Below are 72,089 nucleotides of genomic sequence, written 5' to 3'. Positions count from 1 at the left end.
TCTTTTATTCCATTCTTTTTTCTACCTTTTTATTCTTTTATTGCTCATTCAGGTTGGGTGAGATTTCATTTATTCTTTCTTTTTTTTTTTTTTTTTTCAAATGTTCCCTTTTTCTTTTTGCTTTTCTTTTTCCATTTTTTCCTACCACACCCAACCCTATTTTCTTTTCTCTTATTTATGACTTTCTTCATACCCACTACTAATCATGCACCCCGATAATAGAAACTCTCAACTTAAGCGATTTGCCTGAGTTGAGGTGCATAATGTCCAAGGAGGACTAGGGCTAAAATAGATTCATTGTAACTAAAATGAGAAGGTGAAAAGTTAACAGTGAAAAAAAATAGTCTATACAGGCTCAATAATAGGGATCAAGGGATACTTATTCATATTTGGAAGGTCATTTAGGCAAAAAGTGGACCAAATTCAAGAACAACCTATGATCCATTCCTTACCAACCATCTGACGACCAAGGCAAGACTAAGCGGACAAGTTCTGAATTCCATACACATAGAGAAATAAGTAAGAATCTCACACGCACAAGGCACAAGGTTGCATCAAAGGCTACTACCTATCTAGTTCATTAAAATGCTTGCTATGATTATTATGTCCCTAATTTTAATGCCATAATGAGATTTCTCCAAAATAGTTTAAGCACAATCAAAATACATCATCAACTACCTTAGGTACTCATTTTTATCCTAGTTAAACAAAATAACACGAAACATCACGAAGTAAAACATAATATAAAATAAAAGCATAAAACAAAATAATATTTCCTAGACATGTCGGTTCTATAATTATATCACGGCCGATGGGAAAAAAACCATGATAACAAAAATCTGTGATGGTTGTGGTGTTACCCCACCCCAACGAAATCATATTCATTATCCCTAGTACATCTAATAAGTAAAACAAGAGTGAAGATATACCTGGGCACACTAGGCATCAACTCATGAAGTCTCTGTATGGGGGGCTCCAGAGTGGACCCCACATTCATCAATGTGGTCCTAGCACTAATTGGGACACTTATATCTAAAGTGGAATCGATGGTGGTCGGTTTTCTCAAAGGTATCTCTGTAGGAGGAGCAGTGCCCCCACTCAAATTTGTTGCATCCATAGTTGTCACATCAATCACTAGGGAGCTACCGCTTCCGCCTCTATCTCATGGACCCTCGTATAGTGGTAGTGCACAAACTAAACAGTGGTCACCTTGGCCAACTCAATATCACTTTCCTTTTGTGCCCTAAATATTCGTTACCTCCTCAACTGGGATGTCTTTAATAATCGGGTAAGTAGGAAATTGCCTCGACTGGATATCCTCTATCATAGCCCAGAGTGCAGCCAACTTCTCATGCACACTCATTAAATCTAGGGCCTGAATGCCCAAAACTTCTAGCTAATTCGTCACTCAAACCCATCAAATTAGTTCTGCGTACCTATCATCTTGCTCTGAATCTCCCTCTTAACCCATGGTTGTACCCGTGCTCCATATTCATCACTCTATGATCAAGGGTGCCCAATCTCTTTAGTACATTAGTCAAGAATGCTTATGGAACTAGAGTATCGCCATCGGGGCATCCTGTAAGTGAATGGTCTTGTCGTGGGAGGTGAGGTGAGGATCTGAGAAGTACCAGCTACATCTATTGAGGCTTGAGGCTCGAATAGGACAGTCTCAGTAGGGGAATAACATCGGTGAACCACAGAGTATCAATATCATGTCCTCCATACTGAAATGCCTCCCAAAGTAAATAGCCCACACCTCCACCTTTAAAATGGGGTTAGCAAAATGTCAAATCAAACTATAACACCCTTAAAATTTTTGGAATTTTAGTTTTGACCCTTTGGTATTAAAAACATTAATTTTTGACATAAATAGTGTTTAGGTATGTTAATAGGGGTCCCAAAAGAGTTTTAGAATTTTTGGAAGGGGTTTGACGCTATTTAGGAATTTTTAGGCAGTATACCTACGCATTTTTAGCATGCCATGGAGTTTACGCTCTGCAATATTTGTATGACACAGAGGTAGTGTGCCTCCATAATATCTCTATGTCATGGAACATAATCTCTGCAATAAGTAGTGTAACACTGAGGTTAGCCTCCACATAAGGCCATGCCGTGCTAATATTTTAAATTTATACAGTTTTGGTTTATTCACTTGGGATGAGAGGCTTTTGGCTCCTTTCACCCATGTACAACCTTTAAACATAAAATAAGTTTATTTTCTTCAATTTTCAAAGATCAAATTCCCTAATTTCACTCTCAAACTTGAAACCTGAGAAAAGCTTGAGGATTTACTATGCATTTTGAGTTCCAAGCTCCGAATTGCTTTCAAATTCCTGTGTATATAAGGCATGTTACTCTTCCCCAAGACTTATTTTGCTAATAGCATGTATTTACAATTGTATTCATGTGATTTAATTGATGATTGAATGTGGGTTAAGGACGTTTGAGAATTATTGACTAATTTACTTTTCCCATGGCTTTTGTGAATCATTCATGGTTTGAATTGATAGTTTTAAACTAATTAGGGTTCATGGGCATGGTTAATTGAGATTGGGATCATGGATTCCCCCAACGCTCATGATTTTTATTTTGGAATTGGTATAACCTCAACTCAATCTTGTGAAACTTGCTTTGAACATGAGAATATGCATATTGAACTACTTTTGGAACAATTGCATGATATAAAGGGATATTGAAACATAAATGATTTTAAATTAAACCTTGAGGGTTGTGGATTCCCCCAAGCTAATGAATAATTAAACCTAGGGGGTTGTGGATTCCCCCTAGTAATGATAAATACTATGGCATAATGATATTAGTTTGCAAGCATAGTTGGTATGACAATACCAATGATATGTGCCTATGAGGGTAATTATGGTTTAGTGGATGGGAATGTATAATTTTTTTATTATGGGCTTAATGAGGGTTATGCAGCTAGTCGTGATGGTGTAAGTCCCGGGGAGGACAAATAATGGAAACCCGCGTTTATTGTCGTGAGGGTTGGTTTTGATGACCTTGATATATAGTTTTTATGAGATAGACGAAGAGTCGTGGATTCTTCGGACTTCTTTGATACCTTTGGTTCATGCGGCTAACACGTATTAGGGCCCAACTAGGGGGAGAGCTAAGGTCCATATAACCCATGGATACTTTTATGACAGTTAAGCTACATAGTCTAGGCTATTGTTTTACTTTCATGATAGGCCTTGTTCCCTACCCAAGCATGTTATATATACATATATATAACTATATAGTTATATATATATGTACTTGACTATGTGTATTAGCTTTGAATAATTTTGAATCGATTGGATTATGGAATTATTTTATCCCTTCCCTGATTACATGCTAGCGCTTACCCTGCTAATCATCTCTGAATGTTGTATTCCCACGCGATTCAGGTATCAAGGACACTTTTATTTTTCCTGTATAGTGATAGGTGGTTCTTGAACTATTCATGAGTTAGCTTGAAATGGTGAGCCTTTTTCTGTCGAAAAGCCTATTACTTATTGGTTTAGTTTATGTCATAGACTATTTCTTTGGTTTTCTTTTTAGCTATTGTCAGGGGAATGTCCCGACTTACGTTGTTCTTTGGCTATTATAGTCTATATGGATTACTGTGGATTGAGATTATTATTGGAAATTTTATCTTCTCTGAGTCATTAGTTTATCTTACTCATGTCTTTTTAGATTTCTTCTGTTATCATGTATGTATAGTGTTCTGAATGTCTAGGAAAAAGGGGTGATCTTCTGTCCTCGGTGAACTTGGGATACCCATCACAACTAGGCCTTGATTTGGTTCATGAAAAGCTTCGTATCATATCCTAGGTTCATGGTCATTGGGTATCCACAAAGCCGTGTCAAGTAAAGTCTCTTTTATATGTGTGTAGCATGCCACAATTTTAAAGGAGAGACTATAAGAAATTTAGGAATGTTTTCCATTCTTCTGTTCTATTTTCAGGATATAGATTCTAAGGTCTTGAATCTCCTCTAATTCCTATTTTCTTGCATTTTAGATCATTCCTCTCCAAAGATCAAATGCTTGTGGAAAATATTTTGTCCCACTTTTGGACAACGTGGACGGAACTCATGCCACTTATGGAGTCCAAACCCGTCCTAGGGTCCCTTCTCCTGATTGCCCTCGTGGAGTTCTACTGGTCCATACTAGTCCTCCTTTGGCTCCTCAAGGTTATTTTTCTAATGCAAAATTCCGCCAGTTGATCTGTTTGCTTTCTCAATCTATCGCTTCTTAGCCACGCCAGTCTGAGCGTGTTGCTTCTGTAACTCCTTCTTCTAATGTCACTATAGTTGGACAGTTCCTGAGGTCGAGTCCTCTAACTTTCACTGGCTCTAAGGTTGAGGAGGATCCTTAAGGCTTCATTGATGGGATTGAAAAGATATTCAAAGTGATGCATGTTTGTCACTCTGAGGGTGTGGATTTTACGGCCAACTAAATGAAAGATATAGCGTATCATTGGTATGATGAATGGGAGTAGTTGAGGGCTGATGATGTTGAGCAATCATTAAGGGATTAGTTTTCTAGTACTTTTCTTGATTGCTTCATATCTCAAAAGTTGAGAGAGGTGAAGGCAAAGAAGTTCATAAATTACAAATAGGGGAGAATGATTGTGAAGGAATATGCTTAGAAATTCCATCAGCTATCTTCCTATGCTCTGGGGTTGGGGTTTTTTATTTAGGCTAAGATGAGAAAGTTTGCTTTGGTTTTGTCTTGTGACATGGTATTAGAGTGCAAGGATTCCTTGTTGAATAATGATTTGGATATATCTATGCTTATGATGTATATGCAACAGGTTAAGGATAAGAAGAAAAAGCAAAGTACAAATTGGGGAGTGACAAAGTATGAAGTTCAGGTATTTAGAGCAGGGTTGAGGTCAACACAATAATGGTAGGGACAGTAGACAATGGGGAAGGAAGAAGGCTTAGGAAAATTTTGGCTCTTATTTTATGGCTAGTGCTCCATATCCTAAGTTATCTGGTGATCAATGCTTTCAGGATAATAGTGGGTTTAGGGAATAAGGTGCCCAGTCCCAGGTTGGTTAAGCTCGTTCAAATCCATCCTATCCTCTTTGTAAATTTTATGGGCAGTTGCATCATAGTCAGTGTAAGAAAGAGAGAAGTCAGTCTTATAATTGAGATTAGTTGGGGTGTTTTTAGCAACACTGTCCATCTAAGGTTGCTTTTTGAGATAGTAAGGTCCCTATTGCTATTTATTCAGCTTCTTCACCAAAGGATGCTACTTCTGACACCGGCATGAGCCAAAATCATTTATATGCTCTCGCAACTCACCAAGAATCTAAGGCCTCTCCTGATGTTGTCACTGGTACATTACAGCTTTTCTCTCATGATTTATGTTGTCTGCTTGACCCCGGGTCTACTCTTTCTTATGTGACCCTTTATGTGGCTACTCATTTTGGTTTAGGTTCTAAAACCCGATCCTTTCTCTGTGTCTACCCCAGTAGGTGATTTTGTTGTTCTATAAAGATCCAATGGGGTTGTATGGTGTCTATATTTGATAGAGAGACTTTGGTAGATTTAATAGAGATAGATATGCTAGATTTTGACGTGATCCTAGGGATAGATTAGCTTCACTCGTTCTATTCTTCTCTTGATTGTCATACCTAAATGGTTAGTTTCTAATTCCCAAATGAACCAGTGATTGAATGGGAAGGGAGTTCTCTAGTACCAAAGGGAAAGTTTATTTCTTATAGTAGAGCCCGAAAATTAATCTCTAAGGGGTGTCTATATCATCTAGTTTGGGTTAAGGATTTTAATTTTTAGGGCCCCATTTGAAATCTATCCCGATAGTCAATGAGTTTCTTGAAGTGCTCCCAGATGATCTTCTTAGTATTCCTCCCCATAAGGAAATAGACTTTGGGATTGATATTCTCCCAGATATCCGTCCTATATCTATTTCTCCCTATAGAATGGCTCTGGTTGAGTTGAATGAACTTACGGAGCAATTCAAATATCTTCTTGCTAAGGGTTTTATTCATTCTAATATTTCCCTATGGGGTGGGTTCTCCAGTACCTTTCATACATAAGAAGGATAGGTCCCTTTGAATATTTACAGACTACCGTCAACTAAATAAGGTGATAGTGAAGAATAAGTACCCTCTCCCTAGGTTTGATGACCTTTCTGACTAGCTGTAGGGTGTTAAGTGCTTTTTCAAAGATTGATCTTTGGTCGGATTATAATCAGCTAAAGATATGGAAGGTGGATATCCCTAAGACTACATTTCTACTCGGTATGATCATTCTGAGTTTTCGGTCATGTCTTTTGGATTAACTAATGCTCCTACGGCATTTATGCACCTTATGAACCGGTTATAATAGTTCTTAGATTTATTTCTGATTGTGTTCATCGATGATATTTTGGTGTATTCTAAGAGTGAGGAACATCATGTCAATCACCTCATAGTGTTGCATACTCTGAAGGATCAACGAATGTATGCTAAATTTTCTAAGTGTGAGTTCTGGTTGAGTGTTGTGACCTTTCTTGCTCAGGTTTCTAGTGAGGGGATCATGATGGATCCACAAAAAGTTAAAGCAGTTAAGAAGTGGCATAAACCCACGACTCCAATCAACATTCGGAGCTTCTTGGCTTTAAACGGGTATTATAGAAGGTATATGCAGAGTTTTTCTTTGATTTCTTCCCCATTTACTAAGTAAACTCAGAAAAAGGTAAAGTTTCTATGGCCTGATGCTTGTGAGAGAAGTTTTGAGAAGTTAAAGGATAAATTGATTTCTTGTAATACCCCGTATTTTTGGGCTAGAATTCTAACTGTCGTTCCTGCGCGTCTAAGCTCTAATCCAAGTGATTCTCACATGAATACAAGTTGCATCATCATTGTCCTAGTCTATGGAGTAGTTTAGAGGTGGAAAATATTTATAGCAATGACCTAGAACAAGGTTAAGCTAAGACCAATTGATTCATCCGAAGTTTGACATTCGATTCTACAAGGGTCAACTTCAAACGTGAATATCTCTTAATATGCAAGGAATTTTTCATCCCAAGACCTATCAAATTGTATATAATTGAATTAGCTTTCCAACGATACCAATTTCGCAAAAATCCGATACCCGAGCGAAGAGTTTGCCCATTTTTGTGAGAGGCAGTAAGGGTGTGCGATGGGCAATGCGCCGCCCAATCAAATGTGTGCAATTGGGAGTGCGAGGCACACTTAAATGTCTTCCATAAGGTGTGCAACGTACACCTTAAGGTCTGCCATGGGTTGTGCGCCGTATACCTCACTTCTAAGTGCCAAAAACACCCCTATATATGTCTATAACACGGGATTAAACTCCCACAACATCAAAATAAGTTTACTTCCTCTCAAAATTACCAAGAACAACCTTTAGGGTTTCAACATAAAAATCCCAATAGCTAGAGATTCAACCGTGAGAATTCTATAATTTGTACATATTTGAAATCCTCGTTACGAAGGCTACGAGGGACACCCAAAAGTTCGTGAATAGCATTACGTCATTCGAAAAGTCATTCAAAGCTTCAAGTTTAAGGTATGTGGGGTTTTTCAACAAGAACACTCTTTCGTTCTTGTGCCCAAAAATACTTTCTTTTATGAAGTTATGGATTTCATATGTTTTACTATGATTTTGAAACATGAACTTATATCCTATATTGATTATCACGAGATTATCATATTTTTGATATTTTAGAAGCGGAATTATATGAGAATGATGATATTTTGTGCCTTATAACTGAATTTTCCAGATTTTGAAGGGATTTATATATGTTTATGATGTAAAGCTTGAATCTTGATAATTTTTAATGTGATATTGAGACATGAGTTTTGAACTCTATTTAAGATTGTTGTTTTTGAGAAATCATGTGTTATAAACACCTTGAGTTTGAATGATTTGAGATGATGAATAAGCTTTGACCTTTTGGTCGTAAAAAGGGGTGTTTTTGAACCCGAGATGAGAAAAGAAATCCACTTTTATTGATTATTATAAAAAGGGTAGCATGATGGCTCCCGTTGTGAATTGTTGAACTGTTTATTAGTGGATTTTCTTTTAAAAAAATCTGAGCTAAGTCTGGGAGTAGTCTTTAGCATCGAGCAGGAGGTATAGTTGTTTCCGTACTTTCCTAGAACTACGTGCCCCCGTAGGATGTGAGCCTGAGGCTGATTTATATAGTGATCACTAGTGTTTGGATTGATGATTTAAGGTCCTACTCCGATGGCAAGGAATAGGGCAACTCTCCCCAATGTGGGTAGAATGTTGGACTACATGTAGCTCACATGGTTTATGTCGGTTGTAAGAGACTCCCAACGTATGCGTGTGTGTACCCTCCTATCTAAGATGAATGTATATGTTTTGAAGGATTGGTTTTGAGAAATTTATTATTTCCGAAAGATTGAGATATTATGTTCTAAAGAGAATTGTTTTGAAATTTGATTACTCTATATGTTTGAAACCAAGGAAGAAGTAAATTGAGAACTTGTTGTAATGACTCACTTATTTTACTTTACATGTATTATTCATCCATGATTTTGATGATTTAATTCGAGATAAGTGAGTCATTTATATCAGCATGCATAATTTTATAAATTGTGATGATATTAAGATATTATTTTATACATGCATTGCACCCCCATATGCTCGGTACGTTTCCGTGGTACTGACCCATATATTCATATGTGGGCTACATTTTCTCAGAATGTAGGTACAAGGTATAGTGTACATCTTTAGATCTAGTCAGTTCGCGGTGTCCAGTCAGCAGGTGATGAGTCCTTTTAATTCAAAGGCTTGAGTTAGTTATACAGTTCGAGAAGTGTTGTATTTTCTTTATCCAGCCGTATTGAGTTAGGATAGTAGGGAGTCATGACCCAGCTACCAATAGTCAAAACTAGTAGAGGCTTCATAGACAGTCAGTAGAAGTTCATGTATTCCATTTTAGTTTTGGTTGTAAAAGCAGAGTTGTAATCTTGTAAATTTAGTTTTGTATCTATCATATTCAGAAAAGAGTTATTTTTCGTAGATTTGTATAGATTTATACTTTTTGTTCAGTTGCTTATAAGTAATTCCAGAAGAAGGGTTAGCTTGGGGTCACTTGTGATCCTAAGTACCATGTGACATCTCAGGACCCAATTTTGAGGTGTTACACTTCTACTCTGGACTTGACTCTACCCGAGAGTACAAATGTTTTGATTGACTACTGTGATGTGTCCCATGTGGGATTGGGATGTGTGTTGATTCAACATTGTAGGGTTGTGGCCTCTGCTTCTAGGCAGCTCAAAGTTCATAAGAAGAACTACCCGACACACGACTTGGAATTGTTGGCTGTGGTTTTTGACTTAAAAATTTGGTGTTGTAGCGCACATGCAAGTGTATGTGGTCTCACCAAGTAATATAGTGGTCTTAAATAAAGCCAAATATCGATCCCTTAGAGACTTGTGTTGACAACTTATCAAATTCTAGTTCAACTATTGAGATAAAGTAACTAAGGGAGTTTTAAAGTTGTGAACTAAAAGTAAAATAACTAATGCAGAAAAGTAATGACTTTGGACAATCAATGAATAGAGACCCATGGTTAAGGATTACCAACAATCATACTACGCCATTGAACTTCATTCGTTAGATTACTTATCTCGGTTGTTGATTCACGGGGTTGATTTTAACTCACAACTATATCGTTGAGCGGAGATGTCATAACTAAGCTAAACACATTCATATTTCATCCCACAGCGAACCAAGTAAGGCTTCTAGGTATATATCTATCCTATACTCTAATTCAAATTCTTTATTTTATAAAAGAATAAGAACCCTACTCTATTTATCCCCCCGTTCTATCTTCATATTCCCCCTCTCAAGCTCACAAGATCGACAATATCTGTATTCTAAGGGTTACGAATCCTTAAAATAGTTGAAATAAGGATAAATTAACAACCATATATGATAAGAAATCCAAATAAAATAAAATCAATTCAAATCAAAATTAAACATGTTCTTGGCCTCAACCCCGGAAAGGGGACTTTTAGCCGCTAATGGACATAACCATAATAACAATCATGGAAAACATGTTAAAATCCATAAAAAAAACTAAAGTAAAAATATAAAAACCCTAATTTAGGTGTTTTCCAGCCCCTCTCCAAGTTTCAAAATCGTCCAAGGTGATTCACAAAGTGTACAAGAGTCCTATTTATAGAGGGATAATTTTTGTCGTCGGTGGACTAAGGGTCGCGTCGCGTTGCTTATTTCAATGGAGAGAGGTCTAATTCTTTGGCCAATCACAAGGGAAATATTTTTGGGTCCCTTTTGAATCTTTTCATGCATGGCATACACCACTTGGATATTTCCAAGGTCCTACATATGCTGGTGACATCCGAGGTATCCGTTTTATGCCAAATCTTATCCCGTGCTTCCGTTGATCCATTCCAAGCCTTTGGTTTTGTTTACACTTGATTTACCACTTTTATATCATTAATATATTATCATAATAAACTATACAAACATCCTATAACATTAAACACCACAAATTAGAGCTCAAAACAACACAACATCCATAACAGCAAACTAGAAACTCGAGCTAAGACTAGGCTTGCCCACATTGATCTTCAACTCATTGTTCTGACTCTTGACTTAATCCAATTGAGCTTTGAAAATTATAAACAATTTTTTACAAATATAATCACACACTAAAACCATCAGGAACTCATTCCACATATTGTAATCCATCATGATAGACTAGAACATCACCTAGCTCTAGCTAATAAAACTAGTTTTCTCGTCTAGACTCTAAATGATCAATTTGAACCCAAACTTGATTGAAAACACCTTGTAAACACACACTTGAACACTTAGATTCTTTTTCATATCATCATTAACACATAAAGCACATGAATTACCCTCAAAACAAGGCTAAATAAGCTAAGATAGCACACTAAGGTGCATAAATACACCCAACATCACCACCCCACACTTAAAGCCTTATTCGTCCTCGAACAACTCTTTACTCTAAGAATCATAAGTTAAGGAAACTCTACACTTCTACTACAAGAAAGACACTCAAGCTAGTACTACATTGACTACACAGAAAGCAAGTTTCTACACTAAGCATGTCACAATTGAAAGTTCAAGAACACTACTTACAAATATCCTAGCCTCAACAATTGACTTACCAAGTTAGCAAACCCATGCACATTGTTCAATCAAGGACATCATATAAATCGCCCACATTTTTCAAACATGTGCCCTCACTACAAGAGAGTTATCCATAATCACTCATATAAATGCAATTTATAACTTAATGGGTACAAGAATCAAGTTACAATCACTCTCACAAGGAATTCACAAGTTACACATCATGAACCATAAGCTTGCCTTTAGTGTAGTACTCCACTAATATCAGAAAGATGAAGCTTAGGATCAAATAGGACTTCAATGGTTGTAATCTAGGCTAAGGGACGGGTAGGAACTATTTTAGACAAGAATAGTGACTATCTTCCCTAAGCGCTTTAATACATCACGTTATACAATCAATTCACCTTTAACAACCAAGTTATACCACTTTTTTCTTCCCCGTTCCTTTTGTTTTTCACCCTATCTTATTAAGATCATTCACAAATACTATGGTGGAAGTATTCTATGCATAACTTATTCAATATGAACAAATTTTATTCTTTTCACTACTCAACTCCAACCACAAGACATATCAAATTTTTTAACACCATTAACTATCACTTTGGCACTTCACTTTCAACTTTTCTCCTCTTATTTTTCAAAATCTTCAACTCAATTAATTTTCACTAAGCACTTAGGAGATTTTGGATCAAATTCAGGTCTAGTAAAGAAGTGATTAGGCTACATATAAGGCTACCAAAGAAAAAGCTAAAGGCTCAATTGGGGTTCACTAGGATTATCCACCGGGGTAGGTGAAAAGAAGGTATGAAATGTGGTTGTCAAAGAAATGACGATATCATCTCCTAAACTCAGACTCTTTATTTCTCTTTGCACATACACCAGGCAAGTTCTAGACATCACATGCAACAAAAAATATACAAACAACTCTCATCACACATGGCACAAGCTCAACTCAAGTAGGATCATCATAGACTCTTAACCACACAATAACATGAATTCTCATTTAATCCAAACAATACAAGAGTCATAATCATGAGCCTAGGAGTCTAAAAAGTAGTTATTCAGACAATCAACCTACTTTTACATATAAAGCCCACTTGCATCATGCAATCAAATATAGCACCAACAAGAACATCCCACACTTAGTCCTAACACAAAAATTTTAAAATTACCCTAAAAATGGAAATTTCCCGACCCCACACTTAAAAATATACTTTGTTCCCAAAGTAAAGTTAAAGGGTAGAGATAGAAATACTCCCTGAGGCATCTAGGCCTAGCTAGTAGCATCTTCATACATCAAGGGAGTTCGGGGACTCCACACTTAGTCTTCTACATGTTCCTTAGCTCAGGTTTTCTGGTACTTAGACATCCCATCAACCTGTGACTTAACAAAAATAAAAACTATTGAAGTAAAAACTAAACACTAAAACATACCTACTTAACTTGGGTTTCCTCCCAAGAAATACCAGATTTAGTGTTATGGGACGAGCCAATCAACTTTTTCCTCCACCTTAAGGATATGAATTTCACCCCCAACTTCACATCTATCTTTTTGATTCGCTCATAGGGTGGTGGTATAAAGATTAAGGAACCAAGTAATAGATGGTGCATGGTAACCCACTCGGCCTTAAAGTGAGGTATGTTTTCATATTTTTTGTCTGGTGTAAAATAAAGAATATAGGATTCTTGTTCCTCATCTTCACACTCTTCCACTATGTCAAATGATTCCACAGAAAAGACATCATCTAAACATAATGTAGAAAAGCTCTTTGAATGAGGCCCAACCAATCCCACTTCTAAAGTTACACTATCCATAATACCCTTACTCATATTCGCCTTCTCAATTGAAGTCTCAAAAGAAAGATGACAATTGAGTGGTTGCGATTCTTGTGTCTATTCCAGAAATTGGCTAATATCCTCCTCATATTTTCTTTTCTTAGCATCTGTGGACATGGTGGTGGTGTTATCTCCTTAACCTTTTCAATAACTTTAGTTTTCGAGTACTCGAACTTCCTCAAATTATCAACAACTTTGTCTGCAACTGGTTGGGGAGTCAACTCTGCATATCCTTCCTTAGTTGTGTTTTGAGCATTTCCCACAAACATGACTGAATCAAGATTAGCTTCACACATATCTGTAGAAAGATATATATTGCCACAAACCACACAGCAACTTGTGGTTTGCTGCACAGGTCAGAAATAAGAAGGTTCCTTCCAAATGCTTGCATCAAAATCTGAATAAAAAGCCTCGAGGTTGGGTCCTCCACAAAAATGACAAGAATCATCATCCCTCAAAACCATCTATATCAGGCTTCCATTTCAAGAAGTGTGATAAAAAAAATAAAAGAAAATAAAAAAAAAACTAAAACAAAGTGAACTATGTAAAACTCAATATAGAAAAACTAAAAATAAGATAGTTGCCTATTTACAAGTCCCTGGCAATGGCATCAAAAACTTGTTGTTCCCAAGCATAATGCAAGTATACATAGTCTCACCAAGTAATAGAGTGGCCTTAAATAAAGCTGAATATCTATCCCTCAGAGACTTGTGTTGACAACTTATTAAATTTTAGTTCAACTATTGAGATAAAGTAACCAAGAGAGTTTTAAAGTTGTTAACTAAGAGTAAAATAACTAATGCGGAAAAGTAATGACTTTGGACAATCAATGGATAAAGACCCATGGTTAAGGCTTACTAACAATCATACCACCCTATTGAAATTGATTTGTTAGATTACTTATCTCGATTGTTGATTCATGGGGTTGATTTTATGATCATGGTCTCTTGAGCCTCTGATCACCTATCTAACTTAGACCCACAACTACATCATTGAGAGGAGATGTGAGAACTAAGCTAAACGCATTCATATTTCATCTCGCAGCAAACCAAGTAAGGCTTCTAGGTATATCTCTATACTAGACACTAATTCAAATTTCTTATTTTATAAATGAATAAGAACCCTGCACTATTCATCCCCATGTTCTATCTTCCTATTCCCCCTCTCGAGCTCACAAGGTTGACAATATATGTATTATCAGGATTGCAAATTCTTAAAATAGTTGAAACAAGGATAAATAAACAACCAAATATGATAATAAATCCAAATAAAATAAATTCAAAGTGAAAGTAAACATATTCTTCCACTTAACCCCGGAAAGGGGGCTTTTAGCCGCTAACGGACATTACCGTAATCACAATCATAGAAAACAAGTTAAAATCCATAAACAAACTAAAGTAAAGATATAAAAACTCTAATTGGAGTATTTTCAAGTCCCTCTAAAAGTTTCAATGTCGTCCACGAAGATTCACAAAGTGTACAACAGTCCTATTTATAGAGGGACAATTTTTGTCGTCGGTGGACTAAGGATTACGTCACGTTGCTTATTACAAGGGGTAGAGGTCCACTTCGCAGGACAATCTCAAGTACACACTATTTTGGGTCTCTTTTTAAGATTTTCATGCATGGCACGCACCAATTGGCCATTTCCAAGATCCTACACAAGCTAGTGACATCCGAGGTGTTTGTTTTATGCCAAATCTTGTCCCGTGCTTCTATTGATCCATTCCAAGCCTTTTGGTGTTATTTACACTTGATTTACCTCTTGTATATCATTAATATATCATCATAATCAACTCTACCAGCATATTATTACATTAAACACCACAAATTAGAGCTCCAAACAAGACAACATCTACAACGGCGAATTAGAAACTCGAGCTAAGACTTGGCTTGTTCACATTGATCTTCAACTTACTGTTCTGACTCTTCACTTTATCCAATTCAAATTTTCACATTATAAAAAGTTTTTTCCATATATAATTACACAATAAAACCATTAAGAACTTATTTCACATATTAGAATCCATCGCGATAGACTAGAACAACACCTAGCTCAAGCTAGTAAAACTAGTTTTCTAGTCTAGACTCTAAATGATCAATTTGAACCCAAACTTGTTTTAAAACACCTTTTCACCTTGTAAACACATACTTGAACACATAGATGCTTATATATATCATCATCAACACATAAAGCATGAGAATTACCCTCAAAACAAGGCTAAATAAGCTAAGATAGCACACTAAGGTGCATAAATACACCTAACATTAGGCGTCACTATTTGTATGGGGTTCATTTGGATATGGTTTAAGATTATAAGAGCTTGTAATATGTGTTCACCCATAAGTATTTGAATCTTATGCAAAGGAGATAGCTTGAGTTGCTTAGGGACTATGATATGAGTCTTTATTATCATCCAAGTAAAGATAATGTGGTTATTTATTCTCTTAGCAAGTTGTCCGTGGGAAGATTATCTCATATGGATGAGCAGAAGTGAGTTCTGGTGAAGGATATTCAGTGATTGGTTAATATGGAGTTTGACTTTTGGATTCTGAGAATAGAAATATGATTGTTCAAGAGGTGGTGAAGTCATATCTTTGTTCACAAGTGAAGGAGAAGTAAGTTTTAGATCCTATATTGATGCATATTAAGGGTAATGTGGGTCAGTAGAGATTTATGGATTTTGAGATTGGTGGTGATGGTACCTTGAGGTCCCAAGGTAGATTATGTATTCCTGATGTTGATGGGCTTCAAGAAAAGATATTGGTTGAGGCTTATGAATCGAGGTATACAGTTCATCCTGGTTCGAAAAGTATGTACCACAATTGAAGGAGATCTATTGATGTAATAACATGAAGAGAGATATGGCTAATTTTGTGGCTAAGTACATAGGTTGTCAGTAAATGAAGCTGGAGCACTTGAGGTTGAGAGGATTCTCTTAAGAGATTGAGTTGACTATATAGAAATGGGAGGTGATCAATATGGATTTCATTACAGGTCTTTTGTTGTCTCGCCATAAATTTTATTTGATTTAGGTCGTCACGGATAGGATGACTAAATTTGGTCAATTCTTGTCTACGAGGACTACCTATTTTGGAGAATATTATGTTATGTTTTTATTCAGGAGATCATTAAGTTACATGGTGCTCCAGCTTCTATCATTTTTTATCGAGGTACATAATTCTCTTCTCATTTTTGGCATTCATTTATGAGAGGTTTGGGGACTAAGCAGAGAGGACTATTCAGACTTTAGAAGATATTATAAGGGCTTGTGTGATTGATTTTTGTGGTAGTTGGGTTGATCACTTGCCTCTCATCGGGTTCTCTTATAATAATAGCTATCATTCTAGTACTCAGATGGCTTTGTGCGAGGCTTTGTATGGTAGGAGATGTCGTTCTCATATTAGGTTGTTCAAAGTTAGGTAGACTAGATTGTTTGGTCCTTACTTGGTTCATCATGCCCTGGAGAAGGTGAAGGGGATTAAAGATAGGCTTAAGATCGTTCAAAGTCGCCAAAAGTCCTATGTGGATGTAAGGCGTAAGGAGTTAAAGTTTAAGGTCAGTGATTGGGTGTTCTTATAAGTGTCTCCTATGAAGGGAGTGATGAGGTTGGAAGGAAGGGGAAGCTCAGTCCTCGTTATGTAGGCCCGTACTTGATTTCTAGGAGAGTGGATAATGTTGCCTATAAGCTAGAACTTCCTGCAAGTTTGGGTTCTATTCACCCCGTGTTTTATATGTTAATGTTGAAGAAGTGTATGGGTGATCCTTCTTTGGTTGTGCCTATTGAGAGTGCTGGTGAGACAGGTTCTTTATCTAACAAGAAAGTCCCGATTTAGATTTTGGATAGACAAGTTTGTAGGACAACCAAGGATGTGGCTTTGGTAAAAGTCCTTTGGAGAAATCAACAGATAGAAAAAGCTAATTGGGAAGATGAAGAGGATATGAAGGCTAAGTACCCATTCCTGTTCCATGGGTCAAACGAAAGTGCTTAAGGTATGAATTTTGTTTCCTCTCATAAATTTTTGAGTTGGTCATTTGATTCTAGTGTATTCTTTCTATTCTTGTGCTAAAGTGTCCTAACCCATCACTCGGGCATGAATAATCCTAAAAGGGGAGATAATGTAACACCCTTAAAATTTCCGTCATTTTATTTTTGACCCTTCCATATTTGAAACATTGATTTTGACTTAAATTGTGTTTAGGTGTGTTAATAAGGGGTCCCGAAAGAGTTTTGGAATTTTTGGAAGGGGTTCGAGGCTATTTTGGAATTTTGAGGCAATAAGCCTTCGCATTTTTGGTATGCCATAGAGGTTACCTTCCGCAATATTGGCGTGACACGGAGGATAATCTCCGCGATAAGTAGCATGACATGGAGGTTAGCCTCCGCGATAAGGTTGTGCCGTGCTGGTGTTTTAAATTCTTGCAGTATTGTTTTATTCGCTTAGGATGAGGAAATTTTTGGTCCTTTAACCTATGTACATGTCAAGACCCGAGACTACTCCCTAGTCATAACACGGTGCTTAAGGCCACAAGTGACCCCAAGCTAACCCATGAATTAGCACAAGCTGTAAATACTGAAAGGGCAATAATAAATGTTGCGTGGAAGTCATTTAATGAAATATTTGAATAATCAAATCCATATAACAAAGGGGTCTGAAACACATTGCTAAAAAACATAACTTATTGTCTGACTGTCTGATTTCCTCTAAACATGATAACTTGTTGGGACAGGTCCCCAACTAACTCTAACTAATAAAATAACATGAATTAAAATACTGGAAAGCATGATAAATAGTATAATTATTCCTCACTGATAAGGACTCACTAATGTTGCAGTTGAGTGATATAGGGACGGACTACATGCATCTGGAAATTGAGCATTTGAACCTATGTTATAAGACAACACAGCGCAAGGGAGAGCATGTGATCAGTACGTTGAATGTACTGGTATATGAGATAGAAGCTAACTGATAAATATATATACTGAGCATGAGTGCATAAACATTATAAATCAAATGGAAGACCAAGTATAATACTAATTGAAATAATTTGAATAAATAAAGATCTGGTATACTGAACACTTGGTCATGCAAACCTGAACTGATCATAATCTGAATACTAAATTGAAACTGTGGGAGCTAATATTTAACCGACATGCCCCAATCTGAGCTAATTGGGGTCTAACCTGTAACCCCTGTTGGAAGGGTTTCAGTACCTTGACAAAGGTACCAACACTGGTTGTGTGGATCCATTAAGATGGTGTGCCGAAGGAATAGGGTGTCAGTCCTCTACTAGCGGGTGACCCCTGAGAGAGTGTCAGTCCTCAACTTGTGGGTAACCTCTCATAACCTATACTGGTAACATAGTTCTAGAACTTACGGACTTCTGCTAAAGGTCTTAGTCCTCTACTGGCGGGTGAGCCTTCATCACTAGGTTCACTCGGTGCTAAGTCCTACTCCCAACTAAACTAACAATGATGCTAATAAAAGTTTAACATGATTCATAACTGATGAATAGAATATCGCAAACCATGCGCTTCTGCTAGCATTTGCTACCTCAAATCACCCACATTTGCAACACAAAACCTGCCCTGACAACAAAGCACACCATCTCCCCCTAGGGAGAAAACCTTAACTTTCTGATCTCGAACTATCTTTTTCAATTTGACTAGAATAAGGATCTCTATCTTTCTTTTCCTTTACCTCAAAAACTGAAGAAGATTCGACACCATTCTAAATCCATACACTTCCGTCGGCTGAATCAACTAACCAAACACCTAATCTAGTAAGCGATGAATTCATGGACTAATTCTTTCTTATCATCCTCCACGTGAGCAACACTTCCTATAGACAATCTACTAAGGGCATTGGCCATAACATTGGCCTTACGCAGGCGATAAAACACACTCATATCATAGTCTTTTACCAACTCAAGCCACCTTCTCTAATGAAGATTTAGGTCTTTTTGACTGATAATAAATTGTAACCACGTATGGTCAGTAAACATATCAACATAAACCTCATAAAGGTAATGCCTCCAAATCTTTAAGGCAAAAATAATTGTTTCCAACTCAAGGTCATGAGTCAGGTTATTCTTCTTATGATGTTTGAGCTATCTAGAGGCATAGACTATGACCTTACCTCACTGCATCAGCATACAACCAAGAACAATTCTGGAAGCATCATAATAAACCACAAAACTATATGGACCCTCGGGTAGAGTCAAAACAAGAGCAAAAGTGAATCGACTCTTCAAATCCTGAAAACTTTTCTTGCAAGAATTAGACCACTAAAATTTGAATTTCTTCTGGTTAGTATGGACATGGAAGAAGCAATAAAATAAAATCCCTTAACAAACCATCTGTAGTAATCGGCTAAGCCCAAGAAATTCTTGATATCTGGTGGACAGATGGGTCTATGCTAGTTTCTTACTACTTCTATCTTTGAGGATCAACTCTAATATCATCATCGAAAATAATGTGAATGAATAAAGCTACTGATTTCAACAAGAATTCACACTTTCTGAACATGAAGATTAACTGGTGATCCTTAAAGGTCTGTAAAACAATCCTTAAATGATCTGCATGATCACCTTCACCATGGGAATGGACAAGAATGTCATCCGTGAAAACTATGATGAACATTTCTAGGTACTTCTTAAACACTCTATTCATCAAGTCTATGAAAATGGCAGGGGCATTAGTTAGTCCAAAAGACATAACTACAAATTTGAAGTTACCATAACGAGTTCTGAAGGTTGTCTTCGAAATGTCACATTCTCTGACTTTAAGCTGATGATAGCTGGATCTGAGGTCTATCTTAAAGAAATAGCTTGCACCCTAAAGTTGGGGAGAGGATATTTATTCTTGATTGTGACTTTGTTCAACTGGTGGTAGTTGATCCACATTCTAAGAGTACTATCTTTCTTGCACATGAAGGGCATAGAAGCACCCCATGGGAAAACACTAGGCCTAATGAAACCCTTATCTAGAAAATCTTTCAATTGTTCCTTTAATTTCTTAAGCTCAGTGGGCGCCATTCTATAAGATGGAATTGAAATAGGTTGGGTATCTAGGAGAAGATCAATTCCAATTTGATTTCTCTCTAAGGAGGAATTTCTGGCAGATCTTTAGGAAATACTTCTGGAAACTCATTAACTACTGGAATTATTTCAAGACTCGGGTTTTTGATACTTGATTCCTTGACTCAGATAAGATTATAAATCCACCCCTTAGAGATCATCTTCCTTGCCTTAAGGTGTAATACCCTATGTCCTTAAGTTCACTATGAAATCTACGACTTAAGTTCACTATGAAATCTACGACTCACTCAACAAGTCATGAAGACTCATTACAAATCAGAAGATTAAATCATACTCAATATAGTGTGGGATAGTTGAGGTTCTATTTTGGATATGACTCATACTAAATATGTCATAGTTAGACTATACGTATCATATGATCCAATCGCAGTCATCTCAGTTAGGAAACCAAAAATTTCTGGTCACATTATGACTCAACCCTACGAGCCATTATGAGTGATTACAAATCATATAGTGAGATTTATAGCGTCAATAGTGTAGGATCCCGAAGTTTTTGCTCAAACTACGGTGACTACGAGTCATAGTGGCTAACTATGAGTCATTGGGTATGACTGTATCCAGACCAGTATGTACCTTTCCTATTACTGCCAAGACTATCAGTCGCTGGAAAGACTCGTAGCCAAACATCATAAGTTGTAAGGGGACACGTGATGATTGGTGTCCAAGACTATACATGTTCAGTTAAGGGGTCTTTTGGTCTTTTCTCCTCTTAAAACTTCCAACCCACAAGTTAAAACAAAAAAGAGGCATTATTTTTCTCTATTCTCAATCAATTAATGATATCCCTTCTTCTCCCACTCTCAAGAATAGTAAGGCTAGGGTTTCTTCTTCAAATTCACTTGTCAAGTCCCCAAGTCTAAATTCCATTCAAAAAAGTCAAGCAAATCTAGGTATGTGAGGTTTGAGAAAGGAAAAACTTTCATCTTTGTGCTCAGAAACTTGATTTTAAAGTTGAATTTATATGATTTCAATTAGGGTTCATACCCAAATGCTCATATTCTTGAAGTTATGGCATTATCATGTGAATTTAAAGTTTAAAGTGCATAAGAATTTGCCTTTATTCATGTTTTGGCTTGCATGATTGCAACTATGACATGATTTTCATTACTTTGACTTGGATTTTGATAGAATTGATGAAAGATTTCACATTGAGTATTGAGTATAATATTTTGCTATGAGTTTCTATGAAAGAATGCATAAATTTCAAGACTTAAATGCAAGTTGTCGAGTTACAAGATTTTTAAGCTTATAAGTTCAATTTACAAGTATTACTACATGAGAAAAGTTCAATTTTGATTTTATGATCACATTTAAGACTTGAAATCCACAACTTCACCCCATGAATATGATTCAAGTAAGAGAAGCATAGTTGGTTTTCAGTTTACAAACCCATATGCTATTTTAAGGAGGATTTTCTAAGCATGAGCATATATATGTATTTTGGGAGTATTATTTAACACCAAAAAGGGGAATGTGTGTTTAACACATCTTATTTACTGGAAACTACAAGCCACCATAGGTGTAAAGGTCCTTTCCATAGAGTGTCTTATTTTCCCAATATGGGCTAAGTTTAGTGATCACTTAAGTTAAGGTTCTATTTCGATGGCAAGGGTAGGACAGCTCTCCCCACCGTGAATAAGACATTGGAATCCATGATAGCTCACATAGTTTATGTCGGTTATAAGAATCTCCAACCATAAAGAACAAAAGTAAAGATTATAGAAACTAAGTGTAATGACTCACTAAGCTTATACATTATGCTTTATCATTCATGTTTCATCATCTTTCAACTTTCAGTTTTATTCATATCCAAGGTAAGTCCCTTTGTATTTAGTATGCATAATTTGAAAGTGTATTCAATTTTATCTTATTTATGCATTCACCCCTATATACTCAGTATATTCCAGAAGCACTAACCCATATATATGCCTATGTGCTACATTCTCTCATATTGTAGGCCCTGGTGCTCGTTCCCAGCAGCACAATTAACTGCAGACATCATCTCTTATATCTGGACACTTAATGAGTCCTCATAGTTTGAGGACCAAGTCTATTAGCATTTCAGACTTTATGGATGTTGCTTAGTTATTTTATTTTCTTTATAGGTCAGCTGGGGTCTGTCCCAGTGACTTTTCAGTTATAAGATTAGGGGTTTCTTAGACAATGTTTATTTAGTTAAAGAGATTTTATTGAGATTTCTAAGTTGTATGATTTCAAAAGGGAGATTTTAAACTTGGTTACATTTGCCTGTTGTGTATATCTTAGTCTACCTTTCTATGAGATCAGTGCTAATTAGATATCATGGGTTAGCTCAGGACTATTGTAGTCTCAAGCATCATGTGACATCCAGGGGGTATTCTTGAGGCATTGAATAAGGTAAGAGACAAATTGACCTATAGGCACTAAGTTACTACCCCTCCATTCTATGACTGGCTCATTAGGGAACTGAAACTAGACGATTCTATTTCCACAATCAATTGAGGCATAATAAGAGTAGTTCCAATCCATGCCAAGAATAGCATCAAATCAGTCATCTCTAACTCTACTAGGTATATGAGGTAACCTTCTAAGAAACTATGATTGGGCAATTTCTGGAAACCTGCCTAGCTATGATGAAACTGCCCATTGAAGTAGACATTGAGAAGGGTTCTGCTAATATTTTAGAACTAACCCTCAAATTTAAGGGTAATTAAGGAGTCATGAAGGAAAGTGAAGCTCTAGGGTCTAATAATATGTATACATGAAGGTGAAAGACTTGTAACGTACCAGTAACCACATCAGGAGAACTTTTCAGAACCTATCGAGTCTGAAGGGCATAGAGTCAATTCTAATGCTGCCTACTGGTGGAACTAAAGGTGGCACCCTACTGGGTCAAGCAACCTTCTAGTGTTGAAGAGAAATTAGTCTGACTTTGTTAACGAAGATCCTTACCCCTCTGGGCAACCACCAAACAATCCCTGATCCTATAGTCTAACTTTTCACACCCAAAAAACATATCACTGTCGATCCTATACACACTTTTATGATTCATACCACCCGTCTTGCAAACTAGATTTATACAACCGATGTTCACACTACCTTGGGACTTATATCCTGGTGCTCTATCATGAATATCCTGTCTGAATTTAGGCACTGCAGCATTAGTAGAAGATGGGGTAGGAGCTAAAGATTTCTGGTGGAATTAGGAATAATTACCACCTTCTGGCCTCAGTTGAGAAAAATTAAAGCTACCAATTCTGACCCTCTTATTCTCCCTTCTCTTTTAGCTTTTCTTCATCAATCTACTAAGCATAAACTATTAGTCTAGAGATGTCTATATCCTTAATCAACATAGCAATTTTTTACTCCTTAACTACATTTTCAAAAACACCAGATACAAACTTGCTCATCTTGTCCCTAGAACCGGCCACCATGATCGAAGCATACCTTTGCTAACTAGGTGAACTTGAGTGAATACTTTTTCTCACTCATGTTACCCTGATTCAAATTTGTAAACTCTCACACTTTGGCCTTCCTCAACTCGAGTGGGAAAAACTTGTCCAAGAAAGCAGTAGCAAACCCATCCCATTCTGTAGGCCCTATATTGGCATCTCTATCCTTCTTCCACTACTTAAACTAGGTGTGAGCCACCCCTTATAATGGGTAAGCAACTAAGTCAGCACTGTCACTCAGAGTAACACCCATGATATTTGTCATCATCTATACACAGTCCAAAATACTCTTGCCAATCCTCCTCGAACTTAGATCCAAAAAATATTGGAGGATTCATTCGAGTGGGATCTAAAATTCTGGATATTGTTATGTTCACCACAGGGTTGGCTAGGGCAATGGCTTGCTAATTATTCTGGGCATTCATAGATTGGGCCAATGTTGTGAAAGCAACCCTAAATTCGGCGTGAGATACCTTTTTATTTAGAGTCTTCAAGAATAGGTGGTTTGGGTTGGTCCCTATTTCTTTTTTTAGTATCCTTTTGGGGAGATATTTTCGGTAAATGGTAGAGAATAAGTTAGAAGGAGAAGTTTAATAGAGTTGTCACTCTATCAAACGACATGAATGCTGAAAGAAGGAAAACTTTCCAAAAATGTCTAATAGTCTCTCGCCCATAAGGGAGGCTTATTTCACACCCTTGAACAAGATTCTACTTAATGCAGCTTTCAGACACCTTAGGGCAGTTTAAACCTTGTGATCTGATACCAAGTTTGTCACGACCTAAGACTACCCCCAAGTCGTAACACTGTTCTTAAAATGTTGGTCATGTAAATATTAAAAGAAAGATAGTAAAATGTTGCACAAAAGTCATTTAATGAAATATCTAAATAATCAAATCCATAACAAAAGGATTTGAAACACATCGCTGAAAAACTTAACTGTTTGCTTGTTTGAAAGCCTCAAAACATGATGAGTTGTTAGAACAAGTCCCCAACTAACTCTGACTACTGAAATAACATGAACGAAAATACTGTAAAGCACAATAAATATATAATTAGTCCTCAACTAATGAGGACTCACCAATTCTGCAACTGAGTAATACAGGGATGGACTACGTGCGATCTGGGAACTAAGCATTTGAACCTATATTATAAGACAACATAGCGCAAAAGAGATTTTTTTATCAGTACTTTGAATATACTGGTATGTGAGATGAAATCTGACTGATAAACATATATACTGAGCATGAATACATGAACATGATAAATCAAATGCAAGACCAAGTATAACGCGTACTAAAATAATTTGAATAACTAAATATCTGGTATACTGAACACTTGGTCATGCAAACCTAAATAGATCATAATTTGAATACTGAACTGAAACTGTGAAAGCAAATATTTAACCAACATGCCCCAAGCTGAGTCAATCGGGGTCCAACTTATAGTTCCAGTTAGAAGGGTATCAGTACCTTGCCAAAGGTACCAACACTAGCGAGTGACCCATAACAGAGAGTCAGTTCTCAACTAGTGGGTGACCTCTCATAACTTATGCTGGAATCATAATTTTGGAACTTAGGAACTTCTACTAAAAGTCTCAGTCCTCTAATGGTGGGTGAGCCTTCAACCCTAGGTTTGCTCTGTGCTAAGTCTTACTCCCAACTAAATTGACACTGAATTGATATAATTTTAGAATGATTCACAACTGATGGATACTTAACATGAAAATCATAATCTGAATAATGATACAATCATGATCTGAATGACCTGTAACTTAGAAAACTAAAACTTGCATGAATATTTAGGTATCAGGTGTTCATAACCCACTAGCACTGAGAAATACATTAAATATAATAACACCATTAGAATATTGTAAGGAATCTCATAATTAAAGACCCCAAACCATAATATATTACTGAAACACCCTAGCTTTTGAACCCTTAGAAAATTTCTTGGATTTTTGGTTTCTAAAATACATACGACTTATGGGTACCAGTTGTATGGTAGGGTATGGTTGGTATGCGTTACATGTATGCTAGCCAGTGTTTATTGGTGGATTAGATTGGTTTTTAGAATTAGTACGACTTGGTGGGTATGAGTCGTATGGTCGGTGATGGGTCGTATGGTTTGGGTTTTACCTTCACTTAATCTGAGACTTATTAACTTAACTTATATCTGAGCATCAGTGACTCAACATGAGCCATTGGTTAGGACACGAGTTGTACCATTGACTCGTATGGTAGGCAGTGTTCAAACTTCTTTTGATTCTATTCTGCCAGGGATACAGTTTAAGGGTATTGATCATATGGTTTGGGTACGATTTAGTTTGGGTAAGTCATATGTTGGACAGTATTTGTGTGACTACTATGGGGTTGAGGATTTGTGTGACTACTATAGGGTTGAATATGCGATGTCGGTATTGGTGACAGCCTTAGTATTGGCATTGGTATTGGGGCTGATACCGGTTGATTGAATTTATGACTGTACTATGTTATGTTATGTTATGTTATATTATGTTATAGATAAGAACTTGATTTTTATATTGGTTTGGTTATGGTTGATGGATAGTTGGACTTGTTTGGGTTGGTCATGGTTATAGACCTATCTAAGAGTCTTAGGTTATGCTTACACACTATCTTTTTATATGGTCCGAATTCATCCAATTTAGGATATGCATAGGTTGGTTGGGTTGGGTAACGGGGGTGGTTTTCAATCTTGGTTGGACTTAGGATGCCCATTATGAAGGCGTTCGGGTTGTCTTAAGTTGTTATCAGAGCTTTAGGTTCATGGACGTCCACAAAGCCATGTTGATTAGAGCCTCATTTAAGGGTGTGTAGTATGCCACACTCATAAGGGACAGGCTATAAGGTATTTAGGAAATGTTTCTCTTCTTGGTATTCTGTTTTCAAGCTTAGAGGCCTTAGAATCTTCTCTAATCATAGTTTGTTTGCAGTTAGGATCATGCCTCGACGATCTGAGGCACAATGTAACTCTTCTGTCCCAATTGGGGATAATGTTAAAGTGACATAGACAACTCAAGGGATCCATATTTGGTCTAGGGGTCCAGTACCTGATATTTCTAAAGTTCCACCGGTTGCTACTAGTCCTCCTCAGGGTGAGGTGACTAATACGGAATTTCACCAATCGATTCATGTTATTGCTCAGTTAGTTGTTATTCAGGCTAAGCAGGGTGTATTTGGTGTTTCATCTGTTAAGGCCACAAGGATTGGCCAGTTTATAAAGAAGGATCCTTAGGGTTTCTTGGATTAAATAGAGAAAATTTTCAGGGTAATGCAGGCCACGAATGTGGAAAGAGTGAATTTTGTTGCTTACCAAATTAAGGATGTGACATACCAAGGTATGGGGAGTAGGATAGGTTGAGAGGTAATGTTGAGGAGATGACTTTGTGGGAGACTTTCTATAATGCTTTTCTGGATCGCTTCTTTCCTCAGGAGTTGAAAGAAGCGAAAGCGAAGGAATTTGTTAATCTGAGGCAAGGAAAAATATCTGTCAAGGAATATTTCTTGAAATTTCACCAACAGTCTAGGTATACTCCGAAATTGGTTTCTGATACGAGGGCAAGGATGAGAAATTTCACTTCTAGACTATCTCGGGATTTGATCCTTGAAAGAAAGACTACATTGTTGATCAAGGATATGGACATTTCTAGGTTGGTGGTTCATATACAGTAGGTGGAGGAGGAAAAGAGAAAGCAGGTTGAGTTTAGAGAAAGGCAAGGTAAGAAGTTCAGAGATTTTGAATAAGGTGGTGGGCAACAACAAGGTGGTCGGGATGGTGATGAGTGGCTAAAGAAGAAGTGAGGGAGTTCTGGTTCCTTCTCTGTATCTAGTGCACCTTACCTAAAGTAGTTGGGTGATGGGCGTTATCAGGGTGATGATAATTTCGAGGCACTGGGTACCCAATCTCAGGAAAGTGGGGCTCATTCGACCTCATCATGCCCTTCTTGTCAGTTTCATGGTAGGTTGCATAGGGGTTTCTGTGATGAAGGGAGGGACAAGTGTTTCAAATGTGGTCGGCCAGGTCATATGCTTAGAAAGTGTCCGGTTGGTAAGGGTGATTCGGGGGAGATCAAGGCTCCGATTGCATTATCTTTTTCTTCTGCACCAAAGGGTTCTGCTTCTGCATTAGTTTCTACTTCTGGTATCGACGTGGGTCAAAATAAGTTATATGCTCTTGCTACTCGGTAGGAATCTGAGGCATCACCTGATGTCGGATTGGTACGTTATAACTCTTTTCTCTGACATATATTGTTTTCTTGATCCGTGGTCTACTTTCTTATATAACCCTATTTGTGGTTGCGTATTTTGGTTTTGATCCTGAGGTTATATCGGATCATTTTTTTATTTATACCATGGTAAGTGACTGTTTGATTACAAAAAAAGTTAATAGGGGGTGTGGTATCTTTCAGTAGCAGGAAGACTTTGGTGGACTTGTTTGACCTTGATATGGTGGATTTTAACGTTATTTTGCGGATGGATTAGTTACACTCTTGTTATGGGTCCTTAGATTGTCGGGCTCGTAAGGTTGTCTTTAGGCTCCCTGGTGAATCGATTATTGAGTAGGAGGGTGGTTCCCTAGCTCCTATGGGGAACTTTATTTCTTATCTTTGAGCTCGGAGATTAACCTCCAAAGGGCGTCTGTATTATTTGGTCCGGGTTAAAGATTCTAACTCGAAGGTCCCTTCTTTACATTGTTTTGGTGGTAAATACTTTTCTGATGTATTTTCGGATGATCTTCCTAGTATTCCTCTGGATAGGGAGATTGAGTTTGGCATTGATTTGGTTACGGACACTCGTCCAATATCTGTTCCTCCCTATAGAATGGCACCGGCTGAGTTGAGGTGCACCGATGTTATTCGTGTGTAAGAAAATGGTTCCCATCGGATGAGCATTGACTATCAACAATCAAATAAAGTGACATTTAAGAACGATTATCCTCTTCTAAGGATAGGTGACTTGTTTAATCAGTTTCAAGGTGCCAAAATTTTTTCTAAGATAGATCTTTGGTCTGGGTATTATCAACTTAAGATTAGGGAGGCGAATATCCCTAAAATGGCTTTTTGTACTCGATATAGGCACTTTGAGTTTTTGGTTATGTCATTTGGTTTGACCAATGCCCCGGTGGCACTTATGGATTTGAAGAATAGGTTTTTCAGGTAGTTTCTGGATCTTTTTTTCACTACGTTCATTGACGACATACTAGTATATTCTAAAAGTAAGGTGGATCATACTAATCACCTCTGTGTGGTTTTGCAGATCTTAAAGAAGTAGTAATTGTATGCCAAATTTTCCAAGTGTGAATTTTGGTTAAACGTTGTAACTTTTTTTGGACATATTATTTCTAGTGAGGGGATCATGGTGGATCCGCAAAAGGTGGTGGTGGTTAAAAGGTGGCCTAGAACTACGACTCCAACCAATATTCAGAGCTTCTTGGGTTGGCTAGGTATTATAGGCAGTTCATGGAAAGTTTCTCAACGTTAGTTGCCCCATTGACTAAGTTGACTTAGAATAAGGTAAAGTTTTCTGGGTCGAATTCTTGTGAGGGGAGTTCGAGAAGCTAAAGGATAAGATAACTTCGGCTCTGGTTTTGACATTGCCTGAATGTAATGAGTGGTTTATGGTTTATTGTGATGCATCCTGGGTGGGACTTCGTTGTGTTTTGATACAGCATAGCAAGGTGATTGCTTATGCTTCCAGAAAGTTGAAGATGCGTGAGAGCAATTATCCTACTCATGATTTGGAGCTTTTAGTGATGGTTTTTTCTTTGAAAATCTGATGGCATTATTTTTATGGAGTGCACGTAGACATCTTTTCTAATCATAAGAGCCTATAGTATGTGTTCACTCAAAAGGAGCTAAATATCAGGAGAGGATATGGTTGGATCTTCTGAAGGATTGTGATATAAGTCTTCAATACCACCCAGGTAAAGCTAACATTGTTGTTGATGCTCTTAGCAGGTTGTCCCTGGGGAGTTTAGCTTATGTGGCTAAGGAAGGATATTCACTACTTAGATAATCTTGGAGTTCGTCTCTTGGACTCTAAGAAAGGTGCTGTAAAGGTACAGAAAGTGGTTTGGATGTCTCTTGGTGCAGAGATCAAGGAAAGGTAAATGATACATCCCATATTGATGAAATCAAAAGTGATGTTTGTGGGCAAAGGATGATGATGTTTGAGATCAGCAGTGATGGTACCTTGAGGTATCAAGAGAGGTTGTGTTTCTGATGTCAATGGGCTGCGATAAAGGGTATTGGCTGAGACACATGAATCGTGCTATGTTGTTTATGCCGGTTTAACAAAATTGTATCATAATCTCAAGGATATATAGGTGGAGTGGTATAAAGAGGGATGCGGATAATTTTATGGCTAAGTATATGGTGTGCCAGCAAGTCAAAGTTGAGCACATGACGCCTAGAGGGTAGTATCAGGAGATTCATTTGCCGAAATAGAAATAGGAGGTAACCAATATAGATTTCATTACCGGCCTTCCTTGGTCTCAGAACCAATTTGATATGATTTGGGTCATCATGGATGGGATGAAAAAGTTCACTCACTTATTGCCGGTGCAAACTAACTTTTTGGTTGAGGATTATGTGTTGTTGTATCTTTATGAGATTGTAAAGCTGCATGGGATACCTGTTTCGATTATCTCTGATCATGGTACCCAATTTTTATCTCAATTCTGGCAGTTTTTTCAGGAAGGGTTGGAGATTAAGTTTAGTCTGAATACTGCTTTTTATTCGTAGACTGATGGATAAGCAGAGAGGAATATTCAGATGTTAGAGTACATGCTTCGGGCGTGTGTTATTGATTATGGTGGTAGTTAGATTGAGAATTTACCTTAGGTAGAGTTTTCTTACAACAATAGCTATCATTCTAGCATTGGGATAGCCCCTTCTGAGGCATTATAAGGTAGGAGGTGTAGATCTCCTATTAGATGGTTTGAGCTTGGTGAGGCGAATATATTTGTCCCAAATTTTGTTTATCAGGCTATGGAGAAGGTAAAGGTGATTCAGGATAAGCTTAAGGCTGCCCAAAGTTGCCAAAAGTCCTATGCAGATGTAAAACATAGAGACTTGGAGTTTGAGGTTGAGGATAAGGTGTTTCTAAGGGTATCTCCCATGAAAGAAGTGATACAATTTGGTAAAAAAAAAAAACCCGTCCCTGGTATGTTGGTCCTTATGTGGTTTTGCGGAGGGTCGGTAACGTGGTGCATAAATTGGAGCTTCCTTCTAATTTGAGCACCATTTATATGGTATTTCATGTCTCGATGTTGAGAAAGTTTCTTGGTGATCCTTCTTGGGTGGTTCCTTTGGAAGGGTTGGGTATTTCAAATTATTTGTCTTATAAGAGGTCCCTATTAAGATATTAGATCAGCAGGTTTGTCAGTTATAGACCAAGGGTGTGGCCTTGCTGAAAGTTCTATGGCAGAACCATAAGGTGAAAGAGGCTACATGGAAAGCGAAGGCTCACATGAAGTCCAAATATCCATATTTGTTTTGTGCTCCGGATATTTATGCGAAAGGTATGTGTTCTTTATCACATCTTTGTTTTCTAACTTAGTTAAAGGTTGGATAAATGTTTGATAATGCAAATGAATCGTGCTTGTTTTTTACCTACCATGTCCGTTATTCGGGGCTGAATAATCCTAGTAGGGGAGACTGAAACACCCTGGGTTTTGGACCCTTAAAAAAAATCCTAGATATCTGGTTTCTGGATAATATATGACTTGGGGGTACTAGTCGTATGGTAGGGTTCAGTTGGTTTGGGTTGGTCGTATGCTAACCAGTGTTGGTTGGTGGTTTGGATTGGTTTCTAGAATGGGTACGACTTGGTGGGCAAGAGACATATGGTTGGTGACGGTTTGGGTTTTTCCTTCACTTAATCTGAGACCTAGTAACTTAACTTGGATCTGAGTACGAGTGGCTCACCATGAGCCATAAGTTAGGGTACGAGTCGTACCATTGACTCATATGGTAGGCAATGTTCTAACTTCTTTTGATTCTATGCTAGGGATATGGTTTAGGGTATTGATAGTATGGTTTGGGTACAACTTTGTTTGGGTAAGTTATATGTTGGATAGTGTTGGGTCCAAGTGGAAGGCCTAGGGTATGAGTGGTGGTTACTACTCATATTGGAGGATACAACAAGTATGGGGGAGTCATACATCTAACGAGAATTTTAAGTAGTTTAAGTTGGGGGTAATCTTGATATTTCCCACTTAACCTCTTAAGGCCCTATGACTTATATCGCTATTAGGATATCATTTACCCTATTATTATAAACTTAAACACTTAGAAACACTCTTTAATTCTCTCTAAGGCTCTTGGGTAAAGAAAGGCATGTGTTTCATCTAGACGATCAATTTTGGGCTTGTACGAGTGATTTCTCTCCATCATATTCGTAATCTAAGGCATGTACTCGTTCCTCATTGTTATTTCCAACTAAAGGCATGTTTTATACAATTTTCATGGCATGATTATTGTATAATTTTGGGGTTTTCAAATATATGTTGGGGTTTTGGCTATAAATGATTGGTTATGGTTTTCCTATGTTTTAATTATGTATTTACACTCTTTAATTGTGGTTTGGACAATTGGTTGGATGGGAATGGTTAATTGGTTATTAGAATTGGTTTTGGAAACACTTTGACCCCAACATGACTATTGCATAGTGTGGTTTGGTAATGGAACCCAAAATTGTATAAATAGTTTAAATGGTTTGGAATGGCTAAATGGTAAAGTTTGGTGGTCATGGTTATGTCTAAATAAACTTCCTTGTAGGGTACAAGGAAATCCCCTAAGTAAACTTGTCAATGAACAACTTGTAGGGTACATGGGACTCCCCCAAGCAAACTTAATACTGGAATACTAGTGGGGTACATGGGATTCCCCCAAGTTAACTTGATAATGTAATCTATGGGTACATGGGAATCACTTTACATAAAAAGGTCTGCTAAGGACATTGCTTGCAAACTATAGTCGATATGACGATACCATTACTCATAACCTTGGCTAATAATGGAATAATGATTTGGTTGGATGATAATGGTTTTAATTGGGAATAAGGGGGGTGATAGCTAATAATGAAGGTGTGAGTCCATTGGAAGGACACTAGAAACTCATGTTTGCCGACATGAGGATTGGCCATAGTGACCATATATGATACTATGAGGTACATGGGAATCCTCTAAGTACATTGTACATATGTATCATAGAAAGCGAAAGGTACTCAAGAATTCCCTACTCTTATGGTATCTTTGGTTCGTGCGGCTACATGCATCGGGGCCCGTAGGGGGTTACACTAGAGCCATATAGCCCATGGGTGGTTCTAGGACAGTTAAGCTACACATACCCAGGTTAATTATTTTAAATGCATGCTAAATTTGGTTCCCTTTCCCAATATGGTAATATATATATATATATATATATATATATATATATGGTTTGTATACATATGGTTGGTTTACTTGGTTTTAATAGATGGCATTATTTATCCTTATCTTGAGTTCATGCTAGAGTTCACCCGCTTACCCGACTTCGGAGGCCTGTATCCCCCCCATGATGCAGGAACTGGCCATTCTTCTCCTCCTGCTTAGTAATCGAATTTGGGATCAGCTATTTTATTGAAGTGGCGAGCTTTCATATTTTGGAAGGCTCCATTTCATATCATGGATATCTTTACTTTAGGTATTTTATAAATATTGGTTTTGGCTATGGTTGGGGGGCATGTCCCAACCGAATATTCTTTTTCTTTTGATTAGAGGCTTTGTGTGACTACAATAGGATGGAATGGACGGTTTCGGTATTAGTGTCAGCCTTAATATTGGCATTGGTATTGGGGATGATACCGTTAGACTGAATTTATGATTGTTCCATCTTTTTATGTTTTGTTATGGACAAAAACTTTGTTTTTATATTGGTTTAGTTATGGTTGACGGTCGGTAATGGATGGTTAGACTTGTTTGGGTTGGTCATGGTTATAGATCCATCCCAGAGTCTTAGGTTATGCTTATACGCTATCTTGTTATATGGCTGAAATTCATTCGACTTAGGATATGCGTAGGCTAGTTGGGTTGGTTAACGGAGGTGGTCTCCAGTTCTGGTTGGACTTAGGATTTACATTACGAAAAGGCCCTAGTACGGGTCATGTCAATTACTAAACTAAGGGAAATCATAGTTCTGGGTATGAAAAGATTCTAAGCTTGATAAATAGCATATACGCATGGTTCAAGCTCTAGGGATAGACTGTAACTCCAAGAGAATTCATAATTGCTATGGAATAATTAAACTTGAGAGTTTTAGGAAGAACTTTACGACTCAATGGATGAAAGGGGCCCCTTAATAAATATCACATATACCTCAAGTAAATGCTTTGGTGAAATCCTTGAAGTTAATCTTGTTCTTGAGAAACCCTAATTAACTCTTGAGCGGGAAGAATCGCTTTTCTTTGGTGTGATTTTGATGTTCTAAAGGATTAGGGTAATGTTTACCCTTGATAACTGACGTTTTGGGAGATCAAATGACGTGGGTTTGGGTTAAGAAGGGGTGAAAAATACCAAAAATCCCCTATTAAAATATGCAAAGATTCTGAGTCCCTAGTCATTACGACACCCTACGAGTCGTGACATCTGGTTACGAGTCATAGTCTAAAACTTAGGTCTTAGGCCACTCATTAGTCAAGCTACGAATCCACGTTACAACTCGTAAGGTTTGACTACGAGTCATATGTTGGACTCGTAACCACTGGGATGAATACTTTTATTATACAATGGTTAGGTCACGAGTCCACCTAACGACTTACAAGGTCTGACTACGAGTCGTATGCTGGACTCGTGCTCAAAGGACTGAGTTCCTTGGTGGACATTAGTGTGAATCGAGTCCCTCCTTATGACTCGTAGTCATTGATTACGACACGTAAGGTCTACTCGATGTCACTGGAATAGTTTCTTGATTAATCAATATTGTGACTAGGACTGCTCATAATGACTCGTAACATCTGGTTACAGGTTGTTACGTGAGTCGTAACCACTAGAAGTTCATAAGTACTTATGGATAACTTGCATAACTGTTTTCCACAGTTTAGAATTAAGACGAGACTTGAAGCGTTGCAAGGCTAATTGGCCTATCTATTAAGGGGTCTAGAGCTTGAAAATTCAGGGTATTACAGTACGACCCATAAATATAAAATAAGTTTATTCCCTCTAGTTTTCAAAGATAAAATCCCCCAATTTCACTCTCAAACTCAAAACCCAAGAAAAGATTAAGTATTTTGTCTCGTCCCATTTTTCTCGCGAAAAGTGAGATTCGACATGACAACTCTTTTTAGGATTGTTAATGAGTGATGGATCGCTACCTAATGAATTAAGGTGTGTTAAGGCACCATTCTAGGCTAATTAAGAACTGTTTAATTAGTCTACGTCATCAAAAATTCGGGTAAGGATTCAAATTACCCCTAAAAGAAGGTGTTAGGCACTTTACGAGGTCCACAAAGATGGTTTCGGCCAAATTCATATTTTACATGGAGATTCTATGTGATATGCAAGGTCACTTGTTTTATTAACTTAATTTTTACAAAGTGATAAAGTAATGAATAAGCAAAACATGTAATCTAATTATTTTTAAAATACTAATTATCTAACAAATAAACATATAAGTTAGACAAAAGGGAATACATAAGGGACACGATTTATAACAAAACATTTATATTAAATTAGAGAACCTAAACTACCCCAAGAAAATAAACATACAAAGTACAGAAAAAAACAGATTCGCAAGATATGAACAAATGATTTATTTGTTTTAATTCAGATCAGCACCCAGATTACTTATCATTACCCGACCCATTAGCCAACAGTCGCGTTGTTACTGGGTGACAACGTCGTATGTCACTTTGTTAAACATGTTGGGTTACCATCATCTCTAAATGTCTACCCACTCTCAACTTAGGCTAGTTATTAAGTTTAGAGGTGCTCTAAAAGAAAGGATAAAACTAGCGTTTCCTAGAACGCCTACCCGTCCCATCTTATCGTTCAAGTGGCATTGGACTTTTCTATTTTGGATTTGGGTCTAGACAAATAAGCTTAGGCTTTCTAGTTAGACTCAAAGCGTGTCAAACACATACGACGTCAAGTAGCACATAATAGTCTCAAAATAAGCCTCATGGTTAATTAAGAATTGATTAGGTGATTGGCACGCTTAGACAAATAATTGTTCATTTTTGTGTATTATGAGAATGATATCTAAATGTTCAACAAATCATTAGTATGTTGACAATTAATTAAATAAGTCCTATAGGCAGGATATTTAGCATTTTTGACCAATTAATTGTATTAAAAGACTAATGTGGTCTTAATATATCAAAATATGTTTAAAATAGTTCGAATTTGTTAAAAAGTAGTTGTAATATACTGAAAAGTGATTCCAGGTATTAAATTTTCATGATATATTTTCTTCCTTCTATAATATAAAGTTGTTAGATAACTTAATTTTTATGAATAATAATTTTGCTTTTCTATGAATACACTGGGTATGTTATCATCTTATATTTGATTACTTGTATATTCTGGTGAGAGTGAAGATCAACTTAAATGCTACAGGGGTCCTACTACAATGCACTCAGGATGTGGGAAAGATGGGGGCAATTTACATATTGAACTGAATAAATATGATCAAGTTATTGGGCCAGAAGGACCTAGATTGAGTTCAAAACTTGGTGTGCTAGCGCGGAATGGAATCTTAGCGCCACTTAATTATACAGATTAGAGACTTGTTCCTAAAATGTACAAGAATAAAATGTGGGAACAAATTAAGGTAATTGGTATAACCAAAACCTATATATTAAGATATTGTTATTTTTATATATTTTTTATATAAATGAGTAGTGTGTTAAATATATATGTAGTATAATACTAACGCAACTGATGATATGAGGCGCATTTTGATGATGTCACTTGGAACTAAATGGAAAAAAGTAAAGCATGAAGCCAAAACTAGTGGATATGATCCGTACGATACTGATATTGAGTACTTAGCTCATTGTCCAGATAATGTTAAAGAGGATCAGTAGCGATCACTAGTTCATTATTGGAGCTCAGAGGATACACATGTATATGCTAGACCTCTATCCACTTTGCATTGACATCATGAATTACTCCTCTCGTACCATCCTTAATAGTTCATGAATTAATATGGCTTCATTTTAGAGATATTTCATTGTTGTGTGGTTGGGGTTCTTTATTAGTCAAATAAATGAACTCTATTGTCTTAACTAAGGGTACCAAAAGTGGGATATCATTTTAACCTTGTTATATGAAATTTATTATCTATATCTAGTCAGTTATTTCAAATGAAGAAAGGAAAAACATGTTCCTAGTAGATTAAATTTTGTTGGATAGATGACCATACAGGACTATCTATTGGGCTTGAGTATGAGGGAGGTATACTATCTTAATGAGTTCTTTAGTGTGTGTAGGGAGCTTACAAGGCATACAGTTAAAGGGCCAAGTGTTTCTAGTTCTTAGGAGTATAAATTGATCGTAGGTAAATAGTTTTAAATTACATATAAAAGCAAGTTGTAGTAGGTTGATTAATCATTTCCTGATCATATATCCAAATTTCTTTATTTGATATTGCGAAATATTGTTATTTTGATCTTTGGTGTATTGGTCTTTCATTACCATGTATAAGATTTGCAAAAATGATCACTTTGGAGTGCAATTAGATGAGGATATGGTGCTGCACCTATTTTGGATATACTGTAGCCTCTTTTTTTGGAGCAAAGAAGAGTACTTGTAGAACTAGTATAATACAAAGTAGTAGGGTTGAGATTCTATACATTAACCCTTTTAACGGACATACTCAATTTCTATCAGCACACAAAAGATCCCATAAAGATTCTGGAACATCCCCCAAAAAAACCCTATAGAGGTACTTGCATCATTAGTATAAGTCATTGCCGCTAAACTATCAACTAATCTATTTTATTCTCTGTAGACATGGTTCACCATTGTCCTGTTTAGTCTTTGGAGAATGAACCTGCAATCATTTAGTAATGAAGAGTGAATTTACTTTTTACAACATCATCCATCTTTTTCTCCATGTCTTGTTTACTCTTCATAACAAAAGATAAATTTTTCTCTGCTGCTTTACGGCTAGCCAATGCAGCTGCCAGCTGTCCTTCTATAATTCCGTTTATTTCTATAGAAAATGGTGTTTCTATTGGTATATAAGTGAGTATGAGTAATACAAAAGAACCTTTCCTTGGTTCGGGAAGGACAACAACTAAAAATGATCGCTAATACTATGTAAGCTGAGGAGCAAAAGGAGAAATCTGGCCGAGTAAGGACTTACCTCTGATAAGCTAGTTGGCAATGAATACAAACTATTAGGTTAGGTGATGAATATTTTTTCTTAAGATACCTTTTTCTTTATTGAGACCCTAGGAAATATAATAGTTGTCTAAAATTAGTTATCCCTATAAAGAACTATTGACTCAATTATAACCTTTTTAATTTTCCACCCGGTGTGTAGTATCTGTATTGGGGTGCTGATTAATTCAGACTTGCATTGGATAAGAGGTTATCGAGGAAACCACTCCCTACCGAGACTTTTTTCCTATCTAGTGCTCGAACTCGATATCATCACTTGAGATTGAACAAATTCTACCCTACCATAACTTAGAATGGATCTATGTATCCTCTCAAAACCAGAGTCTAAAGCACCTACTACTATATTTTAGGTGCGGACAATGTCCCACTTCCAAAGAAAAAATCCCATAGCTTGAGTTAGTGGGTACTTTTGTGAATAGTTACTAGCTACTTCCCAAATTAGCTTTACTTGTTCATGTTTGATTCAACACACCCTTAAGATGTTAATTGCGAATAGTATTTAGTAGTAAAGATAAAATAGAGATAACACGATAAATTATCTCTTGGTTTTTCAACAAGTAAAGTCGGACAACTATTTTTAGCATAATGAACAAGAAAAGATGGACCGATCGAGTATTACACCTTAAATCTGTATGTGCACTCACTCTATATGAACTATATACAAAAACTACATCCCTAATATGTGCCTTTTAATGCATGTAAAAACAAGACTCTTTCATGGTGGAGCAAGTTGTTCGAGCTCATCATATGTGATAGATTAATGGTTAGTCATTTTCTATTAGTGTAATCAAGAAGACAAAATTGAAACCCACCCACAAATAAAACTGCAATCCTTTTGCTATGGCCACAAAAAATTGAGATTTAAATTACATTAGTATTATTCCTAACAGAAATCTAAAAGAAGCATTTTGTGAGACAAATTTTTATAGATATATGTTAAGTTATTAACCATAATATGTTCCATCAGAATAACTGAAAGAGAGAATACATATTGGGCAGTCTCAACAATTTTGAAACCGAAGAAAGTGGAAAGGTAATGGGATGAAACCATGGGGTTCTTTAGATTTTCACTATTATATGATGATCTCATAACCCCCCATTTTTTCATTGTTGGGATTTAACTTATATATTCTGGCAACATAAAAGAAAAAGGGTTATACTATCGTAACATTTTCTATTTTCAAGGTTCGTAATACGTCTTGCTGTGTCAGGTCGTTGTATATAGTTATCTTTTAATAGATCTGATCGTTGTGAATTTTATGTTGTCAATTTATATAATTTAAATTATTATAGTTCAAAGGACACCCTCAATTTATCCTCAACCAGATAAACCATTCTGCAAATGGAATAGGCTGGTTTTAATATGATTAAATTTATGCCTACCCTGCAAAAGAACCATTCTTCCACGAAGAATCACTTGGTATAAAAGGGAATTTCACTTTGAGAACTTGTATATAGTAACATACTCATACCATCAACAGCAAACTAAACTACTTGCATAGTTTTACCTTGTTTACAAGTGCTTTTTTTTAGGTAGTGGTCACATAAACTACTTTATTTTTGTTGTTTTTTAACTTCCAAGAATGTGGGTGCTTGCCTTATATCTTTTACCTTCTGAAAAAACTACTGATAATGACAAAAAAACCTACTCATGAACTTTCAGTAGGGCTCTTTGAATTACTGAACAAAAAAAGCATGATCAATTCAGCCTAGTGAAATTGACATTATTCTTGAATAGCATCAGCCAGGGGTCTAGTAAAACAAGTAGCCATATTGTGTTATTTCACTTCCCTTTTCAGTTCTATAAATACTTTGTTTTAGTTAACAAGCTATACCAACTAAATTCTTGGTTTTTTCTATTTTCTTTCTTTCTTGTGCTTGTTCAGTTCATTGTAGGTTTTATGATTACCCCAAGGTGTCGCATTTTCATGCATTGTCACAAATATTAATGCCACCTTCCCATTAGTGAAGAAAGTTTTGCTTCATACTGATGAGAAGCCCTTGATGAAGCTGGTAATCCAGTTTTAGAAAGATAACCTTTTTATAGTGGTGTACTGGGAAGAGCTAGAAGGCACAACTTAAGTAGAAGGCACAAAATATTATGAAGTTTGATGCTTAGAACCTAGAGAACACAAATCTCCTAACAACTTAAGCAATTTGTGGACTACAAATCACAGTACTCACCTCCTGCCCCATCATGGCATGCAGTACCCCCTTTTTTGAATTGTAATACTACTACTATCAAAAGTGTTTGATCTTTAATTAGGATGTGAATACAGTTATAAATACATACAATAGCGCTCATAACAGACACACTATTTGGCATTCATCTCTATTTGATAAGAATATAAAATTCTTTTATAAGGATTTGTTAGTTGTAGCTAGAGACAGTAAGCGAGTAACTAAATTCAATGTTTTCCCGAAACTATATAGACAAATCAAGTTGTCTAATGGCTAGAGCTCTTCATGTTATTAAAGAGTAAAAAGTCTTCCATGGACTAATTATGTAATTTTGATAGTACCTGGAAAATACAAACTTCCAATAAGTTAAGTTTTCTACAAATGATAATATTCTCCCCTCTGCTGAGATCTCTCCTTCTAAATTACACTACAGATAAAAGAAAGAAAAGAAAAAGAAGAGCACCCGGGGATGTAGCCTTGTAGTAGTGAAGAGGATTGAGGAAAATGAGTTCTCGGTAGGCATAAATATTAGTTGATTTCTTCTCATGACCTTGGTAGATAGAATTACACACTACACGTGTTGCTGAAGGTAGTAAGCATCCCATGGAATTAAGTTGAGAAAATCTAAGAAACTAGTCTTCACTGTAAATAGCCCATTTTAAGTAAATACAGAGAACATAGTTATGGCTGTGGGGCTAATTAGCAGTAAGAAGTATGCCAGGTGATAGAAAAAATCGATATATTATATTATATAACCCATAGAAACATGAAATACCAAGAAACTCATATTTTTAGGAGGCAAAACTTTAGAGTTTGCTGTTAGCTTTTTGCAGAACTAAGAGGAGTAAACATTTGAAGCCTCCAACAACTTTAATATGCAAAGGCTTATGAAAGAGCCAAACCTATGACAAACTTAATTCCCTCTATAATTTGCCATCCAGAAAGTGAGAATTATTTTAGTACTGTACATAAAAATTCCTTAGCATATACATAAATATTCTATAAGAATTTACCTACCTCAAACTAAGAAAGATGGAGCAGAGATCATCATCTTGCCTTGGCCTATGCCATCTTTCTCCCCAGAAACATTAAGATGTGAAGAAATAAGGACTTCTTCTTTTTCTTTGCGACCTTTACATCTGGAGATGAATCAGTTTCACTATTTCTTATTTGTACATTTTTTTTCGAACTTGAGGTTTGATGAGGTACTGCAGCCTCTGGTGCATGTTCAGAAGCTTTTGATTCTTTATTCTCATCAAATTCATGAAATCTTTGACTTTTTCCTAGTCAACTCACCTTCAATAAATGCAACAACAATTGTTTCTATTCCTTCTTTCTATTTCCTTCAGGAAATTTCTTCTACTTTCAAGCATTCTACTTCAGTTGTTGCTTTGTCAATGTTGAGCTTTACTTGTTCGAGTTTTATCTAAGCTAGTACCACCGTTGCTTGTATTTTATGATGCTTTTATTTCTTTGTCTCTAATAGCTCGCCTTTTGAGTTCTCTTCTTCATCAGCCTCCTGTTTCAACTTTGATTCCATGTAAGTTGCTAACTCGTTGTTGATATCTTGTAAAAAATATGAACCAGCATATAATTTTGCTCTATGATCCTTTGTATATAGAATTTTTTGGTTTAGCCTCTCAATCTGCTCTTCTGCTTTCTTTAATTCCTGCTCCCAGTTTATAATATCCTTCTCTCTTGCCATAGATGCTCCAACTCGGTGATCCTTGGCCTCCAGATGTGCAACATGTGCAGCCTCCAAAAACTCCTTTGAAGTAATAGTCTCAACAGCCAAATTCTTCACTATCTTCTTAACATCGTTAGATACAGATACAGTTTTTCAGCATTTTTCACAACAACATATTTTTTGGATGCTAATAAATCATAATCCTAATGGATAAATTCTAATTTAGAATTTATAGATTGTAGCTTTAACACTGCAACTTTAATTCTGGCTCTGGCAACCTCAAGCTGTGCTTTGGCGGCAATACTAACGTCATCAGCAATCCCCCATTCAATATCTTCGAAATTGAGCTTAGCAAGTTTTGAATCATGTCTTTCTTGTTTCTCTTATGTTTGTGCTCTCTCTAGGTTGAGTTTCAACTCTTCTATAAGTATCTTAGTGCTATCTAGCTCTTTCAGAACTAGAAACTTTGCATCTTCCGCATCCTGACACTTTTTCTTATACTATGGGATCTACTCCTACACTTTTGCTAGTTCTTGCTCAATAATATTCTGTCTCTACAAAAACAAAGAAGAAAAAGTTCAAACTTTAAAGTCAAGAAAATAATGTGAAATAGTCTATTTAGCCAAGCTTCTAAGAAGAGAAAGTGCTTATTTTAGAAAGTATATTTTAGAAAGTATACCTCCACTGTCAGTTGTCTATCAGACTTCCAGTCAACAATCTCTCCAAACTTTGAAACTGCCTGTTTCACAGGTTGGATTGGTGTTTTTATGTTGATATTAACTCTATTTACATCAAATTTCTCAGGATGCTTACACTGAGCATTTGGAGATTTCACTTGATTATTATTTCTCTCTGTTTACCATTCTGGCTATGCTAGAACCTTTTAACTAATCAAATTAGATTATAAAGTGTATTATTTTATTATGTATTATTGTGTTAAAATTCTCTAGGAAAAGAGCAAGAGAAACAAAGAAAGTCAAAAAAAGTTGACTATGCCACACACATCAGGAAGATAAAGTCATGCTCAACTTATAGATAAGCTATGACATAATCACACTCTTTGTTCTGTAATTTTTTTTATTAACTGATATATGTCTTGAATATTTTATGGTATTCTCTTACTATTGAAATAGATGAAAAAGAATAATATTTATGTAAAGCCAACCCGTATTGAGGTATACAAAAAAACTCGCACGAGAGAGAATACACAACCAGTGAATAGGATTGCCGGTGAAGTTATGGTAATTCTGATTCTTTATAAGTATTTTGGTACTTTTATTCTATTGTAATTTTCTTTAACTTTTCATTGCTTAACTTTTCTTTCAAAAAGAAATAAATGGATGATATCGTTGAGGTGTATCCCGAGTTAAATATACCTGAAAGTGCTCCCAACAATGTGTACTCAAAATTAATGGGACCAGACACTCATGGGATTGTCCGAACTCTAGGAAAGGGTGCAGGTCCAAGTTTAGTGTATGGTCCAATATATAAACGATCTCAAGTTGAAAAAAGGACTTTGATACATGGGTTGAGTTGGAGGTTCAAAAAGCTACCTCAACTATGAAAATTGAGATGGTGAAAAAGTTGGCTGAAGCACAAAAAGAAATGAAAGCGATGGATAAAAAGTTGTCTGAAGCAAAAGAGGAAGCAAAAGAGGATAAGGAAGCAGTGGAGAGAAAATTATCGGAAGCAAAAATGGATGTGGAAGACATTATAGAAGATAAAGTAAAGGCAGGTATACAAGCATATCTAGAGTCTTTGGGTATTACTATTGATGCAAATGCAAAATCAGGATAGGTAAATAATTGTGTTGTTCACAAAAATTACTTTTGTTAGTTGATAACTTAGTTATTTTTAATTAGAATAGTTTTTCTTGTGATAGGTTTCTGATAACTCAATTGAATATCGTTAACAACCATTATTACCCATTTCATTTGTTCACACAAAAAAGGTTAGAGAAAATAAAGTTTTGATTTTTATTTCAATTTGTTTAAATCCTAACATTCATATGATTTTGGGATCAATTGATTCCTTTTTCTTGTTTTTATTTGGGATTAATCGATCAACTGTTAATCACTACGTCATGTAAACTGTTGGTATTGAAGTTCAACCTTTGTGGTTCTATAACTTATAGCTGAACATCATAATTGAGTAACTAAGTTGCATTTTAACTGATTGCTTTTTATGTATTTTAATATATGAATTTTTTATGGTGCTATGCTATATCAGAGTTATTCATCGGTAATCTTGGTCAAGTTTTTATTGTTGAAGCTATTTGTTGTTGAAGCAATCTTCTGATTTTGTTTTGATTTTCCTTATGGGAAAAATAGGCGTACTATGTATGCTAGGATTTGTTATGTTTAGAATTTTGTATATATTTAAGTAATCAGCTTAATTTTTCTTCTTAGGCTAAGATGATCAAGAAGACTAGAATTAGTGTAGTTTACACAAATAAACAAAAGTGGGTAAGTTAAAAAAATTACATGACATCCCTTTTCTCTTTTCTTTTCTTTCAAAGAGAAAAAATTGTCATCTCGAGATGATGCTTTTGTATCAATTTTTCAATATGCTTGTCTTAAAAAAATTCAATGTGCCTTTTGGATATCCCAAGCTGTTCTAGTCATGGAGAAAATAATTTCATCGTATAGTTATACTTTTTTCTTTTATGTGAATTTCTTATGCAGAGCTTTTTAGGGAATTGAGGTCAATTACTAGCTATGAAATGCTCTCAACTTGTGGATTGATAATTTCATAAAGCTTTATTGCAGATTTTATTTTAGAATTTAACGAAATTGATTTGAATTAGGCATTTAAGTTGGTTGCATGTTGAAACTATTATATTTATATTTCATTTTTACTTAGATCATTTGATTTGATACCATTTAACTTTTACAGAACAATTATTATTTTGCTATTTTGTTCTTTGGTTATAATGAACACATTTACTTTACATATATTTCATGTTTATTATAAGAGGTGGTTATCTATGATGTATAGATTAAATAAACTATAAATATTTGTGTCATGAGAAAAATTATTGAGAATTTGTATTCATTTTTAAAATAATTGATAATGACATTAATCTAAATGCAAATAATATTGATGACAATTTTGGAATGTTCTAAATGAATGTTACTAAAATTTACGATATTAATATTTTATTTATTAACCTCAACTAAAACGACATTAATTTAAATACAAAATTTTACAAAGGTCCCAAGTAAGAGTCACAAAGAAAAATCTACCAAACATTTAATCTAAATGTTAGAAATTAAGTGACATTTCTTATAAATGTCATATATTTCTTATCGACATTTACCTTAATGTCAAAAATAAAATGTCATATATCTCATACTGACTTTTATCTAAATGTTAGAGAGAATATCATAAATTTCATACCAACATTTACCTATATGTTGCAAATAAATATCGTAAATCTATTCCGACATTTACATAAATGTCTCGAAGTTAATGTCAAAAAATTTACCTAAATGTTGGAAACATTCTCGACACTAAAATTTGTGATATTTGTTTCAAATATAAATTAAATGTCGGTAGATAAATTTGTGATATTTAAACTCCTTAGCACGATTTATATAATGTAGTCGTATCTCTACTTTCTTGTAGTGTGAGGAACTGAAGTAAGTTTATGCCCCCACCCCCACCCCACCCTCCATATAGTCTACTTAGGGCATGTCAACCTTAGAAAATGGATGGCAAAATTGACAGAATGTTAAACTTTTGGAATCACTAGCCCCTCCAACTATTGGTCAGGTTGCATTGGCTAATATTCTATCTCAAGAGATGTTTGATTTTGAGGCATATGATCAATATTATGCATTTTAGGTCCTACCAGAGCTGGGAGGTACAACAATAAGTTAATTTTAAGGCATATAATCAAAATGGTAGTTTCAGGTCCCAACAATGCGGAGGGCACCATAACAAGATGCTCCTACCAATGTGCTTCAACCAATACAACTCCTAGTAGGAAGGATCTAGCCATACTTGTTTTTAGGATTAAACCTTCCAAATTATATTAGTACTACCAACCAAATGAGACATTATCAAAATATGTATGTTTATTCTATCTTATTCTATCTTAAAACACAACACACAAAGTTAATTGGGTTTTAGTTGAAAGGGGAGCATTTAACTGGTGGATGGATATCACGAGAGAGATAGAGATTCTGCACTACTACTACTGAACTTGACCATGATTTAAAGAGCATTTATAGATAAGTTTTTGCCAAGTAGTGAGATGGATGGGCTTTAGTGAGAGTTCAAATAGCTTAAATAGGCCATATGTCTGACCAAATATGGGATTGAGTTCATAAGAATGGCAGAGTATGTGCCATACTTGAAACTAATTAAGAGAAAAAATGAAACAATAGAGTCAGTTCACGAAGTAAAATAATCATACTAGTTAGCAAACATAGTTGTGGTACACAATCTACAAACACGGGAAAGTATCACTATCCTACTTTCTATAAAGGTTGTATTAGGTATAGTCCTATAATTTTTGTATCAACTCTAGCATTGGACACTATTTAACAATCTACTAGTCTATTCAGTACACATTTTGTCCAATCATATAAAGAATCAGAACTATTTATCTAACTCTTGACTCATTTGTTCTTTTCTTTTATTGAATTCTTCCTAAATTTATTTCATTCCAAGTCATAAACAACTTCATTAGCAACACCCAGGATATTATAGAGTGAGTGACGTCTTGCACTCTTCTTAGTATGCCATTATATGTCAGCATGCCAAAGTCAATGTGTCTGTTGAGAGTCCTCCAAATAAACTAAGAATAGGGAACATTGAAAGAAGGTCGTCCAAATTGCTTCCATATCTTTATCACATTGCACACACTTTTTTGCAATTTATATATTCCATTTCTAAAATAGGTTCACTACTACCAGTAACCTCTGTGTTTGGATCTATGATGTTTTGATGATTGACAAAATGAATGAAACATGTTGATCAAGGTAGTTCAACAGTTACACAGTCGAAAGTTGTGTCACAATCCGAACCGGGGCCTAGTCGTGACGGGTATCTCAAACCTACCGTAGATCGGAGACTACCCCCTTAGCCTAACCTCAAGAGCACAATAATGATAATAAAGTGGAAGCTAATTAAGATAGTAACAAAAGGTGAATAGGTAACTCAATGAAACTAAGAGTTAAGACATCAACCAACCCACACTTTCCCACAATAGCCTCTAAAACTAGAATATCAACAACTTTGGGGCATGCCCTGAAACATGATCTAAAGGAATCCAAAAGTATTAAGTCAACAACAAAAGAATAATGAAATGATAAGGCCTTTCAAAGGATGAAGGCTCACCACTTCACAACAACTCAGCAAATGTGCTCAACCACCTAATGTTGCACAAGAGCAATAGAAAAACCTTCGAACCATACATCATAAAGCGATGTAGCATCCTAGGAAGGTCAGTTGGATAAGCACTGGCATATAACTTAGGGAAAGTGATAACATAATTCCATGTCCAAAATCAGTCAAAACCACATGGGCATATTCATATATATATATATATATATATTTATAAAGAATACAGGGATAGGATAAGGGTCATGAACATAAGACTTTAAAGTTATTAACCTGGTTGTGTAGCTCGATCCATCCAAAAGGCACCCATAGGCTATATGCGTTCAGCTCCTTCTGCTAAAAGGGCCCAATGTGTGTTAACCGCATGAACCGAGGAAAAACTGAGGGAAAACTAAAGACACAATGGGCAATAGCCATCCTAAAATATATATCAAGTATGCACCAAGCACACGATCATATAGATCCCAAATTTTGGTAAATGTGGTTTTCAGTGTTCGTTCCCTCGGGATTACACCTTCATATTTAGTTACACAACCCTATTTAAGCCCAAACTAAATTCACTTTGCACATAGTTCCAACCATTAGCCCAGAAATCATTCATTAATGAATTTATCACTTGGTATCGTCATACCAATATGCTTACAAACTAAATTAAACTTGTCAAACCAATCCACATAACCGCATTAACTCCTAAGTTCCATTGAAAATCCAAGCCATGGACACCAAATCCATCCAAATCCATTTTTTTATATCCATTTATCCATTAATGCAATGTATTAGGTTCAAAATCAAGTTAAACCATGCAATCATCCATAATTAAAATTAAATGCACAAAGTGGGTTGAGGTCAATGCCAATTTCAAGTCAAAATTTATCCAATTTGGTGAAACCCATGTCCACCATTCTAACCATTTAAATAATGTACCAATTCAGTCCCCAAAATATCAATTTAAAGCATGAATAATCAATTTAAAACATTGGACAAGTAAGTCAATCCATAACAACCAAAACCCCTTAACCTAATTTCAAAATCCACAATTTAAATTACATAGAAATCCATTCAATTAATGCACAATGTAAAATTAAAGTTTAGGGAAGAGAAACATGGTGAAACACACAAAAACTTGAAGTTAATTTGAAGTTTGGAGTCCGGATGATGAATTCTCTATGAAAACCTTGAACTTTCTTGGGTTTTCAGTGTTAAGTGAGAATGAATGATTTTGATTTTTGAAAACTGAATAAAAGAGGCTTATTTTAAGTTTAAAGGTCGTACAAGGGTTAAAAGACCCAAAAGCTACTCACCCTAAGTAAAAAAAATAAAAACTGGACAAAATTAAAAACATCACAGTGGCATACCAATATCGCAAAGGTTAACCTCCGAGACACGGCTTTATTATGGATCCTCACTACCTCAAGGTCCCAAAATGACCCCAAACTCCTTCCAAAAAATCCAAAACTTTCCCAAATTACCCCTTTAACATCCCTAAACATAATTTGAGTCAAAAGTCAGCATTACACACATGGGAGGGTCAAAGATAAAATGATCAAAATTTTAAGGGGTCTTACATTATGCCCCCTTAGGATCATTCATCCCCAAATGATGAGTTGGGACACTTTTAACATGAGAATAGAAAGAACACACCAGAAGAAAATGATAAAATTAGAAAGTGACAAGAGGAAAACAAAACTCATACATTAAGCACTCTCATCCAACATAGGGAGGAGCAAGAATGGATACTTGGCCTTCATATCTTCCTCAACTCCCCATGTAACCTCTTTTACCTTTTGATTTCTTCAAAGGACCTTAACTAAAGCTATGTCCTTTGTCCTTAATCTATGAACTTGACTATACAATATCTCAATCGGGAATTCCTCATAAGACAAGGATCCATAACACCTACGTCCCCAACAACCACTATCAAGGAAGGAACACCCATATACTTATTCAATATACAAAAATGAAAGAAAAGATGAATAGAGCCAAAAATCGCAGGCAAATCCAACTCATAAGAAACATTTCTAATTCTCCTCCAAAGTTTTAATAGTATACTCCGCTTGCCCATCATCTTGAGGGTGGAAAGCGGTGCTAAAGTTCACTTGTGTACCCAAATCTTTTCCAAATGAACACCAGAAGTTAGAAGAAAACTATGCACCTCAGTCTGAAATGATAGACATCAGTGCTCCATGCATTTCACAATCTCCTAAATGAAAAACTTAGTGGTAATTCTCTCTAGAATAGTTAGTCCTCACAAGCAAGAAGAAAGCAAACTTAGTAATCCTATCCATAATAACCCAAATCGAATCATACTTAATACGAGACTGAGGAAGACTTGTAATGAAATCCATATTAATCATCTTCCACTTCCACATGGGCAACACTATCTATTGAGACATGCCACCAGGCCTCAAATGCTCAACCTTAACTTGCTGACAAACCATATATTTGGCAACAAAATTTGCCACATCTAAAAAAAAGGCAGCCCAGTGCACTAAAGTTACCACTATGTGTGGTCTTTGGGAAGGGCCCCACCACAAGGGTGTATCGTACGAAACCTTACCTTACATTTCTAATAGAGGTTGTTTCCATGGCTTAAACCCGTGACCTCTTGGTCACATGGAAACAACTTTACCAGTAGATTTCCTTCAAGTCATGGAATATCTTAGTTGAACCTGGATGAACTATATATTTGGACTCATGGACCTCAATCTAAATCCTTTCCCATAGCCTATCAACATCTGGAACACATAATCCTTAATACCTCAAGATGACATCTCCCTTAATCTCCAAAGCTATAGCTTTTTGCTGACCCACATCATCCTTAATCTATGTATGTATGAGATCCAAAGCCTATTCTCCTTTGCCTCAGCACCAAGAGACGATTTGATCACTTACTAAACAATCCCTCCTCCATATTCATAGTCTAAAAGATGAACTCCCAAGTTAGCCAACATGTGAATGTCCTTCACCAATCATCTTTTCACTGTATTAACATGAGACAAGATCTCCATAGATAATCTGCTAAGAGCATCAACAACAATATTAGCTTTACTTAGATGGTAGTGTAAATTCATGTCATAATCTTTGAGTAAATCAAGCCACCGTCTCTACCTAAGATTCAACTCCCTTTGAGTAACACATATTGAAAGTTCTTACGATTTGAATAGATATCCATATGTACCCCATACAGATAATGGCACCAAATTTTTAATGCAAAAACCACTACTGCCAACTCTAGATTATTATTTGGGTAATACCTCTCATAAACCTTAAGCTTTATAGAAGCATAGGCCACAAATATATTGTGCATCAACAATACACAACCTAGTCCCACATGGGATGCATCATAAAACATAACAAGGCCATCAGTACCTTCTGGCAGGGTCAAAACTGACACAAAAGTCAGCACATCTTTCAACTTCTTACAACTACCATCACAAGCATCGGACCATAAGAACTTAACCTTCTTTTAAGTCAACCTCATCAATGGAGAATTAAGAGAAACTCTCCAAAAAATCCTATAATAACTATCTAAGCCTAAGAAGCTCCTAATGTCCGGCGGAATCATGGGTCTAGGCCATCTCTTAACCGCCTTAACTTTCTGTACCTCTACCTTGATCTCTTCACTAGAAACAACATGCCCAAGAAAGGTCACAACACTCAACTAAATTTCACACTTAGAAAACTTCGCATGTAATTTTTGGTCCTTAAGAGTCTGCAACACAATTTAGAGGTGATTGACATGATCCTACTCACTCTTAGAGTACACCATAATGTCATCAATGGAGACTCACAAATAAGTCCAAAATTTGCATGAACACCCAATTCATAAGATCCATAAAAGCAGCTAAAGCAACCTCCCTAGTTTTCAATTGATTGTAGCTCAAATAAAGATCAATCTTAGAGAAAAACCTAGCATGCTGAAGCTGGTTAAAAAGATCATCAATCGTGGGAAGAGAATACTTATTTTCCACTATCACCTTATTCAACTGACGATAGTCTATACATATCCAAAGAGGCCCATCTTTCTTTCACACAAAAAGTACAGGAGTACCCTATGGAGAAATACTAGGACGAATAAAACCCTTATTAAGAAGATCTTTTAATTGCTTCTTTAGATTCTTTAGTTCAGCTAGAGCCATCTTATAAGGAGAAATAAAAATAGGATAAGTATCCACTAGAAGATCAATCCCAAAGTATATTATTCTATCAAGAGAAATTTAAGAAAGATCATTGGGAAACACTATAGGAAATTCATTAACCACATGAATGGATTGAAAAGAAGGACTTTCAGATTCAAAATCTTTAACCCAAACTAGATGGTATAGACACTCTTTTGAAATTAATTTTTGAGTTCTAAGATAGGAAATAAACCTTTATTTGGGTACTAAGGAACTCCCCCTTATTCAATCACATGCTCATTAGGAAAATGAAAATTGACCCTTTGGGTCCTATAATCCAGAGAAGCATGGCATAAATTAAGCCAATCCAACCCCAAGATAACATTAAAATCCAACATACCCAACTCTATAAAATCCACTAATGTCTCTTTATAAAATATGGACACCACACAACCCCTATATATTTTTTGAGCAACTATAGAATCACCCATCAAAGTAGACACATAAAAGAGATCTGAAATACTTTCAGGACCAAAACCAAAATATAAAGCCACATAAGGGGTCACATAAAAAAGGGTAGAACCCAGATCAAACAAATAATAAATATTAAGAGAGAAGAGCTGTAATATACCAGGAACAACATCTGTAGATGCCTCAGATGATTGGTGAGTACCAACTTCTTAGAGATGATTTCAGCCAGTGCCGGTACCAACAGTAGCACCCTATGGCTTAGGACCTTAAGATATGGCAATCAAAACTTTATTAGCCCTAGTGGCAACCCTGGATAAAGGATAATCTCATTACATCTGACTAAGCTGACCATAATTATAACACCAATTCCTCCCCTTCTCACTATAACCATGATGAAGCTGCCCATAAAAATGACAAGGAGGATAAGACAGGGCTAACTGAGCTCCACTAGACTGAGATTGGGTACTTTATGCCTTAGGACAACTTCTAGCTTGAAAATAATAATCACTCAAAGGCTTAGGATAAGAACCACTAGCCGTCAAATAAGAATTACCCAAGTTCTTCTTCTTGGTCCATTGTATGCCATCTTTCCCCACTCTGCTCTGAATACCTAAACTTTTTATTCTGCCTCTGTCCTATTTCTAATAGCCTCTTCTTTTCATCCTTTACCTGCTATATATAAACCATAAATTTAGAGATTTTCATATCAGTGTTCAACATCATAACCTTAAACTTTAATACCAAGTCATAGGACAACCCAGAAAATTTTTTTCTCATTTGGAACCTCATATTAGATACTAACTCTAGAGCATAATGAGCCAAATTCTGAAATTTTAGAGCATACTCCTTCACAATCATCTTCCCTTACTTCAAGTTTACAAACTCTTCAGCCTTAGCTTTCCTCAATTCTATAGGAAAGAAGTGGTAAAGAAAGGCCCTTGAAAAGTCATCCCCTATAGCATGCTGAATTCCATTACCCCTCATAGATTCTTACTGCTCATACTATTGATAAGCTACATCCTTTAACTGATACATAACAAAATTTACACCCTCCAAATCAGTAGCATGCATTACCCTTAAAATCTTCTCCATCTCATTAATGAACCCTTGCAGATCCTCCTTTACCTTAGATCCTATAAAGGTTGGGGGATTCAACCTCATAAACTAGACAACTTGAATGACCTTAGATGTATGAGCAATAGAACCAACAGATTTAGATTAATGAGACTGCGATACCACCAACTAAGTAAGAATATGAATAAGGTAAAAAAACTCTATATTAGAGATATCTCCCTGAAGTGATTGAGTATTAGTGTCACCAACATGGTAAGTTTAAGGAGGACTATTAGGGATAGGTGGAACACCATGTGAAGTAACACAATCAGGAATAGGGACCCTAGAATGGGTCTATGCTTTATAAACAGCGTGAGTCCTCTCCACATTCTTTCAGGTGGAACAGAGTTCCTAGTAGAGTTTCTACAAACATAAAAACTTTGGGGAGGCATGATATGAAATGCGAGGAAGCCAGGAGTTAGAGATGATTCATAACACTAAACTCTATAAAATGAAATAGAACACAAGAAAAAAAAAATTCCTAAATGCTTGTAGCCTCCTCCTTATAAGTATGGCATGCACGCATCCATTAAAAAAATCAGCTCGACATGGCTTTGTTGAAACCTAATGGCCTTAAATCATGCTTTAATACAAAGTTTGTGATGACCAAAACCAGGGCCTAGTCGTGATGGGTATCTCAAGCCTACTATGGACTAGAGACCACCCCCTTAGCCTAACCTCAACATCACAATAATGATAATAAAGTAAAAGACAATTAAGATAGTAATAAAATATTAATAGATAACTCAAAGAAACTAAGATTCAAGACAACAAACAACACATACTTGTCCACAATAGCCTCTAAAAATAGAGTAGCAACTATGTCGGGACATGCCCCCTATTATGACCAAAAAAGAATCCATAAGTACAAATTCAATAAATAAAGAATAATGAAATGATAAGGCCTTCCAAAAGATGGAGGCTCACCATTTCATAATAACTCAATAGACGTTCTCAACCACCTAATGATACATAGGAGAAATAGAAAGGTCTTTAGACCCTATATCATGAAATGATGTAGCATCCTAGGTCGGTTAGTAGTATAAGCACTGGCATGTAACTCAGGGAAAGTGTTAACATAATGCCTTGTCCAAAATCAGTCAAAACCACATGCACATATTCACATATATATATATATATAGGATGTCGGGATAGGGTAAGGGTTATGAATATGAGAGTTTAAAACCATTAACCAGGATTGTATAGCTTAATCCATCCTAAAGGCACCTATGGGATATATGGGTTCAGCTCCCCTACTGAAAGGGCCCGAGTGCATGTTAGTTGCACGAACTGAGGAACACCCAAGGAAAAACTAAAACCACTATGGGAGAAATCCATCCATAAAATATATCAAGTGTGCACCAAGTACATAATCATATAGACCCTCAACATCAGCAAATATGGTTTCCAATATCCGTCCAGCCAGGACTTACACCTTCATGGGGAGCTACACAACCCTCTTTAAGCTAAAATTAAAATCACTTACACATAATTTCAACCATTAACCTAGAAGTCATTTAGGAAAGCATTTACCACTTGGTATCGTCATACCAATATGCTTGCAAGATAAAATAAACACGCATAACCAATCCATATAACCACATTAACTCCTAAGTTCTATTAAAAATCTAAACCATGGCCACCAAGGCCATCTAAATCCATTTTTTATATCCATTTATCTACTAATACAATGCATTAGGTTAAAAATCAAGTTAAACCATGCAATTATCCATAATTAAAATCAATTTCACTAAGTGGGTTGAGGTTAGTGTCAATTCCAAGAAAAAGTTCATCAAATTTGGGAAACCCATGTCCCCCATTCCAACCATTTAAATAGTGTACCAATTCAATCCCCAAAAATATCAATGCAAAGCATGAATAATCAATTTAAAAAATAGGAAAAGTAAGTCAATCCATAACAACCAAAACCCATCAACTTATAATGCCACAATGTAAAACTAAAGTTTATGGAAGAGAAACACATGACTAAAACACACAAAAAACTAAAGTAAATTTGAATTTTGGATCCAAGAAAATGAATTCTCTATAAAACCCTTGAATTTTCTTGGGTTTTGAGTTTTAAGAGAGAATGAATGATTTTAGTCTTTGAAAACTGTAGAAAAGAGTCTTATTTTATGTTTAAAGGTCGTACAAAGGGTAAAAAGACTAAAATACCCTCACACCAAGTGAAAAAAACAAAAAGTAGATAAAATTTAAACATTATTGTGGCACGCCAATATCACAGAGATTAGCCTCTATGCCACACCATAAAGCAGAGGTTAACCTCCAAAACTCGGCCTTATTATGGAACCTCACTACCTCGGGGTCCTAAATTAACCCCAAACCCCTTTCCAAAAATCCAAACTTTTCCAAAATATCCTTTTAAAATCCCTAAGCACAACTCAAATTAAAAGTCAACATTACGTATACGGGAGGGTCAAAATTAAAATGATCAAAATTTTAAGGGGTCTTAAAATTGATGGAGAATAATTAAAGAAGGTGAGAAGTGAATTCACTCCTGAGGATCTTATTGCACTAAGGAAAATTGCAAAATCCAAGAATATTCTTGCTTGTGGTCTTGGTCCTGCTGAGTATAATGGGGTATCAAATTGCAGTACTACTAAACAAATTTGGGAAGCATTGGTAAACGTACATGAATTCACTAGCCAAGTAAGGAAGTTCAAAATTACCCTGCTTTTCACTGAAATGAGGCCTTTAGAATAAAGGAAAATAAGTCACTATAGGAAATGATAACTAGACTAACCTCTTTGGTTAATGAGATGTCCTCCTTAGGAAAGGTTCTATCTACCGAGGAATAGGTAGAGAAGGTTTTGAAAGTCTTGCCTAAGTCCAAATGGGATGTTATGGTAACAGTAATAAAAGAAGAAAAGGATCTAACTATAATGTATCTGGATAAGCTAGTTGGTAACCTAAAGACTAATAAAATGAACATGGAGGACCTAAAAAGGGATGAAGTGGCTAAGGAAAAATCAATAGCATTGAAGGCATTTGACAGTTATGAATCTAAACTAGATAAAGTACAAGTAACATCCATCACCAAGAACTTCTAGAAGTTTTTTAAGAAAAAGGGATCTGACAAGAAAGGAACAAGTAGCAAGATGCAGTCCAATAATAATAATCAATCTGGATAGTACAAATATAGTGAAACTGATCATTAAATTAGGGATTATCCTCTTTGGGAAATTGAGTAGAAAAAGGAAAGAGCTAAAAAAGAACTAAAAGAAAAGGCTAAGAAAAGGAAAAAGGAAGCATATGTTATGGTAGTTGCTTGGGGTTCAAATTTAGAAAAGTCAGATGATGAGTATGTTGATAAAACTGCTCGCATGACCATTGGTGACTCGAACATAGAAGAAGAAAATGTCGCCTCTAAGGTAATCATTATTGAACTAAAAGAAAAGTTACATATTTTTTTTAAAAGAGTGTTTCATTAATGAGTGCCTTAATTAATGATTTTCAAGAACTAACCTCTAATAGGAATGAAATGTTCAGCAATCTTGCAAGCTTAAAATTTTATTATATTGATCAAAAAGCTTGTAAGATCAATGTTGAAACGAAAAATTGTACCCAAAGAAATAGGTTAGCAAACTTGATTCATCACATTTAATCCTTAAATCTAAAGATATAAAATTATCTCTTTTTGAAAAAGGTAAAAAGGTTATGAGTGAGGAATAGGAAAAATTGAGTCAGAACTAAACAAGTGTAAACATGATATTCTTCTGAAAAAGGTGAGAAATTAACTCAAGAAGTGTCTAAAATAAAAATGATATTGAGAGAGAAAATAGATAGACCAATTCTTCTAGAATTGTTAATAACTAAGTGAAAGAACTCACAATGAAAAAGATTGATTAGGTTTTTACAAAACACTAATGCAACAAAATATCTGTGCTACCTATGTGGAAATCTTTGACATCTTACTACTAAGTGTCTAGCTGTTGCAAAGAGTAGGGATAGATGTACAAATATAGAAAAAGAAACTTACTTTAAGTTAGCTTAGGCTAATAAGAAAAAGGTTAAAACTGGTCAGAGAAAATGGTTCCCAAATCGGTTGCCTTAATGGGCTAGAAAAAACCTAATTCATCCTTTTGATCATAATAAAGTACCCAACCTTGTCTGGGTTCCTAAAACTAACCCCTAAACTATTTTACAAAAAAGTGTAATACGGGGTAAGAGACACAGGTACATGGACAGTGCTTGTTCAAGGCATATGACTAGAGATAAGCAAAAATTTCTTTTGCTCGCTACATTTGAAGGGAGAATATATGTCATTTGAAGATGGTAAAAATGGTACTATCACTGTAGTTGGGAAGATTGGCAAACTAAATCAAGAGCATTGAAATATGTCTATTATTTGGCTGAACTAAAGCATAATTTTCTTAGTATTTCATAATTATAAAACAAAGGAAACAAGGTAATTTTTTGTTTCTGTAGGCTACAATGTGAAGAAGTTGGATATAAAAGAGATTGTTATAGCTACTAGAAGACATAAGAATATGTACAAGGTTGATATCACGAGAATTCTTGGTACAAGGATGACATGTATGAGTGAAATTAAAAATAATTCCCTCCTTTGACATAAAAACTTGTGTAGGTATGTCTAAATAATTAAATAAACTAAATTTTAAGGACATAGTGGTGGGCTTGCCCAAAACTAAGTTCAAAGAAGTAAAGGTTTGTAATGCATGTGTAAGGGGGAAGCAGGTAGAGTAATCCCTTAAAACTAAGAATCATGTCAGCACAACAAAGTGCCTTAACTTAGTCCACATGGACCTTTGCAGACCAATGAGGTACAAAGTAGAGGAGGCAATAGGTATTTTTATCTAATTATTGATGATTATTCCAGGTTCACTTGGACACTATTTTTAACTTCCAACTTCGATATTTTTTTGTCTTTATCATGACAATGAAAAAGAAGCTAGGTACCTCACTAATTTCCATAAGACCTGATGCTAAAATTGAATTTAAAAATGCAATTTGTTTTGGAATTTTATCAACCAATGGAATAGATCATAATTTCTCTACTCCTAAAACTTCAGAACAAAATAGAGCAGTAGAAAGGAAAAATAGGACCTTGAAAGATATGGCTAGAACAATGATGCTTGCAGGAAATCTTGCAAAAAATCTTTAGGCTGAGGCCATAAGTATTGCTTGTTATTTGTGAATAAATGCATGACTAGGCCCATCCTTGAGAAGGCTCTCTAGGAATTACTCAAAGGTAGAAAACCTAATTTTTGCATTTTAGGACTTTTGGTTGCAAATACTTCATTCATAATAATCGAAAAGATAATTTAGGAAAATTTGATATAAGTAGTGATGAGGGAATCTTCTTGGGATATTCTCTCCATAGTAAAGCTTATATGGCCCTAAATAAAAGAACAGAGTGTGTTGAAGAAAGTGTACTTGTTAAATTTGATGAACTTATGCTAAGACTAACATGTAGAACAAAAGTGAGACTGAAGGACAGTCACATGAATAGGATGTACAACCCAGCCTAACTAAAGATTAGACTGAGGAATATTAATAAGGGGAACTAAACAACCCACACCTCCAGCTCAAGTTACTACCAATCTTCCTAGCAGCTCACAAGGGGTGTTGCCTAAAATCTATAAGTATCAAGGATCTCATCCAATTGAGAATGTACTAATTAATCTCACCTCAAGAATAACCACTACATCAAAATTGAAGAAGTGTGATTTCAAGGCCTTTCTATTACTAATTGAACCAATAAAGGTGAATTAAACACTTCTTGATCTAGATTGGATAGTTATTATGCAAGAAGAACTCCACCAATTTGAGAGAAACAAAGTATGACACTTATTTCACCTCCTTATAATAAAATTATAATTAGAACTAAGTGGATATACAAAAATAAAGTTGATAAACATAGAAAATTACAAGGAACAAGGCAAGGTTGGTGGTCCAAATATACAATTAGCAGAAAGGTACATACTTTAATGAGACATTTGCTTCTATGGAAAGACTTGAAGAAATTAGGATTCTTTTAGCCTTTGCTGCCTTCAAGGAATTTACTCATTGCCAAATGGATGTAAAGAGTGCATTCCTATATGGAAATCTAAAGGAGAACGTATATATAAAGAAACCACTTGTGTTTGAGAGTACTGAGTTTCCTGATCACATTTATAAGCTTGACAAAGACTTGAATAGATTAAAACAAGATCCAAGAGCTTAACATGAAAGATTTTCTAAATTTCTCTTGGAACATGGCACATACAACAATAACAACACCATACCTAGTGTACTCCCACATAGTGGGGTCTGGGGAGATTAGAGCATACGTAGACCATACCACTACCTCAAGTGAAGTAGAGAGGCTATTTGGGCACATAAGAAGTAAAATTGACAAAACTCTCTTTTTGAAAACTAATGGCAAAGATTTATTGATTCTACAGGTTTGTGTGGATGATATAATCTATGGATCTACTAATGTCAACATGACTTATGATTCTAGAAAACTCATGAATAGTGAATCTAAGATAAGTATGATGGGAGAACTCAACTTCTTCCTAGGATTACAAATAAAAAAAACTCCTACTGGAACATTGATTCATTAACAAAAGTATATAAAGAAACTATTCAAGAGATTCTCTATGGAGGAAGCCAAAGAGATAATCACTCACATCGCCACTACCATAAAATGGATATGGAAGAAATTGGTCCATATATGGAACAAAATTTTAATAAGAGAATGATTGGGTCTCTTAAAAAACCTTAGTTTTTGACCCTTAAAAAATTTCCTAAAATTTTGGTTTCTGGATAGGATACGACTAAGGGATACCAGTCCTATGTTAGAAAACGATTGGCATAGGGAAGTTGTATACGTTCCAGTGTTGGTTGGTGGGATGGAGTTAGTACAACTTAGGATGATACGAGTCGTATGGATGGATACAAGTCATTTAGCTTGGGTTTTTCATTCACTTAACCTTAGGCTTGGTAACTTAGATTGGATCTGAGTACGAGTGGATCACCATGAGCTGTAAGTCAAGGTATGAGTCCTACCATAGACTCATATAGTGGACAATGTTTAACCCTCTTATGATTATATTTTTCCAGGGGTAAGGGCAAAGGATACATGTTGTATACTTGGGTATGACTTGGTTTTCAGTAAGTCGTATTTTGTACAGTGTTGGGTCCAAGAAGAAGGCCTAGGGTATGAGTGGTGGGTACCACTCGTATCGTAGGGTATGACCAGTATGAGCCAGTCGTATCCTATGATGGGACTTTTATGCAATTTAAGTGAGGGCATGGATATTTCCTCTCTTAACCTATTAATACCCCACAACTTCTAAACCACTTGGGAGGCTATTTATACTATTATTCTATCATTTAATTCTTAGAAACTTCTTTTAAACACTCTATAATTCTCTCTAAGGATTTTGGGTAAAGAAAGGCTAGAGTTTCATCTAGAGTATCAATTTGGGGCTTGTACTGGTGATTTTTCTCCATCATCCTCTTTGTATAAGGTATGTTCTCTTTCTTCATTGTTAGTTCCAACTAAAGCATGGTTTTATATAATGTTTTCAGGTCATAATTATTGTATAGTTTTGGTTTTCAAATAACTATTGGGGGTTTTGATTATAAATGATTGGTAATGGCTTTCCCACCTTTTAATTATGTATTTACAAGGTTTTAATGGTGGTTTGGTTACTTGGTTGCATGAGAATGGTTACTTGGTACTTGGAATTGGTTTAGAAAACACTATGGCCCTAATATTATTGATAAAATGCCTATGAGAATGTTTTTACTATATCGTTGAAATTTTAATGAAAATTGTTGCATGGTATGGTTTGGTAATGGAACCTTAAATGATTTAAATAGATTGGAATGGTTAAATGGAATGGTTTGGTTCAATAAACACACTTGTGGGGTACAATAAAATCCCCTAAGTAATCATAATAATTGAACACTTTTGGGGGTATATGGGACTCTCCAAGTTAACATGGTAATGTGATCATGGGTACATGGGACTCACTTGATCTCTTAAGATTTGGCTAAGGACAATACTTGTAAGTTGTAGTCGGTATGACAGTACCACTAATTATTGCCTTGGTTAATAATGAATTAGTTGGATGGAAAATGGTTTTAATTAGGCAAGGATGGTGGGGTATGATAGCTAACCATGAAGGTGGGATTCCAATGGACAATCACTGGAAAAACATATTTGTCGATAAGAGGGGTTGGTCATGGTGGCCATATATGATACTCATGAGGTACACGGGAATCCTCAAAGTACATTGTACATATGTATCATAGAGAGGGAAGGGTACTTGGAAATCTCCTATTCTTATGGTATCTTCGGTTTGTGAGGCTACACGTATAGAGGCTTGTTCAGGGGGTTACGCTGGCCCATATAAGCCCGTATTATTAAGTACGGTTAAGTTTCACATACCTAGGTTAATGGTTTTAAATACATGCTAAACCCAATTTCCTTTCTCATCATGGTTATATATATGTATGGTTTGTATGCATATGGTTGTTTTACTTGGTTTTACTGGATGGAATTATTTTATCCTTATCCTGAGTTCATGCTAGCATTCACCTACTAACCCATTTTTGAGCGGCTATATCTCTACACAATGTAGTAATCGACTGTTCTGCTCTTCCCACTTAGCTATCGGACATTCAGGATTAGCTATTGGATTGAAGTGGTAAGCTTCCATCTTTTGAAAGACTCCATTTCATGGATATTTTCATATTTTTTAGTTTATTTGTGGATATTAGTTTTGGCTATGGTTGGGGGTATGTCTCGATCGAATATTGGTTTTCTTTTGGTTAGAGGCTTTTATGGAACTACTATGGGTTGGTATGGGTGGGATCAATATTGGTGTCATCCTTAGCATTGACATTGGTTTTGGGTCTGATACCATTGGACTAAATTTCTTACTATTCTACCCTTTTATGTTATGTTATGGAACTTGGTTTGGTTATTATTTGGTTGTTGGTTTATGGTTTGGTTTGGGTATTGGATGGGTTTGGATGATTGGACTCAGTTGGGTCGGTCTGGGTTATAGACTTATCCTATAGTCTAGAATAGGATAGTTATGCTATCTTGTTAAATGTTCGAAATTCAACCAACTCAGGGCAGACGGCTGGAGGTTAGGTTGGGTAATGGGGGTGGTCTTCGATCTTGGTTGGACTTGGGATGCCCATTACGACAAGGCCCCAGGTCGTGTCATGTCATCTCTCTTGTATTTAACTATAAGCTGACCTGACACTATCTTCAGTGTTGGATTATATGCAATATTTCAAGAAAATCCTAAGGAGTTCATCTCAAGTCTGTCAAAAGAATACTAAGATACCTCAGGAACTACAGACTTAGGTCTTTAGTATCATAAAGGAAGCTATTTTAAGTTGGTAGGATATGCAAATAATGACTATCCAGGTTATCTTGTAGACAAAAAAAGTACCATATATATGACACTTTCTTGGATCATGTTTGATCTCCTGGTCCACTAAGAAGCAAAATTTTGTAACCTTGTCTGCTACTGAGGCTGAATATGTTGTTGTTGGTTCTTGTTGTGCACAATTATTATGGATTACACAACAACTAAAGGATTTTGGTATGGATGTTGGTTGTGTTATGTAATTTCTTAGGACAATACTAGTGCCATCAATATTGCAAAAAATCCTGTGCAACATAAAAGAACTAGTCATATTGACATAAGGCATTATTTTGTTAAGGACAATGTTGAAAGGGTCTTATTTCAATTATGTTTTGTTCCAGTCAAGAATAAATTACTGATATTTTTACCAAAGCACTAAGTAGGAACATTTTGAAAATAATAGGTTAGACTTGGTGATTATTAAAATTGCATAAATTAACTTCAATGATTGGCTAGAAAATTATTTTATATACATGTTGAAAGCAAAATTGTTATTCTCTTTAGTCTTGCATATGCAATTATAAGTACCAATTCAAATTCCTAACAATTTTACTATTATGAAAATCATCTATGCAGATCTTTGGTGACAAACGAGCTAATCTAGAAGTCCTTGTTGATATTATCCAAAGGTATGTGCTCATTTGCTAAAGCATAGTTCTAATTAGAGTAAAACATATGCGCATAACTGGTACCTACATTAAAAGTATAACTCTATCTTTCGTAAATGCCAAGAAAAGTCCTTTTCTGCTGCAAAAAGCTACCACCGCCTATCACATCTAATTCCTACCTCCATTCCTAGATAGTCTAGTCTGCTAAAACTCTTTTTCTTCTCACACATTCTTCTAATATCTCGCCTATGTAAATCCCATTCTATCTACCAATACTCTTACACCTTTATCTCTCAGTTCTCTTTTCTTTGTTTTTTATACTAACTTCTTCTATGTCTTCCTTCTTTTCTTATTCCACTCCACTACTAAAGAGAAATCAACACACATCCCTTATCTACTTTAATGGAACTTGTTCCTCTCGAACCTTCTATTCCCCAAATTCCACCCATTTCAACTATTAAAATATTGGACTTTACTGCTTGGAACAAATTTAAAGCCATGGTTAACTCCTTCAATCGCATTCCATTAGAACAAGTTCAAGACATTCTCGCTAGTTAGATTGTTATCTCTGAAACACACACTATCTCCAACCAAATTCCTAAGAGAGCTAGATCTAGGCTCAAGAAGAAATTTGTATCCACTATCCTTGTTCCTAATAATGAGGTTCTGGAGGAACCTGTAAGTTCTCCTAGTCAAAAGAGGATTCCGTACATTCATCATAACAAATAACAAGAGAAATCAATTCTTGAAAAGGCTCTGAGGGTAAGTAAGAAGAAATGCTCCCTGCCAATTGCTCCTCCATCCTCACATGCTCTTTCCTCTTATAATGATGATGACTTTCTTCTAAATTAGATTTATCATGGAAAAGGTTTAAAAACATTATATCTAATCCCTTTTTTTTGCTCCACCCATTTTTCCTCCTTATCCAAACTACCTCCAAAGAAAACTCCTCCACCCATACCAAAATCTTTGTCTAAAGCTAAAACCTCCTCTCATACTGGGAAGAAATAGGTGTCTTGACCTGCTCCATCTACTCCTCTATCTTCAACTCATTATCTACCTATTCTATCTGAGTCTATTCTTTCTCATTCTTTTGATCACACCGTTAAGTTTAAAAAGTAAAAATGGTATGAGGTAGAATTGTCACCGACTTTGGGAGACCTAAAATGGTTGTTCTCTTTACCAAGATTACTAAACACGGATGGTCAACTATATTTACTTAGGTAATCACTCAGCATAATCTTTCTGTAATGACCCGATTTGCTGAACCAAAATGCTACACAGTGCTCATGACCCCGAAGGACCACAAGCTAACCCATGACTGATATATGAATATAACTGATAACATGGGTGACTTTGTTTGATAGTCCTGAATCTAATGGAAATATCTGAGTACCATACTATGTCCGAGTTGACTGTGTTTGATAGTCCTAAAATCTGAAGAACTATCTGAGTTCTATTACTGAGACTGATTGACTGTATTTGATAGTACTGATTCTGTAACATAAAACTATGGAAAGTAGTATCTAATCGACATGCCCCAAACATTCTATAATAGCTGAGCTGGGGTCCAATCTATGCCCTAATTGGAAGGATGTCAATACCACGGCACTGGTAAGGACAACATGTGAGTAACCCTTATATAACAGGTAACTCTAGCGAGAATGGTGGGAACCCTCACATAACAGGTTAAGCCACCTTATCTAACCTCATATAGTAGGCTACAATGTCTCAACCTATGCTGGCTACATAGTTCTGGAACGCAAGGATTGCTTCTAAGAATCACACCCTAGTATAACAGGTGATTCCCCATCCTTGGGTTCACTCAGTGATAATTCCTACTCCTATTTGAATGGACACTGAACATGATTTACTGAACTGAACTGAGCATGGACTGAGTTACTAAGTTTCTGTAGCCGATAGAATACTACTGATATCTAACAACTGACTGAGTCATGAGATCATGGAGATTTTTCCTAAGTCAAAAGACTATCTGAAGTCTAAGAGTTCATAGCTTGACTGAGAGTATCGTGAAAACATGACATGGATCTAGGCACACAACTAATATTTTGGGTACAAGTACCCTCAGGACTCGATAGAAGGAAACTGACATAACATGATTTACTTGAAGACTTGACTAACATCATAATACATACTACCTTCATAGGAGCATTTCATCAAACATGTAATAGGCATAATCTTGTGCATACATGGGGATTTCATGATATCATGCTAGTTAGACAATATTCCTTCATCTAGGTATTTAATCAAACATATGACAGGCATGGTACATGTAAACATTATTATTCAATTCTAATTTCATCATTCAAGGGTTTTAAATCTTAGGGTTGCATAATTTATGGCTATAGTAATTAAACCCACATAGAAACTGTCAACAATCATGGAGTAGAATCCAATTTAACATCTATCAAACATGAACATGAGCATCCAAAACATGAAAACATATAGAAAATCCATAATTTGAGTTTAGAAAAGGGATTCTTGGACTTCATGGATGAAAGGAGTCCATGAATAAACACTATGCATACCTTAGTTCGTGATTTAGTGAAGATTGATGGTGAAACCTTCTTGAAATTTGACCTACTATGAAAACCCTAGCTTGAGTTCTTGAGAGTATTTGAGAAAAACATTAATATTTTGGATGAATAAGGGCTAAATCTCGTGTTTGGAAGCTTATTGGGGGCAAATTGACCCTTTTAACCCTGGACATGTAATTTAATTTTCAGTAAAATTTCCCGAATTGGGCCCTTGGCACGACACAACATTATCGCATTGTGTCACTGGAAATTGACAATTGAGAAACTGAATGGTGGTACGACACGGAGCTATCATGTTGCCACCTTTTCTATAACCTAAAAGTTTGGCGTGATGTGCTAGTATTGCAGAGCAACACTGGAATTTGATAATTTCTATTTGAGCTATCTCCGTGATGCACTGAAGGCTCAGGTCAAACACTGTCTCACTAAAAGGACCTAACTCTTCGCCCGGGTGTCGGATTTGGGAGAATTGTATATCGAAGTGTTTATTTTATCAACTATTCATTCAATCATTTTTATAGATTATTTCAATACATGCTTTACTTAGTCTTGCATTCATTTTACATGTTCATGCATTCATGTTCAGTATCCATATGTATTTAATTTAGTCCCTATCTCACATAACAGTACATTCAAAGTACTATTGCATACTCTCTATTGTGCTATGTTTTCTTATAACATAGGTTTGGATGCTCAGTTCCTCAATCACTATTAGTCAGTTCAGTATCACTCAACAGTAGTTGTTATGAGTCCTCATCCATCAAGGACAAGTTATTTACAGTTATTTTTAATATTTCCTTTATTTTCGTTAGTTAGAGTTAGTTGGTGGTTTGTCCCATCAACTCCTCATTGTTTAGAGGCTTTCAAATGTTTTGATTTGTTTTTGGTTTTATTAGTAGTTTCAGGAACGTTGGGTAATGTTTTAGTAATTTACCATGATAGAGTTTTTATTAATTTAACTTCAGCATAAGATTCTTGTATTACTATTTTATTCAGTATTTATAGGAGGTACCAGATCATGGGTTAGCCTGGGGTCACTTCTTGCCTTAAGCACCATCTTATGACTACGGTGTAGCCTTGAGTCATGACAAAGCTTGGTATCAGAGCCTATGGTTTTAAAGTGTCCAAGGGTGTCTGAAATCCTCGTTGAGTAGAGTCTTATGCATGGGTGTAAAGCGTGCCACATTTATGGGCAAGAGGCTACGAGACATTTTGGGAAATTTCCCTTATTTTAGTAGTCATGTCCTACAAAAGAGTGTGATCTCTATTGAATTACTTTTTCTAACTCGTCTTACATCTATTTATAGAAAATTCATCCCAAATAAAATAACGAAAGAAGAAATGGGGATCAGCCTGCACCACCACCTATTCAGGAAAACCCTCTCAACAAATATGTTTCCCATGATGAATTCAAGATTGCTTTCACTATTTTGGCCCAAACTATGGCTTCTCAGAATAACCAGTAGGCAGTTTCCCTAGCCAATCTAGTAATGGGAATGATAATAGCTAGGATTCGAGACTTCACTAGGATAATCCTCCATTGTTTTCTGGATCTAAGTCCAAGGAGGATTTATAGAAGTTTCTAGATGGTGTGTAGAAATGGACAGTTATCATGGGTGTACTTCTATTAAGAGTGCTAATTTAGCTGTTTCCCAATTGCAAGGTGTGGCTCAAACTTGGCTCAAGCAGTGGAAGGAGGACAGAGGTGTTCAGGCAAGGCCTATAGAATGAGAGGAGTTTCCTATGGCCTTCTTAGACAGGTTTTTCCCGATCGAGTTAGGGGAGGCCAAGGTTCAAGAGTTTATAAATCTAAAGTAGGGTAACATGAGTGTGAAAGAGTACTCACTCAAGTTTACCCAATTGGCAAGGTATGCTCCGACTATAGTGGCTAATTCTAGAGATAGAATGAGTAAGTTTGTGTCTGGGTTTCGAAGGATGTGGTTAGGAACTGTAGAGCAGCTATGTTGGTTAAAGAGAATGACCTTTCCAGATTGATGGTCCATGCTCAGCAAATTTAGGAGGAGAATCTCAAAGAAAAGAAAGGGAGAATAAGAGGGCAAGAACTGGTAGCTTCAACTTCTCACAACAAAGGTCTGATGGTGGAAATCATTCTTAGTTCCACAAGAAATCTATAGCTCCATCCCCATCTTCAGCTAGTGCCCAGTGCCTAAGTTCAAGAAGGACTATAGGGATAGAGCATTGGTAATATAAATAGTGGTCATACCAATCCGCTTTATAAGAGATGTGGTAGGAACCATCAGAGAGAGTGTCAGGTAGATAGTGATGTGTGTTTCAAATAGAGTAAGCTAGGCCACAGGATCAAGGATTGCCCAGTGGTTGCCTAGAAGGAAAAGGATTTTCATGAACAAGATTAGTCAACCTTTTCATCAACTCCAGCACATCAACTGACTCAGTAGGGCTCCACCTCCAGTGCCACCAATGGGAAACATTAGAACTAACTTTATACTTTCTAGACTTGACATGATTAGGAAAGTTCTCCTAATGTAGTTACGGGTATGTTGCAAGTCTTCCATCTTTATGTTTATGCATTGTTAGACCCTGGGTCTTCACTTTATTTTGCGAATCCCTATATAGTAGTAGACTTAGGCATCAATCCCAAAATCATAGTAGAACCCTTCTCAGTGTCTACCCCATTGGGTAGTTCTATTACAGCCAGAAGGGTATATAGAAATTTCTTGATCACAGTGCCTTAGAAATTCACTTCAGTTGACCTTGTAGAGTTAGATATGGCTGATTTCTATGTCATTCTTGGCATGGATTGGTTCTACTCGTGCTATGACTTAGTTGACTGTAGAAACAGAATAGTACAATCCTAGTTTCCTAATAAACCTATCATAGAATAGAGAGGTAGTACTTCAGTGCTTATAGGTCAATTTGTCTCCTATCATAAGGCAAGAAAGATAATATCCAAGGGTTGTATTTACCTTAATGTAAGAGTCAAGGAATCAAATTCTAAAACTCTGAGTCTTAAGTCAGTTCCAGTAGTGAATGAGTCCCAGAAGTGTTCCCTGAAGATCTTCTTGGAGTTCTTCCTGAGAGGGAAATTGACTTCAAAATACATCTCCTCCAAGATACCTAACCTATCTCAATTCCACCTTACAAAATGGCTCCAGCTGAGCTTAAGAAATTGAAGGATCAGTTGAAAAATCTCTTAGATAAGCATTTTATCAGGCCTAGTGTTTCTCCATGGGGTGTTCCAATTCTCTTTATACTCAAGAAAGATGGTTCCTTAAGAATGTGCATTAGTCAGTTGAACAAAGTCACAATCAAGAATAAGTATCCTCTCCCCAGGATTGATGACTTGTTAAAACAACTTTAGGGTGCAAGATATTTCTCTAGGATAGACCTCAAATTTGGCTATCAATAGCTTAGAGTTAGAGAATGTCAAATCCCGAAGATAGCCTTCAGAACTCGGTATGGTCACTTTAAATTTCTAGTTATGTCTTTCGGACTAACGAATGCTTCTTCAACTTTTATGGACTTAATGAATAGGGTGTTCAAGAAGTACTTGGACATGATTGTCATAGTCTTCATAGATAACATCTTCATTTGTTCCCGTAGTGAAGGTGATTATGCAGACCATTTAAGGATTGTATTGCAGACCCTTAAGGATCACAAGTTATTTTCTATGTTCAACAAGTGTGAATTCTAGTTGAGAACAATATCTTTCCTTGGTCACATCATTTTTGGTGATGTCATTCGAGTTTATTCTCAAAAGATTGAAGCAGTAAGAAACTGGCCTAGACCCATCTCTCCATCAGATATTAGGAGTCTCTTGGGTTTAGCTGGATACTATAGATGGTTTGTTGAAGGATTTTCTTATTTTTGCTTCTCCCATGTCTCGAATTACTTAGAAGAAAGTCAAATTTCAGCGGTCAGATTTCTGCAAGAAAATTTTTCTGGAGTTGAAGACTCGACTCACTTCCACTCCAGTATTGACTCTACCAGAGGGTTCGGATGGGTGTGTAGTCTATTGTGATGCTTTTAGAGTTGGTCTTGGTTGTGCATTGATGTAGTGAGTTCAGGTAATACCCTATGCCTCTAGACAGCTTAAACCCCATGAGAAGAATTACTCAACCGATGTCCTTGAGTTGGCAGCAGTTGTTTTTGCCTTATAGATTTGGGGCATTACCTTTATGGGGTTCATAGTGATGTGTTTACAGACCGTAAGAGCTTACGATATGTTTTCTTTTAAAAAGACCTGAATTTCCATCAGAGAAGGTGGCTTGAATTGTTGAAGGACTATGGTATAAGTATTTTGTATCACCTGGGTAAGGCTAATGTAGTGGACGATGCCCTTAGTCGATTGTCTATGGGAAGTGTTGCACATGTTGAGGATGATAAGAGGGAGTTAGTTCGTGATGTTCATCAACTTGCTAGATTAGGTGTTTGGTTGGTTAATTCGGCAAAAGTTGGTATATGGGTTCAGAATAGTCAGAATCTTCATTGGTGGTTGAAGTGAAAGAAAATCAAGACAGGGATCCTATTTTAGTCAAGTTGAAGGTGGCCGTTCAGGATCAGAAGGTGGAGGTTTTATCCCGAGGGAGAGATGGTGTGCTGCATTGTCAAGGAAAGTTATGTGTTCTATGTGTTGATGGTTTAAGACAACAAATATTAGCTGAAGCACATGGTGCATGATATTCTATTCACCCCAAGAGCTACTAAGATGTACCATGATATTTGGGAAATCTATTGGTGGAATGGCACGAAGAAAGATACTGTAGAATTTTTGGCTAAGTATTTGAATTGTCAGCAGGTTAAGTTTGAACACTAAATGCCGAGTGGCATGCTTCATGAGTTTAGCATCTCCACATGGAAGTGGGAAATGGTGAAAATGGATTTTGTGATAGGGTTACCTCGTACGCGTCGTCAACATGATTTGATTTGGGTTATTATAAATAGAATGACTAAGTCAGCCCATTTCTTGATAGTTTATAATTCGTATTTAGCTAAGGATTATGCTAGACTCTATCTTAAGGAAATGGTAAAGTTACATGGGGTTCCATTGACCATTATTTTAGATAAAGGTACTCAGTTTGCCTCTTGAGGGATTGGGTTATCGACTTCAAGGGTAGTTGGGATAACCACTTTCCTTTGATTGAGTTTGCCTACTACAACAACTACAACTCTAGAATTCAGATGGATCCTTTTGAGGCTCTCTCTAAAAGAACATGTAGATCTCTTATTGGTTGGTTTGAAGTAGGTGACGCTGCTTTGATAGGGCCAGATTCAGTGTATGTGGCACAACATACACTGAATCTGGCCATAACCATTTAAAGCTTTAATACATAAGCTGAAAACAAGCAAGAGTTTCATTAAAAGAAGTCAATGCAATGAATATATCTTTATAAGAATTTTATCAAACACCTTAGGGGCATAATTTAACCAAAACCAATTCCAAAGATCATTAAACCATTACCACTTCTAATACACTTAGTAGGTTATTTACCCTATTATTCTATTCATTAACCCTTAGAAACTGTCCCTTGGGGTGCACCGATATTATTTTTGCAACATGAATAATATCGGTGCACCCCAAGGGGACACACTAGGACAGATGAAACCCTTATACAAGAGATCCTTAAGTTTCTCCTTAAGTTCCCTCAACTTAGTCGAAGCCATTCTATAAGGGGGAATTGATATTGGATGAGTGTCTGAAACCAAATCAATCGTAGACTCAATCTCATTATCCGGAGAAACACCAGGAAGATCATCCAAAAAGACCTCAGGAAACTCATTCACCAACGAAACTAATGCAAAGAAGGACTTTCTAAGGGAGAATCTTTAACCTAGACCAAATGCTAGAGAAACCCTTTAGAGATTACCTCTGAGCTCTAAGATATGAAATAAAATTACCCATGGGAGCTAAGGAACCACCCTCCCTTTCAATAACCGATTCACTAGGGAACGTAAAGACAACCCTATGGGTATGACAATCTAAGGACGCATAGCATGAATGTAACCAATCTATCCCAAGATAACATTAAAATCCACCATATCTAATTCATACAAACCCACCAAAGTCTCCTTACTACCAACAGATACTACACACCCTCTATAAACTCTTTTAGCAATCACAGAGTCACCTACTAGGGTAGAAACATGAGATGGATCTAAAATAACCTCGGGGTCAAAGCCAAAATACACAGCCACAAATGGGGTCACATAAGAGATAGTGGACCCCAAATTAAGTAAATAATAAATATCTTAAGAAAAGAGTTGTAATGTACCAGTCATGACATCAGGTAATGACTCAGACTCCAATCGGGTAGTAAGAGCATACAACCTATTCCGGCATATGCCGGTACAAAAAGCAGAAATAGATGCAGAAGAAACACCATTTGGTGTAGGATCAAAAAAAGAGGCGACCAGGACTCTATTCTCTCTCGTAGCTACCTTACCTACCAGACAATTCCTAAGAATATGGCCTAACTGACCATATTTGAAATACTTGTCCCTCCCGTCATCACAGGATCTCCAATGTAACCGACCAAAGAATTATCAAGAAGTCACGATAAAGCTGACTATGTCCCACTTTCCTGAGATTGGGCATCGTGTGCCCTGAATTTTTTGCCACCCTACTGATGCCTATCACCCGATTGCTTCGAGTAAGGAGCACTAGCCGTGGAAAAGGAACCAGAACTCCCCAATTTTTTCTTTGGCC

The 72,089-nt window shown here is 36.1% G+C and overlaps 1 pseudogene; it reads left to right on the top strand.

Annotated features, from left to right (window-relative positions):
• The first annotated feature begins 36,057 nt into the window (after positions 1-36,057).
• LOC107841434 lies at positions 36,058-43,565 on the top strand (annotated as a pseudogene).
• The last annotated feature ends 28,524 nt before the right edge of the window (positions 43,566-72,089 follow it).

Source organism: Capsicum annuum, chromosome 9, assembly GCF_002878395.1.
Source record: "Capsicum annuum cultivar UCD-10X-F1 chromosome 9, UCD10Xv1.1, whole genome shotgun sequence".
Lineage (NCBI taxonomy): Eukaryota > Viridiplantae > Streptophyta > Magnoliopsida > Solanales > Solanaceae > Capsicum > Capsicum annuum.
This window is presented reverse-complemented; position numbering and strand designations above follow the sequence as displayed.